This window comes from Theropithecus gelada, chromosome 5 (assembly GCF_003255815.1).
Source record: "Theropithecus gelada isolate Dixy chromosome 5, Tgel_1.0, whole genome shotgun sequence".
Taxonomy (NCBI): domain Eukaryota; kingdom Metazoa; phylum Chordata; class Mammalia; order Primates; family Cercopithecidae; genus Theropithecus; species Theropithecus gelada.
This window is the reverse complement of record NC_037672.1, coordinates 181,949,867-182,021,955: the sequence shown is the minus strand read 5'-3', so window position 1 is coordinate 182,021,955 and position 72,089 is coordinate 181,949,867. Positions and strand designations below refer to the sequence as shown.

The window sequence follows — 72,089 nt, the reverse complement described above, 5'->3', positions numbered from 1 at the left end:
CAGGCTGGGTGCGGTGGCTCCCAGCACTTTGGGAGGCTGAGGCAGGCAGGTCACCTGAGGTCAGGACTTTGAGACCAGCCTGGTCAACATGGTGAAACCCTGTCTCTACCAAAAATACAATCATTAGCTGGACGTGGTGGCACATGTCTATAATCCCAGCTACTCAGGAGGCTGAGGCATAAGAATCGCTTAAACCTGGGAGGCGGAGGTTGCAGTGAGCTGAGATAGTGCCACTGCACTCCAGCCTTGGTGACAGAGTGAGACTTCGTTTCAAAAAACAAAACAAAAACAAAAAAAAACAAAAATTACAAAGGTGACAAAGTCAGGCCCAAACATATTCTGTCTGGGCCTCAGAGAATCAACCTGTGAAATCACACAGCCCAGAGGGCCAGGACCTATCCGTGTAATTTCCTACTGAAGGCAAAGCATGAGCAGTTGATGTATTTCACCATAATTACGCATGCAAGAGTATATGTGGTGTGCATATAATGAGAATATTTTTTTCAAATCCAAACTCAGGACACATGGCCTGACAAAGGACTTCTAAAAATTGTTCATTTTAAACATAATAAAACAGACAAATCCATTATGTGTGTATGTGTGTGTATATCTGTATACATATATATAAATCAGTATATTTCATACTGCATACCATTGCCAAGTGTTTGGTAGAACTTGGGAAAAATTCTGAGGCTGAATCCGGGCTCGACAAGAAGAAAGCTGTGTTGAACGGTGTTGTCTGATAGGCACCCAGGAGGAGAAACTGGCAGCCCCCATAGCTCACATGTGCCATCGCTAGACAATGAACTTGTCAGTGTCATAAAACTTACATATTAAACCACACGTATCATTTCCATTAGTGGTATGGTGAGAAAAGAATAGATGTTCTCAACAGAGATGCAACTCTTAAAAAATTGGGAGAAGATCAGAATGAATCATCAAAACACGCAGAGATTTCAGGTAAAAACTAAACAGATGAGGCAAGCTACACGTGTTTATTCTTTGACATTATAAAGTATGTGTACATCATAAAAAAAAATCACCTTTCTTAATAAAGTCAGAATTTTCAAGGTGAACACTGAAAAGAGAATCTCCCAGGTGAGACCAAGAAGCCAGGCTGAGAAGTTCTCCCTCTGTGCCCCCGAGAGTCACTTGTGCTTTGACTTCTCATCAACGCTTGTGGCCACCTCCACACCCACCATGGGGAGGCTCCCAGAGCTGTGGCCTAAGGGCCCTCCTAGGAGACTCCAAGGCACAGCTGAGACAAAGCTGAGGATTCAAAAAGACCTTACCAAAGGCTGATGGATTACAAAGAGGAAATAAAAAGCTAGACCATAATTTGAGGCTGCCTCAAATTATGTGAACCCCTAGATGTTCATGGACTCCAGGTTAAACAACTCTGACATGCATAGGTATAGTGTAGATTTTTATGTAAAGTGATTTAAGTCTTTATTTCCCAAAGTAAAATAATGCTTTATGCAAAGGGTCAAACCTACTTTTTGCCAAAAAATTACCTTTTTATATAATTTTAAATTAAGTAAATAATTGATCTTTTCCCTCTTCAGTTATATCTAGAGACCATTTCAAAAAACAAAATCAAGAACAGAGGAACAAGAAAGCTACTTGATGTAAATAAGTGACTGAAAGACAAGTTCAGAGAAGAATTTAGGAATATGAGAGAACTTGAAAAACATGATCCAGAAAAAAGAGGCAAAAAGTAAATATTTTAAGAATTATACTCGGCCCACATTTCATTGTTTTACATTTGAGGATTTTTCAGATTAAAAAAACACATTTATTATGGACAAATTGGAACCTATAGAAAAATATAATCAAGAAACTGTAAATCACCTAATAATTTCATCACTCTGATCATCACTATTATTATGTTGGTATATCTCTAGTTTAACAAATTTTTAAATGTAAATAAAACAAAATTTGTGATCATCCTCATTATTATTTCGTGAATGTCATTATCACGTCATGAACATTTCAACAAATCATTAATTAGAGTTTTGATATGAATTTTAATATCCACCTAAGAGTTTATCAAATGGATATATTATAATTTAACAATTCCCCCAAACTGGTAAATTATTACCAGTTATTCACTATTATATTTACTATATTTAAGACTTTAATGGATATACATAAATATTTATTCATTTATTTCCTACAGGCAAAAACATAATTGTGAATATCTTTAGGAATATTTTTAAAACTGCTCTCCAGAAACTTACACCAATTTACCTTATTACTAACAGTATATATGCACACCAGCATTAGCTTTCCTCCTGGTCTACACTGGGTGTATTAGACGGAGTCTCACTCTGTCCGCCAGGCTGGAGTGCAGTGGTGTGATCTCTGCTCACTGCAAGCTCCGCCTCCCGGGTTCACACCATTCTTCTGCCTCAGTCTCCTGAGTAGCTGGGACTACAGGCACCGCCACCTCGCCAGGCTAATTTTTTGTATTTTTAGTAGAGACGGGGTTTCACCGTGTTAGCCAAAATGGTCTCGATCTCCTGACCTCGTGATCCACCCGTCTCGGCCTCCCACAGTGCTGGGATCACAGGCGTGAGCCACGGCCCCTGGCCCTTATCTAGTAAGATTTCTTAGAACAAATAGACATTTATTGGCTCACAGTTCTGGAGGCTGAGAAGTCCAATGTCAAGGCACCAGCATCTAGCAAGGGACTTCTTGCTGCGTCATAACATGGCTGAAGGGTGGAAGGGCAAGAGAGAGAGAGAGAGACAGAGAGAGACAGAGAGAGAGAGAGATTGATTGATTGATTGTAAGAGGGGGCAAACCCATTCCCATGGTAATGAGCCCATTCCCATGATGACAGCTTTAATAACCTAACTACCTCTTAGAGTTCCCACTTCTCAATACCATCACAATGACACATTTCACCATGAGTTTTGAAGTGGACGTTTGTTAAACAACAGTATAATATAATATTTATTGAGCATTTGCTATGAGCCAGGTACTGAGTTAAGCATTTTGTATGCATTTTCTAATGTAATCTTCCCCATGATCCAATAAGGTAGGCACTATCATTAACACCATTTTACACATGAGGAAGCTGAGGCACAGGATTAACGTTATCAAATGTTATATAATTGGTGAGGGAGCACCACAGTCTGTGCTCTTAACCATTATCTTACACGCATCTTATGCTCATGTGTGTATTTGTACTTTTACACATATGTATATGTGCATAAACAATATAGACAATTGTTTTAAAACTACACATAAATGATATCATGTTGTACAAATATTTTTGCAATTTTCTTCACTGAACATTGATTTTGAGATTTATCCATGTTGATACGTGCAGATACATTTGGTCATTCATTTTAACTGTCTTGTAGAATTCCATTGTGTGAATGAACCACAGTTTAGCCATTTTCCACTGAGGGGAGGTTAGTTTCATTTTTTTCACAGTTAGATAAAACGCTTCACTGAACAGCTTTCCATATGTCTTTTGGGGCACATTTGCATGACTTTCTCTAGAATAGATAACTCAAATGGATTTTTGGCTACTGGGGCTTGTGCCCCTCCAAAATGAATGTGCCCATTTATTTACCAGCAATGTATACAAGTTCCTATATTGTCTGTCTCTGACATGGTTTAGATCTGTGTCCCTGCCCAAGCTTCATGTCAAATTGTAATCCCCAATGTTGGAGGTAGGACCTGGTGGGAGGTGATTGGATCATGGGGGCAGTTTAGCACCATCCCCCTTGGAACTGTTGTCGCGATAGTGAGTTCTCCCGAGATCTGGTTGTTTAAAAGTGTGTGGCCCCTTCCTCCACCTCTCTCTCTTCCTCCTGATCTGGCCATGTAAGATACTCTTGCTGCCTCTCCGCCTTCTGCCATGATTGTAAGTTTCCTGAGGCCTTCCCAGAAGCCAAGCAGAAGCTGCCAGGCTTCTCCTGTACGGCCTGTGGAACGGGGAGCCAATTAAACCTCTTTTCTTTGTAAATTACCCAGTCTCCGGTATGTCTTTATAGCAGTATGTGAATGGACTAATAAAATCTCTGGCTGTATTAGTTTGCTAGGGCTATCAAAACGAAGTATCACTGCCTGGGTGGCTTAAACAGCAGAAATGTATTTGCTACAATTCTGGAGGCTGCAAGTCAAAGATCAAGGTGTCACTGGAGTTGGTTTTCTTCTCCAGCCTCTCTCCTTGGCTTGCAGGTGTCCATCATTTTGTGTCTTCACATGGTCTTCCTTCTCTGTGCATTGTGTCTTAATTTCTTCTTCTTATAAAAACACTAGTCATATTAGATTAGAACCCCTCCCCAATAACCATATTTTATTTCACATTAATTAACTCTATCCAAAATGTATTTATTTGTACAAGGTCTCACTATGTTGCCCAGGCTGGTCTTGACCTCCTGGCCTCAAGCAATCCTCCTACCTCAGTCTCCCAAAGTGCTGGGATTACAGGCATGAGCCACCATGCCCAGCCTTAATTATCTCTTCAAAGACTCTATGTTCAAATACAGTTACATTCTGAGGTGCTGGGGGCTAGAACTTCAACATATGAATGTGGAGGGAATACAATTTAGCCCACTCACACTTGTCAGCAATTGTGCTTGTCAGTCTTAATAATTTGTGTCTGTGAAAGTTGACAGAATCAACATTGGAGTCACTCGTGTTAAAAATCCTGACAAATGGGGCTGGGGAAGGCCGTGGAAGGGAGGTCTCTCACAAGTGCCTGGCAACAGGATCTATCATAAAAGACTCTGCAAAAACCACAAGCTTGCACAAAGGCCTTTGCAACCTTACTCAAAAAAATAATTCTGTGAGGACAACTGCCCATCAACTGCTTGTCCAACTTTGGACTGGTGCCATAATTGCTATTGATCCTGTAGCCAAGGGTAATTATCTCAAAACAATTCTGTAATCCTCCTCATTTATTCCTTTAGAGACCTTTGTCTTCCTTTACCTTCCTGAATATGCAGAGCTTACTATGGAGTGTGTACTCCTACTGCAGTGCTCTAGTCCCAAATAAACATCATTTTCCTTTAGAGTCTCCCTCTCTGTTATTTAGGTTGTAAATGGTATTGGGTTATTTATTTTTTTACTTTTTTTCAAGATGGAGTTTCACTCTTATTGCCCAGGCAACAAGTGCAATGGTGCAACCTTGGCTCATTACAACCTCCGCCTCCTGGGTTCAAGCGATTCTCCTGCCTTAGTCTCCCAAGTAGCTGGGGTATTACAGGCATGTGCCACAATGCCCGGCTATTTTTTTTTTTTTTTTTTTTTTAAGTAGAGATGGGGTTTCACCATGTTGGCCAGGCTGGTCTGGTACTCCTGACCTCAGATGATCCGCCCGCCTCGGCCTCCAAAAGCACTGAGATTATAGGCATGAGCCACTGTGCCCCGCCTATTGGGTCATTTAACCATGTATCGACAAGTGTGTTTTCCCTACTGGATAACAGCCCTTTGAAGGTAGAGCTATTTTCTTATTGATCTTTTTAACTCCACTGGATAATACATAGTTGGCACACAGTAAATACTTACCATTAGAATTAGATTTTCAAACCAATGCGAAGGCAAAGAGAAGAGTAAGCTCTGTAGGATTTGCTTGGTTAGAATTCTTATTACCTAAATATTTTCTTTGGATTGTTTTTATTAATTTCAAAGTTCACAGGTGATATGGTTTGGCTGTGTTCCCACTCAAATCTCATCTTCAAGCGATTCTCCTGCCTCACCCTCGCAAGTAGCTGGGACTACAGGCATGTGCCACCACACCGGCTAATTTTTGTATGTTTAGTAGAGATGGAATTTCACTATGTTGGCCAGGCTGGTCTTGAGGTCTGGAACTCCTGACTTCAGGTGATCTGCCGGCCTCAGCCTCCCAAAGTGCTGGGATTACAGGCATGAGACACTGCTTCCAGTCCTTCTGTCTTTTATGGGAGTCTCTGAAAAGCATTTCTCTGATTTTGTAAATCCCAGTATATCTAGACAGGGTAGAGACATACAGCGAGCAAAATACAAATATAACCTGATTTGCTTTGGTTTTTAGTTATGTTAAAGACATGAATCAGTTGGGTAAAATAAAGATTGGAAATAAACCTATATATTAAGTTATCTATTTAGAAAAGATACATGACCTAAGTGTTAAGCATGTGTTTCTACATATTTTGGTCATTTTATGAATGGCATAATTTTATAAAATTTTAAATTAATTCAGTCTTAAATAGACAAGTTCTAAAGAGAAAACAAAATAAACTTTCATTGAAAAATGTTCCTGCTATCTTCCTCTTTCTGGATGTTCTAGCAGGGAGTGAGCCCTCCCTCTTTGGGACTGTTGTAGCACTTGGTGTGGAACGGTTACCTGTACAAATAGTTGTAACAACCACTAACATGGAGTTTTCACTCTCCAATTATAACGTAAGCCCCAGGAAGTCAGTCACTATGACTTTATAGCCCTGTTGTGTTTTATACATACATAGTAGTTACCTAAAATTATGCTAATAAATTCTCCATATTCTTCTCCATCCTCCTCCCTGAGATTCTTCACAAGAAGGAAAAAAATTTAAAACCCAAACCTGCTGGGCATAGTGGCACACACCAGAAGTCCCAGCTACTCAGGAGGCTGAGGCTGGGGGATCGCTTGAGCCCAGGAGTTTGAGATGAACCTGGGTGACATAGGGAGACCCTGTTTCCAAAAAAACAAAATAAAACCACCTCCCACTCCCCAAACTTTGTCAAGTAGCAATGGCTGTTTGCTCTCTCTCTCTGTGGTTGAAAAAAAAGGTTTTCTTTCAGTCCTGAAGAAGTTGGCCTGGCAGCTGAGAGAATATTTTGATGATTTCCTGAAGAGAGGAAACCTTATAAACAGTCCAACTGGCATTAGTTATTTGGATTTCCTGAGAAATTCCAGGGTCACGGTAATGACAGGGATCGTGCACAATATCCTCTCAATGCCCATGCACAGGTTGTCCTGCCTGCCCCTCTAGACTGGGAATGCCATTCTTCTAATCCACCAAGTCTTATCAGACCCAGTGAGAAACTTTCAGGGAGGCTCAGCTCCTTAGATTCTTTGCCTGTGTGGTGCTGTCTTCCTGGAGACCCTGTGCTAATGGACAAGGGATGTCCTGGTCCATGGATGGTCCATGAGAAGTCGACCTCTAGGAACAAAAGCGCTACAGGAATGAAATTACTCCATTTGTTACCAAAATTATTGGTATTATTATTAAAATTACTTTTTTTTTTTGGACAGAGTCTGGCTTTGCCGCCCAGGCTGGAGTGCAGTGGCAATATTGGCTCATTACAACCTCCAGTTTCCAGGTTCAAGCGAGTCTCCCGCCTCAGCCTCCTGAGTAGGTGGGATTGCAGATGTGCACCACCAGACCTGGCTAATTTTTATGTTTTTAGTAGAGATGGGGGTTTTGCCATTTTGGCCAGGCTGGTCTTGAACTCCTGGCCTCAGGTGATCTGCCTACCTCAGCCTCCCAAAGTGCTGGGATTACAGGCATGAGCCACCAGGCCTGACCTGAAATTACTTTCATGTAAGAACCAGTCTGCTTTCCCTAGCTGAGGAGGTTACTGCTGTGTACAGGAGGAGAGGTACTGACTCAGTATGACTCACTTCCCCTGGACAGCTCCTTCGTTTCCTCAGTGCCACACTGTATTTTTAGCTTTGGCCTTCTACAGCGCTTGCCCTTTTGCCTGGATAGAACAATGTGCTATGCAGTGCAAACCCACAGCCTTCCCTGCCCCATGCAACACAGAGGATGAATATATTAGATTATGGCTTCTTTGAAAGATCCGCAATTTAGGTAGGACAAAGTAAAACTGCTCACACACACACACACACACCCCTTTGGTAACACTGCCGCCACCTCTTCTGCCATCTGATGCAAGAGATTAGTATAATCTTAACATTTATGAAAATATTTATAAAATATAGACAAGAATCCTTGCACCAAAATATTAATTCTACTCATTCTAGAATAAGAAACAGAAACAACCTTTAAAAATAGAAGGTCGTTAAATAAATCATGGATTATCCATACAATGAAATGCCAAGCAGATATTAAAAATGATTACAATGAAATTTTAATGAAATGGGAAACCCTAAAAATGAAATATTAGGTAAAAAGTCTTAAGCCAAAAACTATAAATACAACATTATTAACAACAGGCTATGCCTGTGCTTGTCTCACTGTGCTCACTGCCACAGCCTCAACCAGCAGCGAGCCCCTTCCATCCGTCCCCCCTTCGATCCGTCCCCCCTTTGATCCGTCCCCACTTCCATCCGTCCCCGCTTCGATCCGTCCCCACTTCGATCCGTCCCCCACACTGAAGCCAGAGAGGTCTTTCCAAATCGAGTCTAATCTTGTCCACTCTACACTCAGGCTCTCCAGTGACTCTCCTACTGATGTTCAGACTCATTGACATGGGTTGCAGGGTAGCAGAGGGCTCTGGAACCCATGTCAAGGAGCCTACCCTCAGGAAGACGTTCAGGCTCACTGACATGGGTTCCAGAACCCTCTGCCACCCTGGTCCTGGAGCCACCTCAGCATATGTGGATGTCCTGTTCCCCCATCTTAAGCAGCATGCTTTATATTGCCTAGACTATTGCACATGTTCCGAACAGAAAGTCCGTGCCTTCTTTTTGTCTTGATATCTTCTTCTCAGCTGGTCCGAGTGCAGTCACAACCAGTTACAGATTTCTTTGTTCCTTCTCCACTCCCACGGCTTCACTTGACTAGCCTTAAAAAAGACATCTTCTCATCCTTCAAATCTCAGATTTCCCCTCATTTCCTCAGGAAAGCTTTCCCTCATCTCCACCAGGATCTCCTCGCCCCTTCTCCATGCTTTCATTCCTCTCTGCGGGTCCCCTTACGGTAGAACCTATTGTCTACTTTTTTTTTTCTTTTCTTTTTTTTTTTTTGGAGACAGAGTCTTGCTCTGTCACCCAGGCTGGAGTGCAGTGGCATGATCTTGGCTCACTGCAACCTCCGAATCCCAGATTCAAGCTATTCTCCTGCCTCAGCCTCCCGAGTAGCTGGGATTACAGGCACCGCCACCACCATGCCTGACTAATTTTTGTATTTTTAGTAGAAACGGGGTTTCACCATGTTGGTCAGGGTGGTCTCGAACTCCGGACCTCGTGATCCACTTGCCTTGGCCTCCCAAAGTGCTGGGATTACAGGCGTGAGCCACTGCACCCAGCCGAACCTCTTGCCTTTTAAAGTAGCCGCTGATTTCCTTACGAATGAAAGCCTGTCGTGTTCATTGTTCGCTGCCAGGGAACAGTGCCACAGGGTAGGCACTCATTAACTGTTGAAAAATCAATAGTGATAAGCTCCCATTGGTTAATAGAAATTTTCTCTCTGAGGTATTCAATTTTGAGTGGTTTAAAATTTTTTTTAATTCTCATACTAAGTTTTTTTTTTTTTTTTAATTGTGGTAAAAAAAAAAAAAAAAAACTGACATTAAATTTTACCACCTTCCTGTGCACGGTGACTCACGCCTATAATCCTAGCACTTTGGGAGGCTGAGGTGGGCGGATTGCCTGACCTCAAGAGTTCAAGACCATCCTGGCAACATGGCAGAACCCTGTCTCGACTAAAAACACAAAAAATTAGCATGGTGGTGTGTGCCTATAATCCCAGCTACTCGGGAGGAGTACGTGTGTCTCGTGTGTCGGGAGACACACGAGAATTGCTTGAACCTGGGAAGCGGAGGTTGCAGCAAGCCGAGATTGTGCCACTGCACTCCAGCCTGAGACTCCATCTAAAAAAAAGTAAAAGAATAAATAAATGTTACCACCTTAACCATTTTTTAAGTGTACAGGTTAGTAGTGTTAGGTGTATTCACATTGTTGTGCAACAGAGCTGCAGAACTTTTTCATCTGGAAAAACTGAAACTTTTGTAAACCAAAAATAAAATTCTAAGTTTCCCCAAGTGACTGAATGGACTGTCTCTGAGCCAATGGGGCTCCAGAAAAACCTGAAAAACTGAATTCCCGGCCATCATGGGAAGGGAGATGGGACACACCTACCCCTTCCTCTTGGAGTTTTGGTACAACTGACCAGCATTAACATTAAAATAGACATGTTAAGCCTGACAAAACAGACTCTTTGTGGCAATAAGATACAAAATTCCAACCTGAGTCTGGTATAGCATCATATGACAGACAGCAGACCTTGAGGAAAATAAAATTATTTTACCCCAAAATATATTTCTTTGACATATTTTGAAATGGTCCTGCAAAGTCTTCTGTGGGGGAAATTTGCATCTGTAGAGAATTTCCGTCAATGCAGCCAGGCCTTTCCTGGATCTAGGAGAGGTTAACTAGGAGTCTGACACCTGTTTTCTTTTCTTTTCTTTTCTTTTTTTGGAGACAAACTCTTGCCCCGTCACCCAGGCTGGAGTGTAGTGGCATGATCTTGGCTCACTGCAACCTCCACCTCCTGAGTTCAAGCAATTCTCCTGCCTCAGCCTCCCAAGTAGCTGGCACTACAGGCAGGTGCCACCATGCCCAGCTAATTTTTGCATTTTTAGTAGGGATGGGGTTTCACCATGTTGGCCAGGCTGGTCTCGCACTCCTGACCTCAGGTGATCTGCCTGCCTCAGCCTCACAAAGTGCTAGGATTACAGGTGTGAGTCACTGCACCTGGCCTTGACACCTTTTAAGGTCTGAAAAGAGACATTTGCCACTTATTCTCTCTGAAGGCTGCTACCTGGAGGCTTCATCTACATAATAAGAACCTTGGATTCTACAATCCCCCTTATCTTAACTTAAGCATTTCTTTCTACTGACTTCAAGTCCTTAGACAAAGCTTAATTCTCTCAATGAATTCCCAATCAGAAAATCTTTGAATCTGCCTATGACCTGTAAGCACCCCCACCCATTCCACCTCCCACTTTGAGATGTCCTGACTTTCCAGGCTGAACCAATGTACACCTTACATGCATTGGTTTGTAGCTTTGCCTGTAACTTCCGTCACCCTAAAATGTATAAAACCAAGCTGTAACCTGACCATCTTGGGCACGCCTTCTCAGAACCTCTTGAAACTGTTCCCTGGGCCACTGCCACTCATGCTGGCTCAGAATTAACCTCTGTAAATGTTTTACAGAGTTTGGTATTTTGTCAACACTCTCCATCCACTAAACACTAATTCCTCCCACCTCTTCCTGGTAACTACTTTCTGTTTCTTTAATTTTGACTACTTTAGATACTTCAGAGGAAAGGAATCTTGCAGTATTTATGACTGGCTTATTTCTCTTAGCATAATGTCTTTGAGAGTCATCTATCTTAAAATATTTTTTTTGATATGAACTCTCTTACCTCTATAACTAGAAAAGAAGTTTTAATAGAATCGTAGGAGCTAAAAGTGACTCTAGAACTTATTTTGACCTATTTCCCCCACTTCATACTTTACTTTTTCTAGATGATGTAAACAAAAAATAAAATTCTAAGCTCCCCACTGACTAAATGGGTCCCCTTCTCAGCCAAGGGCATTCCAAAGTCAACCTGAAAAACTAGTTCCAGTCATGATAGGAAGGGGGGTTAGATAGGCTCGCCTTATTACACCCTCCTCCCTTTGGAATCTGGGCACAACTGACCAGCATTAACATTAAAACAGAGATCTCAAGACTGACAAAATACTCTTTGTAGCAATAAGATATCGAATTCCAACCTGACTCTAGTGTAGGATCACAGAACAGATAGCAGGCTCCAAAGACATCGAAGTATTTAACTCTGAAATTTATTTCATTGACATATTTTTAAGTGGCTCTTCAAAGCTGTGTCTTACAGGGAAAATCTGCATTCTGTAGAGAATCTCCTTTCCTTTTCAGGTGTTTTCCTGATCCAGGAGAGATTAACTGAGTCTGGCACCTTTTTAAGTCTGATGGTAAATATTTACCATCTATTCTCTCAGAAGTCGGCCACCTGGAGGCTTCATCTGCATAAGAACTTTTGTCTCCACAACACCTTATCTTAACCCAGACATTCCTTTCTATTGATTCCAGGTCTTTAGATAATAATTTAACTTTTTTTAACCAATTGCCAATCAAAAAAATCTTTGAATCCACCCATGACCTGGAAGCTCCTGCTTCGAGCTGTCCAGTCTATTTGGACTGAACCAATGTACATCTTACATGTATTGATTGATGTCTGCCTATAATTTCTGTCCTGCTAACACGTATAAAATCCAGCTGTCAATCAACTACCTTGGGCACATGTTCTCAGGACCTCTTGGGGCTGTGTCACAGGCCTTGGCCACTCATATTTGGCTCAGAATAAACCTCTTTAAGTATTTTACAGAGTGACTCTTTTTTTTTTTTTTTTTTTTTGAGGCAAAGTCTCGCTCATGTTCTCCAGGCTGGAGTGCAATGGTGTGATCTCAGCTCACTGCAACGTCTGCCTCCCAGGTTCAAGCTGTTCTCCTGCCTCAGCCTCCCGAGTAGCTAGGATTACAGGCACATGCCACCACGCCCGGCTAAATTTTATATCTTTAGTAGAGATGCGGGTTTCACCATGTTGGCCAGGCTGGTCTTCACCTCCTGACCGCAGGTGGTCCACCCACCTCAGTCTCTCAAAGTGCTGGGATTACAGGTGTGAGCCACTGCTCCCGGCCCAGAGCAACTCTTTTCATCGACACTAGATGAGAAATCCAGAGACAGAAAAGAAACTTGCCGAAGGATAAAGATGAAATAATAGTAAAATTGAACCCAACTCATATATAAATAAGTAATGAAAGTAAATTTTAATCCTTTTACACATTATAGCACTTTTCAGCCTTTTATTTTCTACTCAGTATTGGCTGTTTAAAAATAATTTTGTTCTCCAATATTTCATTTTGTATTTGAAGCAAAATTAATCTGCCTAGAGAACAATACTTCTGTTAAACATTGTGCTTTTTCAATTGTGTTTATAAAATGCATTCCATTGGTGTTCAGATTTGACATTCTGGGCATGGGGCATCCTGTTGCATTAAGAATAAAAGGCTTCCTCAGGTTTGTGGGAGAATTTGATTATTGAGCCACCCAGATCTCACAGGGCTGGAGTCACCAGCAAAATGTTACAGAGATATTGTAGTTCAGCTGCTTACAATTACACAGCATTATCTCCTCCTGAAAGAGAAAGATCCGGTGAGTGACAGATTGTCAAATACCTACCAAAGAAGACCCTCTTGTTTTCAGGGACCAAACTAATTAGTTCAACAAACAGGGATTATGAGTCCACCATGGGCCCTGTTGTCATTTAGAGACAAATTTAAGACACATATTTCTTGAGTTGGTGAAAAAGAAAATGAAATAATCATGCCATTGAGCGCTAAAGGGTCAGAGCAGTTATGGAGTAAAACCCCTTCATTTTATTGCATATGAGAAACCGAAATCCAGAGAGGGACCTGGGGCAAACGGCTAGTCAGTTATGCGCTGGACCTTGAGATTCCTGCTTCTGACTCCCAGGCCAGGGCTCCACGCAGTGCCCTAAGGGGTCAAGGAGGATGTGACTGCCCCCGATTGTATGCAGGCTCGGTGTGAAAAGGGAGACAAAGACTCTCACTCAGCCTGCTTTTCTTAGAATTTTATTCTGCTTTTCTAATTTACTTGTCAGCGTGATTTTCAGTCTTGTCTTAGTATCTGTACTGGTTTTGAATAATGAGGAGAAAACTCTGGAGATTTCCAGCCAGCAGTGATTTAGGTTAGCTTGACAGGGTAGTCCAACATGGATGGATTATCTTTCTTTCTTCCAATAGACAGAACGAGGAAAGGAAATTGCAAGCCTCAGCTGAGACTGGGCACATGATATATAGTGTATTGACCTTGGTTTATGTGAAATAATCACTAAAACCTGCTTGGGGAGGATCTTTTGCTTGATGTTTTTGGTTTTGTTTATGACTGGAAGATAGGAATCCTTTCCTATCTAAATGTGAGGTTGCAGCACATTTTGGCAATTTTTCTAACATATACACATTTTGTATGTTAAGATTTGAAGGAGAATAGACTCCCAAACGTTTTATTGTGCATTGCCCTTAGAATATTCTAAAATGCAGTGAAAATAATTTTAGAAATTTTGATTAAATGATAGATTGCTTCACATTTTATATTACTGTATGACTTTATAAGCTTATGTTACTGATATGAAACTTAGTGAATATATGTACAAATAAATAATTGTAATTCTTTGAAAGGTAGGCAAAAATGATCACATCATTATGATACTTTGTTCTGTAGGGTTGCAAGAAAAGAAATAATATCCTTTGGACAAAAAAGTACCCCAAGCCAGGTGTGGTGGGGTGTGCCTGTAGTCCAAGCTACTCGGGAGGCTGAGACGGGAAGATCACTTGAAGTCAGGTGTTCAAAGCTGCAGTGAGCCATGATCACACCACTGGACTCCAGCCTGGGCAACAGAGTGAGACCTCATTTCAAAAACAAACAAAAAGTATCTCAATTTATAAAAGCCTCTCAATTTATTACAGAATATCCACACAAATGAGGAATATGTTTAAATTTATGTAAATTAATTTAAGGGAATGCACACTGTAACATTTGTTAAATACTGTCCTGTAACTGTTGCTGTTGATTGGATACTCAGCAAAGTGATACTGTTATACAGGACTAGTGCTTTCCACAGTCCCTCAACAGAGGCTGTAGGTTCAGAATTACCCAAATGTTCTTCTCCACTGGGCAGAAATGATTTTCTGTGTGTAACTTTTGGTAACGGAGATGGTCAGAGGTTCCATGTTCCTCAGTGTGGTGGTCACCAGGTGGATTTCATACTACACCAGGTCCCTGTTTTCTAAACTACTCTCTTTCCAGAGCTAAAAGCTGACGTGGATCTTGCTGACAACACGTAGAGTGGGAACCCACTCAAGCCCACTCAGTGAAAAGTCAACCAGTCAAGTGAAAGTGGATGAGCAAGAGGGCAGAGGTGAATGACTGAGGGGTTACTAATAAGGGTTACAAATGGTAAGAGTCTAAGAGACAAATTAACTATCAAATATTTCTGATGGATTCCCCCAAAGGAGTGAGGAACCTTTGCCAGTATTTACTTTCATTTAGACTATAAGTTAATTAATTTCAACACAGTTTACTTTGGCAATTATACCTTGGTGTGTTTACTTATGTGCCAGAGTTCTGCAGGCAAAAGAATGGTCCAATTCAAGGGACAGCTTTTTAGCTTTAAGATGTTTTAAACAAAATGCTAATACTTTTACCTCAGAATAAATAACTCAGTTCCCTTCTTTTGAGTAGACTCAGAATTAGAAAACATTCTGGCTAAATAAAATTGGATCTAGGTCAGCTCTCTCACTTGACAGAGGAGGAAACTGAGGCAGAGAAAGGCGAAGTGACTTTTTCCTAAATCTCATGGTTGGTTATGGGCAGAACCTGGACCAGAACTCAAGTTTCTTGATTCTCAGTTCGTTGCTTTTCTCCTCTCAAAGTCTGTTTTCCTCAAACATGGCTTTTTACTTCATCATATTTTCATTTTCTCAGTCCTACATCTCAGCTCACCCTCACAGGTCCATCCTTTTCTGGTTCCTTTCTACAGGCTACCTTTCTGGCAAGCTCTTTCTGGAGTGCAATGGCATGATCTCAGCTCACTGAGACCTCTATCTCCTGGGTTCAAATGACTCCTGCCTCAGCCTCCTTAGTAGCTGATATTACAAGAGTGCACCACCACGCCCAGCTAATTTTTGTATTTTTAGTAGAGACGGGGTTTCAACCATGTTGGCCAGGCTGGTCTCGAACTCCTGACCTCAAGTGATCCACCCATCTCTGCCTTCCAAAGTGCTGGGATTACAGGCATGAACCACCGCGCCCGGCCCTGGTAAGCTCTTTCTGAAGAGTAGGCTGCTCCTCCCACTCTCTCACTCGCTGTTCAGTCCACTGGCTTGGGCTTCTTCGCCTTGAACTTGCTCTCTCCAAGGTGTCCAGTGACTCTGCATTGCCAGTGAAAATGTCCACCCTCATCCTTAGTTTATCTGACTTCTCTGCAACATTAAACTCTACTGTTCACTCACTCCTTCCTAAAACCACGCATTTTTTTCTTCTTGGCTTCTAGGATACAGTCTCCTGGTTTTCTTCTCTCTCTGGCTTCTCCTTCATGGATTCCTTGGTGGGGTCTGGGTTCTCACTTCTTAAATGGTTGTATGGCCCAGTTACTCTTTTCATGTATATGTTTTTAGATGTGCTCTCGGGCACATCGTTCCTCCTCCATTACCTCTGTGAGGATGACTCTTATGCCCACGTATCTGGCTCAGACCTCTCTCGCTCTCTCTCACCGCCCCCACCTTTTTTTTTTTTTTTTTTTTGAGACAGGGTCTCACTGTTACCCAGGCTGCAGTGCAGTGGCACAATCAATCGCACAACTCACTGCAGTCTCTCAAACTCCTACGATCATGCAATCCTTCCACCTCAGCCTCCCAAGTAGCTGGAACTACAGGTGCACACACCAGGCCTGGTTAATTTTTTATGTTTGTATTTTTTGTAAAGTTGAGATCTCCCTATGTTTCCCAGGCTGGTCTCCAACTCCTGGCCTCCAGCAATTCTCCCACCTGGGCCTCCCAAAGCACTAGGATTACAGATGTGAGCCACCATGCCCAGCCTCAGACATCTCTTTTCAGTTTCAGCCACATATATCTGCTATGAACGTCACCTCAAATTCACCACATTCAAAACCTGTGCCACTTCCTCTGTCTTCTGTATCTTGGTGTCTGTACAAATCAGTAAACAAAGTAACCTAGACTCCCCATTCTCCCTCAATTCACACTTAACAAGCTACCAAGTAGTATAGAAACTATTGCTTTATCATCTCTCCTGTCTTCCTTCATCATCTCCCTCATCTCTACCTTTGATCAAACACTGTTTTGTCTTGTCTGGACTGTAACAGTAGCGTCTTAGCTGCCCTTTCGGCCTCTAGTCTGCCCACCCCTACATATTGCTGGACCCCCAAATACTGCTGGAAGTATGACCCTTCTATTTATTTATTTTTTTTGAGACAAAGTCATACTCTGTCACCCAGGCTGGAGTGCAGTGGCGTGATCTCGGCTCACTGCATCCTCTGTCTCCTGGCTTCAAGCAATTCTCCTGTCTTAGCCTCCCAAGTAGCTGGGATTACAGGCGTGCGCCACCAGGTCCAGCTAATTGTTTTTGTATTTTTTGTTTGTTTGTTTTGAGACAGAGTCTCGCTTGTCACCCATGCTGGAGTGCAGTGGTGCGATCTCGGCTCACTGTAAGCTCTGCCTCCTGGGTTCACGCCATTCTCCTGCCTCAGCTTCCCAAGTAGCTGGGAGTACAGGTGCCCGCCACCACGCCCGGCTAATTTTTTTTTCTATTTTTAGTAGAGACAGGGTTTCACTATGTTAGCCAGGCTGGTCTCGAACTCCTGACCTCAGGTGATCCACGTGCCTCGGCCTCCTAAAATGCTGGGATTACAGGCGTGAGCCACCACGCCCAGCCTGTTTTTGTATTTTTAGTAGAGACAGGGTTTCACCATGTTGGCCAGGTTGGTCTCGAACTCCTGACCTCAAGTGATCCACGTGCCTCGGCCTCCCAAAGTGCTGGGATTACGGGCATGAGCCACCATGCCCAGCCTGTACGACCCTTCAAAACTGCAAATATGATTAGAACCCTTTGGCGTGCATGCCAGATCTTGCATTCGCTGGGTATGGCATTCCTCTCCAGCCTCACCTCCCTTCACCCCCGCACATCCAGCCTCCATCTCAGCCTCTCCAAAACACGTGAAAGCTCTACGATGCACTGCGCCATTTCTTACCTCCAGTTCTCTTCATGTGCTGTTCTTGAAATGCTCCTCCCTTTTTTCTCATTCGCTCACGCTTGTCCTTTAAGTGCAGTTTAAGTGCCACCTCCTCAGAGAGCTTGCTTGCATTCTTCCATCTGACTTAGATGCCTCCTCTCCTCCCTGACTCTCTCTCAGCACCCATTCCATACCCTATTATAATTGTTTCTAAACTGTAAACTCCTCAGAGACCGAGTGCACTTTTAGCCTGGTGTATTAATAGGTAATCGCATTTACAGATTTTACTTGAGTTTTTCCAGTAATGTAGCATATGCATTACAGCACAAGGTGATTATGCCTCCCCAACTTTCTCTGCTTTCCGGAGCTCCCAGGTGTGGGGTGTGGAGGCATGGGCAAGACCATCTACTGCTCGGAGCCGGGAGCTGCAGGTGCCACCTCCTTCCCCTAACCACGCCCCCCCCCCCCCCCCCCCCCCCCCCCCCGCTTCTCCCTACTCTTGCGAGTGAGCCCCATGGCCAAGCTGCTGCGGAGCCAGGAAATGAGACGTCTGGATGCCCAGCTGCTGGACTGCCACAGCTTCCCATGCCATCTTCTTGGCCCCTCCCTACCCCCACCCCAACGAGACTGGGCGAGAGGGGAGGTGTCCGTGCTCGTTCTGCTGACTGGCCCCTTTGGGGGGAGATGGCTGGCCCCAAGACAAGAGATGGTGGTTCTCTAAGCATAGAAGTTGGGAAACTTAGCATCTTTTCTTTTCTCAGTCAATCCCAGAAGTAACAGTAAAATCTAAATTCTTCTTGTTGGCCAAGAGCAATTTTGAGGGCTTTACATTTAATCCTTATGGTTAACCCTATGATGAATGAATTAGCCTTATTATTCTCAATTGACATATGAGGAAATTGAGTGAAAGGAAAGGTTAAGTAACTTAACAAAGTCACCAGCCAGTAAGTGGCAGCGCAGATTCAAACCAAAGTAGGCTGGCGCCAGAGCCCCTCTGTGTGCCCATGGGGCTCCACTGCCTCTCTCCTCAACCAGTTGTTACAGGGAGGTTCACTGACACCCACGGCAATTGTCCAGAGCAGTGTCCGGCAGCCAGGCGTTCCTCCCTGAGCCTCAGTGACCACATGGGATCATGGTGCTTCTCTTTGCTCCTCATTTAATTTTACCTGCTGGATATGGTTTTCAAGTTACAACATCTCTTGGCTGGTTCCCCATGGCTTTTCAAAAATGTTTCTCTTAGAGTTTAATGATTAGTCATCTGCCCACTATTTATTTATACTTTTCATGACCTTTACTTTCATTTGCTTTTACTGCTTTTTTTAAATTGAGAAAGTAATATGCACTCATGAGAAGCTATGCTGATTGCAAAAAGTGGACAGTATGTAGAACAAAAGCATACATTTTGTTCACGACTTAAATGTGGTGATAAAATGTATGCTTTTTTTGTCTGTGACTAACCTAGCCTTCCTTCTAACTCCATCCTCACCTCGCCTCTCTGCCACCCCCACCCACAGACTAGTGGCAAAAAATCAAAAAATAATAATAACTCGTGGCTCATGCCTGTAATCCCAGCACTTTGGGAGGCCGAGGCGGGCAGATCACAAGGTCAGGAGATCAAGACCATTCTGGCTAAGACGATGAAACCCCGTCTCTACTAAAAGTAGAAAAATTAGCCAGGTGTGGTGGCTCAAGCCTGTAATCCCAGCACTTTGGGAGGCCGAGACGGGCAGATCACGAGGTCAGGAGATCGAGACCATCCTGGCGAACACGGTGAAACCCCATCTCTACTAAAAATACAAAAAAACTAGCCGGGCGAGGTGGCGGGCGCCTGTAGTCCCAGCTACTCCGGAGGCTGAGGCAGGAGAATGGCCTAAACCCAGGAGGCGGAGCTTACAGTGAGCTGAGATCCGGCCACTGCACTCCAGCCTGGGCGACAGAGCGAGACTCCGTCTCAAAAAAAAAAAAAAAAAAAAAAAAAAAAAAATTAGCCAGGTGTGGTGGCGGGCGCCTGGAGGCTGAGGCAGGAGAATGGCGGGAACCTGGGAGGCGGAGCTGGCAGTGAGCAGAGATCGCGCCACTGCACTCCAGCCTGGGCGACAGAGTGAGACTCTGCCTCAAAAAAAAAAAAAATTAATAATAATAATAACTCAGTGTCTGATCTTGGTTAAACCTCAGTCTGCCTGGTTGTTTTAGCTGTGCTTTAGTGGGGGTTTCAGCCTGTCTTGGAAGAAAGGGCCCGTCTCCCAGAGAGCTTGTCCTTTACCCTGCTCGTCTCAGTGAGGAGAGGGAGGGACGCGGTGCAGCTGTATGGCCTGGAAGCCAGCATTCTCGCATCTACTGGGTGTCTGTCTGCTATTCCCCGGCTCCCCCGGCCCCGGGCAATGCTCTCTACCCATCAAGGAGACCCTGCAGATCCCTGGTGCTGAAGTTGAGTGTGGAAGGTCAGGGTCCTGTGTGGGGGCAATGCTCCTGGTGGGCGTTCCTGGCTGCCCTGACCTCAGCCAGACTCCTGACAACCTTGCCACGCTTCTGGGTCTGAGGAAGCTTCCATCAACCCTACTCAGGTGGTCTTCCTGCAGCCCTCCACAGAGCCAGTTTACCCTGGCCACGGCAGCTGCCTCTGCTCAGCTTCCCAGCCAGGGCCAGTCAGCACAGGAACCCAAGAGCAGCTCGGGAAAGCTAGCGTGGGTCCTTCTTCCTCTTGATCACACTGCACAACTATAGCATGTCTCACACTGGCTGTGCTGGGTTGGAATGGCAGTCCTCCCCAGAGCCCCACAAGGCAGTCCTCCCCAGAGCTCCACAAGGCAGTCCTCCCCAGAGCCCCAGGCAGAGCTCTCTGGGAGGGTGCCTTGCACTCACCTTTCTTCACCATCCCTCCTGGATGCCACATATTGAAAAACAAAACAAAGTATGGCCTGTCACTGACCAGAGTGCTATTTTCTTTACTGTGTGAGAGAATCCAATGTGTATGAGTCCTGAGGCTTGGGGGCTCGTACACTCAAGGGGCAGATAAAGGAGTGTGAATCTTTACTTTCTTCTCAGTAAAGCTCTATTTTCAGATATCAGTGATTGAAAATTGCTTCAGTTCTTCTGCAGGCATTCCTTCCACAACGTGTAAGTCTAGTGATGCTTGGCTGCAAGTGACAACATCCAGGTAAAAGTGTCTTAAACAATGAAGACACTGATCATCTCAAATGACAACAGTGCTGGGGCTCCAGGCTCCAGGGTTGGTTTGGCAACTCCAGAAGGCCACCAAGCGCCCAGCCTCCAGCTGCCCTGTGCTCCACCATCCTCAGCACGCCAGGTTCTCACGGTCAGGCTCGCCCCGGGGCCTGGGGGAAGCTGCAGCTGCTCCAGGCATCCCTTCAGCAGGCAGCCTCCTCAGCAGGCAGGGGGGGCAAGGGGCGCCTTCGGGGTGGACAGACACCTCCTCAGGTCTCTCCTCTTCTTAGCAGTGAAAACCTTTCCAGAAGCTGTCCCAGCAGACTCCTCTATTTCACGTCATCCCTAACCTTGCCACATGCCCGGAGTTGGAAGGAACACTGGGAAGGAGGGTGCCAGGTGTTTCCACAGCCTCTGCTGTGGGAAGCGGATCAGCTGCCGTGGAGGAAGGGGGTGTAGATGGCTGTGGTGTAAGAAACAGCGGCATCCGCCGCCTGAAACAGACCCTGCTCTTTCCCCGGGCAGGGCTATGCTTTAAGAGCTCTAGGCTTGTGCTGAGAAAAGGAAAATAGAAGAATCCACTAACAATTTTAAAATATTATCTCCTCTATATGGCAGCATACACTATGGATACGTGGTAATATACACTTTTTTGTATTTTACTTTGTTCATTTGACAATGCTAACTTAATCATATACTAAATTCTATGTATACTCGAGTCTATTTCTGGACTTTCTGCAGTGTCGAGTCCTGTGCAGTGTGACGCTTGTGTTGTACACTCTGGCAGGGCTAGGCATCTTTACTACTCTTCAAAATTTGCTTAAATATTTTTGCAAGTATGTTTTTGTAATGTTAGCCCCATTTAGAGCTGAGCTATGCCTTAAAGGCCTGGTTATATTCATGTTTACACACACATATTCATGCTTAACTGGAATTATGTGCTATTAAATAACCAAGCTCCTCTTGTTAGCTATCCCAGGGGGTCACAACTTCAAATTTCTACCTGAGCCAGGCAAGTAATGTAAATGATTGAAGCAGGCTGTAGTTCAAAGATTAAACATGCAGCAATTTTCTTAGCTTCCGGAAAGAAATAGTCTTTCCTCCATTTTTCTAGAACCATGTGTCTCATTTAATCTCTTTTGATAGAAACATAGTAACTAGGAAATATTTTTCAACTACCAAGTGACTAGTAAGTTGCATCCAATATTTGACCTTAATTATGGGGAAATAATAAAGAGTAGTGGGGATTGTGGCAAATATGCCTCATCTGAAGAGAGTAATGGCATCAGCCCTACCAATTGCTGCTACTGGGAATTACAGATATTCACATATCTGCTGATTTTTACAGAGAGCTAGAAATACAGATTTTATATGAAATTTCCTTATTTAAAATGCTAATATTTAACACATCTTCAGGCCAGGTGCCATCCATAGGCTATTAGCATGTAAGCTCTGAATTGGACCTATATATTACTACCTTTAAAAAGTAGTTTATTTTTGCTAAATTGTAAACTATCATTTTTAACTGACTAAACCAAATACTAATCAAAATAACTAAAAACCAAAACAACTCAGAGGAAGCTGTATGTAAAATTATGTTGGATAATGTTAATATTAACCAAGGGAAACCACACTGAAATCTAATGATTTCCCCAGCTTGTTTGGGCATCATCTTATTTATTCATTTTATTCAATTAATTTATTTACTGAGTACCAACTCAACTCAAAGTATGGTAGCAGACTTAGAAGGAGGGAAAAAGAAAAAAAGACATGACACCTTCTCTGGTTTGGCTTACTTTCTTAATGCCATTAATGCTGATATTAATATAATATCAACATTAGCCCAGCTTTGGACTAAGGTTGTCATACACACACACACACACACACACACACACACACACACACACACTTTATTACGATATTTAAATAAATATTGAGTTTTTTCTTTTAAGTATCACCCATAATGCAAATAAACAAAAAACCCTCCGAATTCTAGAAGAGTTCTTGTTTTCATTTAGAAGTCCAAACAATGGGAAAATTAATCAAGGTAAAGCAAATAATTTAAATACGTGAAGTCGTAAATTAAAAAAGAGGAAAAAGCTGAGACTGGATTCCTGACTTTATAAGATGCTGTCTTCACCCAGTGACATTAAGTAATATTATTTAATGTTACATTTTAAAATAGGTTTTGTAATGAAAGAAGAATCAGCCCCACCTCTACCTTAACTGCAATTGAAGTCAAATTGGCAAATTTGTTTCAATACAATTTTCTCTAATTCTTGACCACTTTCCAGTAGGCGTTTGATCAAGGCTAATGTTCTATTTTTATGTTTGTTTCTATACTGGTTACTTCATCCTCAAGGAAATTACAAAACCAATCATTATTTAAAGTGTCTATTAAATTAGAAATATTTTGATAGAGATATGATAGAAATATACTTTAGTTGGCACTTCTATTAAAGTGATGGAGAGTTCTGAAATTATCTGTAGTTTGGTTTGTACATTATCAATAACTCTGAAGGTTGTGAAGCTGCATGTTGAGAAGATATTTTTCTTCTGCCAAGTTGCCTATACAGTACAGTTGAAAAATGCTCATATAAATTGACTCACTTATGCTAGAAATGGGACCATTAAAAAAATCTATTTTTTGTGTATAATTTGAGGGAAATGTTGAATAATTTTCAGGAAGTTAGAACTACAGCACCTGAATTTACCATGACAAGGTCCATTTTTCTTTTCCTTTTCTTGTGTGTGTGTGTGTGTGTGTGTGTGTTTGACAGAAAGATTAACAAATTAAAAGAACACATCATTAGTCAATAGGAATTTCAAAAATAACATACATGTAAATTCTTGAAAGCAGGTAATAGGAATTTACATATATGTTATTTTTCAATAAAGTACACTATAAATAATGGAATCTTTGGTGATTTCACTTTTCTACAGTGCCCTTAAGTGAAATAAATTTTATTCTGTCTCTTCACAACAAAATGATAAATATTTTTCTTTGTTTGTTTTACTTACCTTTATAAAAGAAAACTGCATGAGCTATCATTTAAAAAATTTCTGAGACTGGGCATGGTGGTTCATGCTTGTAATCCCAGCACTTTGGGAGGCCACTGGGGGAGTTTCATTTGAGCCCAGGAGTTCAAGAGTAGCCTAGGCTGAAATTAGGTGAGAGATTTTAGATATTAACCTACCCAGTAAAAAACTACCAATGGTAATTTCCTGAATTTGAAATTATAATATTAAAAATTCATCATTTTATTTCCTTCTCTGTATGAAAATCTCTTACAATCAAATAATCTCTGATTCTCTATATTATGAATCAGTTCATTATCATTATCACACATGGTTGGAGCGAGAGCTTTTGATTCCTGCCTGGTGACTGTGAAAATCTCTAAGCCACCAGGTGGCAGAGTGTCCTTGGTTTAGATTGAGCATTGCATTTTTTTTTTTTTTTTTTTAACTGATTGCCAAATGTATTAATAGTTTACAGCTATTGTGAGCAACCTTTAAATCTTTTACTCATGTACCCCTAAAATCATTTTGAAAACATGTGCATCACCCACAAACTTTTAAGTTTACATATATTTCAACAAAAGTTTAAATAACTGAGGAGATATAATTTTTGGCATACTGTAGAAACTTTAAAATAAAATGGTTATATCAATCTTTACATACATCTAATAGAATACAAAACATGATAGGGGTCTGATAACCACCATCATCTGTTTTTAAAAATTCTGAAACAAGCTCATCTTTCATAGTTGGATGCTTTATATTACTCCTTTTTTCCTTGAACCTCATTTTCCATTTTATCTCCTCTACAGAATTGTATACTAATATAAAATATTTTATAATTAAAAAGCTGTGATCACCCTATTGTACTTCTCTGCAACAAGAGTATATATATATTTTATTTTTTATTTCTCGTGACCAAAAGGTGCTGAATGTCAGAATTTTACTAATATACAGTTATCCAACACCATAAACATATTACTTTTGATAAATAGTTATAACAAAAAGTGAAATTAATTGGAAATGCATTCCTGAATGAGTCAGCTTAGGGGGTTAGAAGTTTGATTGTTTGGGGCCCAGGATTCTTACACTCCCAGGCAGTGCACTGCAGTAAGATTCTGGATAGGAAGAGAGGGGGCCTTTTGTAAAGTCAGAGAAGGGTGCTTGTGAAAGAAGAGACAGGAAGAGGAAATCCAGCCTAATGAAAGCTTGTTAATTTTAACATAATGGGCGCAGGTTGATTTTAGGAAAGAATATGTATATGAGCTGATGATCTAGAAATTTGTTTTCTTAAAACAGTGGTTCTCACCTGGGGGAGATTTTGCCCACAGGGCACATTTGGCAATGTTTGGAGACATTTCTAGCTGTCACGCTGGGGGCAGGGTGCCGGCATCTGTTAGGTAGAGGACAGGGCTACTGCTAAACTACTCTGTTCCCAAAGCAGCACAGCTGAGAGCCTGAAACCTAGCAAGTCCTCAATAAACGTTTGTGGAAAGGAAAAGACAATAAAAAGGAAGGAATCACACAATTGGCTGCAGAGAGAGCTACAGTAAGATGACTAGACTCTTGTAATTACATTTGCTGAAAACTTCAGAGTACTTCCTTCTCTTCTGTGTTTATACAGTTTTCTTATCCGAAAGGAGAAATTCGAGGAATAAAATTTAAAAGGTCTACATTTTCCCAGTATATGTTTTCATTAATTAGAGAAATCCTGAAAAACACAAAAAAGACCAAAACGACCCCTAATTATACCACCTAAATATCTACAGAGAATAATAAATAGCAGCCCCTGTTTTGCTGATCTCATCCCACTTTGCCTAAATAACATCTGCTAATTAGTTGATGCCCATTCTTTCATAAGTTTTTCAAGGTTCTTTCTTTTGTTTTTTTCTTTCAGATGAGAGTCTTGCTCTTGTTACCCAGGCTGGAGTGCAATGGTGCGATCTCGGCTCACAGCAACTTCTGCCTCCCAGATTCAAGTGATTCTCCTGCCTCAGCCTCCTGGGTAGCTGGGCTTATAGGCGCCCGCCACCATGCCCAGCTAATTTTGTTGTAGTTTTAGCAGAGACGGGGTTTCACCATGTTGGCCGGGCTGGTCTCGAACTCCTGACTTCAGGTGATCCACCTGCTTTGGCCTCCCAAAGTGTTGGGATAACAGGTGTGAGCCACCGGGCCTAACCTTTTCTAAGTTTATAAAGAACAATTTATACCTTTAAACTTCAGAGTATAGAATATCAAGATGGCTTCAAAATTGCCTATTTGAGAGATTCTTTCTTTCCTAATATTAAAAGCACAGCGGTCCATTGGAGGTATATGTGTATACTTACACACACGCACATGCACACACACATGTACGCACATATTATTGTGTGCTATGAGAAATAAATGACTGTACTTTAAAGATAATCTTTATTGAGATATCATACTGCTGAAGTTTAGAACCATCTCCTTGGGGGTTTAGGCAACTGCAAAGTTAGAGGGAACACGGCCCTCTATAAGACCCACTGCACTCCTGACACTAGTTGCAGGTTCGGGGGATTGGTCCCAAAACCACCTTGAGTTCAGTTGTTCACTAGAGGGGCTCACAGAGTTCGCTAAGAACTGGGATACTCACAGCTGTGGTTTATTATAGGGAAAGGTTACAGATTAAAATCAGCCAAGGGAAGAAGCACAAAGAGCAGAATCCAGGAAAAACACCCAACATAGAGCTTCTGTTGTTCTCTCCCCATGGAGCCTTAGACGTTATTTTCTCAGTATGTGTCTGTAACAATGAGCATGGAATATTGCCAAGTAGGGAAGTTTTCATGGGGCTCCATTATGCAGGTGTGATTGATGGCCTGTACAGCTGATCACAGTCTCTGGCAAGCTGATACTGTGTGACTCAAACCCCTACGCTACATCCCATTGTTGATCTTTCTGACGGGGTCAGCTCCACCCTAAATACTATCTGGCATGGCTAGATCCAACCTTACATGACATTGTTAGACTACTAGCATAATCCAAGGCCCCAGGTAAACAAAGTCACTCCTATCTCTTATGACATCCAAGGGCTTAGACGTTACCACCCAGAAGCTGAGGGCAAAGGCCAGACCTCTTCAGGTATAAATTTAAATTCTTTATTACACATATATACATACAACTTATATGTAGCCATTTTAAGTGTACAGTTCAGGCTGGGTGCCATGGCTCATGCCTGTAATCCTAGCACTTTGGGAGGATGAGGCGGGCAGATTACCTGAGATCAGGAGTTCGAGACCAGCCTGGCCAACATGGTGAAACCCCATCTCTACCAAAAATACAAAAATTAGCTGGGCGTGGTGGCACGTGGCTGTAGTTCCATCTACTTGGAGGCTGAGGTGGGAGAATCGCTTGAACCCAGAGGTGGAAGTTGCAGTGAGCCAAGACTGCTCCACTGCACTCCAGCCTAGGCAACAGAGTGACGCTCCATCAAAAAAAAAAAAAAAAAAAGAGAGAAGAAAAAGTGTACAGTTTAATGAGTTTTGAAAAAATGTATACATCTATGTAACCACCACCACAATCAAGAGAAAGGACATTCCCAGCACCCCAGTAAGTTCCCTCTTGTTCCCTTGTGGTCAGTTCCTCTCTTGCCCCCTGGCTGGTTTCTCCTCTTTAGAATTTCATGCATAAATGGAATCATACAATGTGCATGATTTGCTGTCTGGCTTCCTTCAGGCAGCATGTTTTTGGGATTCATGCATAGTGTGCCAGCCGTGTGTTAGTGCTAGGTAGTAGTTCATCTCCTATGTATGTGCCGCAATGTGTCTATATATTCACCTGTTCAACATTTGGGCTGTTTCCAGTTTTAGGCTACTTTGGACAAAGCTGCTATAAACATTCACATATATCTGTTTGTGTAGACATATGTTTTCATTTATTTTGGGTAAATCGCTTGGAGTGGAATTGTTGGGTTGGATGGTAATCATATGTTTAATTTATAAGAAACTGCCAAACTGTTTCTATCGTGGTTTTAACATTTTACATTCCTGCCAGTAAAGTATGAGAATCCAATTGCTTCACAGCCTTTCTAGCACCTCAGGCTTTCCAACTTTAGCCATTTTCATGAGTGTATAGAGTAATTACTTATTGTGGTTTTAATTTGCATTCCCTGGTGACTTTTTATAAGTTTACTGGCAACCATACATCTTCTTTTGTGAATCTGATGAGATTCTTTGTCTATTTTCAACTGGGTTGTCTGTCTTCTCATTGATTTGTAGGAGTTCTTTATATTTTTTGGATATATCCTTTTCCAGATATGTATGTTTGTAGCTTGCTTTTTAAAATCTCTTAATGGTATCTTTTGAAAAGCAGATTTAATTTTGATGAAACTGAAGAAAACTACATTTTAAAATGGTGCTGTGAACTCCGAATACATTTATAGCTATTTCGTTGCCATCCAAAAATTCTACAAAAGTTATCTAACAGGAAACTGATGAATTTCAGGGGAGTGCCCACTTACAAAGCCTTTCTCCTAAAATTAAGCAGTGTTAATAGTAATATTACACAGTTTCTCACAGATCATCAACTAAGTCCTTCTTCGGTGGGAAAGGCAGACGCTTTACAAGAAATAGGTATTAATTTTACTTCCTGCTCTATTTTTTCTTTACATAGTAGACACAAAAACCGTTAAAGCTGGCTGGGTGTGGTAGCTCACGCATGTAATCCCAGCACTTTGAGAGGCTGAGATGGGTGGATCACCTGAGGTCAGGAGTTCAAGACCAGCCTGGGCAACATGGTGAAACCCCACCTCTACTAAAAATACAAAAGTTAGCTGGGCACGGTGGCACATGCCTGTAATCCCAGCTACTCGGGAGGCTAAGGTAGAAGAATCACTTGAGCCCAGGAGGCGGAGGTTGCAGTGAGCCAAGATTGCACCATTGTACTCCAGCCTGGGCGACAGAGTGAGACTCTGTCTCAAAATAATAATAATAAAATTAAAAAAAAATTTAAAACCATTAAAGCAACCAAATAGTACAATATTGGCTACTACATTGTTTTGGCTGCTACATTTTAGGCACTGTGCTAAAATAAATTAATCCTCTTGGAAACTCTGTGAAGTAGATATTTTTGTCTTCATATTTAGATACTCAGATAAGGACAGTGAGTTCAAAGAAATTAAATACCTGGATGAATATCACACAAAGAGGTGGCTACGCTGTGATTCCAAGCTAGGTCTAAGTCCAAAGCTGGTGTTCTTCATTAATATTCTGTATCTGTTCAGGACATGTACAAATCAAATCATGGACATTTGATTTTAGATATACCGAATGCTGACTTTGGCAGGTTGTAGAGGGAGTAGAGGCTGAGCAGAGGGGATGGCGGACAAAGATTAGGTCTGGAACTTATTTTGGTAGGGGCTGTTCATGCCTCCAGTTCCTAATCCCCTAGATAGGCTGGATAACTTTATGAGGGTCAGTGTAGCCAAGCCAAACTGAATCAATTTAAACACATTCAGAAGCAGAACTGCTTCAGATAATCTAACCAGTTAACAGGACATTCAGTTTATTACATGCTCTGCCGGAATTTCACGAGATCCTTCTTTTGTTAAAGAATATTGAGAGTGAGTTCCTCAAACTTTATGCTAAGGCTTGATCTAACATTTCACATGTAATCAATACTTTTCTTGCTACCACTTATGTCAGATCTCCTCATGAAAGTCACGTAATTATTTGGAATCTTATCCTGGTGATTAACACAATTAATGCCCAACTCTCTTTTGAAACCTTTAATGCATGTTATTTTCCAACTTGGCAGACGTGAAATTCCTGTAGTTTACTGAAGCTGCAAGTTTGGGACTTTGGCAGTCTCATATTAGTAGTCACACATTCTACTAAGGCCCTTCCTTCTACTTGATGCCCTGAGTGGATGTCACTTGCACAGCAAACATCATATGCTCAGTGAGATCATTAAGTTATAACTGCTTTAATCAGCAATATAGTGTCCGCTATTGTATACTTCTGCTGAATTCTAACTCTGTGAATTTTCCTTTTTACAGTTACATGTTGCATTTGAAAATCCAGATGATCTTGACTAGTCAGACTGAAATGAATTAAAGACTGAGCATAACCTATTAGAAGTTATGCACTTATTAATAAAAAGACAAATCTGTGTTTTCCCCCTTCTTTAAAAATCAAGCACCAAAACAATAAGTTAGTTTTAGAATGCATTGATATGGTATTCAACTGCATTGTGGAAGGAAGAAGTAAATTAGAAAGAAAGTGATAGTTATATGTGCTTAGGAATCGGCTGCTTTCAACCATGGGAAAAAGGAACCCTTACACAAAGGTCAATGCTTTTTTTTTAATTGCAAAAGAATATTTAAAAGACTTTCAAGCCTTTTAAGAAATGACAGTTAAAAGAGAATTTTGCAGCCTTTTCTTTTATCATAAACTATAACAGGAGGTGAAATCCACAATTTTCTGAAATTTTGTCCCATTTAAGCTTCCAAAATGTTTCTTATTTTTAAACCCGAAAAACATTAAAACACCTTTATCCTGAGAAGTTTGTGTCATGTTCATATCTGCTCTGATCCTCCCACAATCCACTATTTGATTATTAAAGGTAATTGGCACTTAGCATCAAATATTTAATACACTGATATCTAAGTATCTAATTTTCTTACTATCAGGCAGGAATTTAGACTTCTTATAAAGTTTTTATGCTTATCTGATTGCTGCTGCTTATAATTAAGGCCTCAATAATCATAAAAACATTCCAATAAATGTTTCAGATATAAAAGAAATTTAAGCAATATTTTTTAAATATAGGGTGAAAAAATGACAATAGGCATGTTTTTCTCCCTCTCTGAACATATCCCCTAAAAAAACTCTCCTGAAAAAAGTTTCTCATTAGAAATAATTATGAATATACTGTCTGTGCTTCACAAAAGAGTTGTAAATATAAAAAAAGGAAGTCAGATAAAATATATACACTAAAAAGGGAGAAAAGACCTATAAATAATATAGTCTGTTCTTCTGGAATCCTATTTTCGAAGTGCTTTACAAATTACTATATTCTTATAGTATTTTGTGAGTTAAGTAGATAGTTAATATTCTTGGTATTTGGCAACTCAGATCATAAAGAGGTCAAATACACTAAATTGTCCACATCCCTTGAGCCTACATCTGAGGCAGTAAGAGAACCCATGTCCCAGGACCCAGCTTTAGTACTTTGCTCACGCTCTTTTCCTCTGTCCATGGTGCTCTGCCTAGGGGATGTAGATAGCCATCCCACCCTATAGGGGTTAACTGGGCCAACTGAGAAGGGCCATGACAAAGAATAGCTTAGGCATCACTCGACATTAGGCATAGAAAGAGAACAACTAATGGGTAAGAAGAGTCAAGTGATATTGATCGGTGGCTCCCCAGGGTTGAATTCAGAACATGTTCTGCTGTCTCTTGGGTGCCAAGTTTTGACGGAAAGGGCAAAGGACAACTTGAACAATGTGGGGTGGGCGGGTGAAATCTCCATTCATTGTTGTTCACGTGGGAATGGAGTGCTCGGAATGAGGGAGATCTTGACAAGGCTTCCTGCCAGTAGCGGCCTCTTGTTTCTTATCAAAAACTGAATACTCAGTCTTCCTTTCTCTTCACCGCTGGGGTTGGAAAGTATTGGGAGAGCATATCGGTACCAGAGGGCAGAGATAGTGTGTGAAGAGGACCTTTGTGCTTAATGGGAAAAAAAATAGGAGAATGAAAAGAGGAGATTCCAAAGGAAAGAACAAGACTTAGAAGTTGGAAAACGGAAAACAGACTAAATGAAAAAGAATAAGCAAGAAAGTGGCCCTGGGTCTAGAAAACACCAATTTTTTTCTTTTGCCAGAGGGTGGAAGGTCCAATGTAAAGGAAACACACACACACACACACACACACACTTCAAGAAGGTCATGTAAGGAAAGAATAGGCACAACTTATATATACATTAGTAGGGCGTGGGTCAAATACATCATGGTACATCCATACAATAGAATACCATATAGGCTTTTAAAATGATTTAAGTATACAAATATTGGCACAGACATCTAAGATTGATTTACTGAAAAAATAAAATGGCAGAGTAATTTTTAAGATATAATTTTATTCTAAAAATAATACAGGTATAGAATATGTATAGAATAATATGTATAGAAAATAATATGGAGGGTAAAGCATCAAGCAGCCAAAGGTAGTTATTTCTGGGGGGAGAAAGGGAGAAGGAGGAGAAATTATTGTGGAAGGTGATTATGTTTTATATTGTACATTTTTGTGTTTATTTGAAACTTTCTTCTTTTAGACGGAGTCTTGTTCTATTGCCCAGGCTGGAGTGCAGTGGTGTGATCTTGGCTCAGTGCAACCTCGCCTCCTGGGTTCAAGCGATTCTCCTGCTTCAGTCTCCCAAGTAGCTAGGACTACAGGCGTGCCACCATGCCCAGCTAATTTTTGTATTTTTAGTAGAGATGGGGCTTCACTATGTTGGCCAGGCTGGTCTTGAACTCCTGACCTCATGATCTGCCTGCCTCAGCCTTCCAAAGTGCTGGGATTACAGGTGTGAGCCACTGCTCCTGGCCTATTTGAAACTTTTAAAAATAAAAATTATATCATTTCCATTGTGTATTTGAAATAAATCAATAAGTATAGAAATAAGTTATATTGCAAGGAAGAAACATAATACATAGGTTAAAAAAAGAAAAATTTTATAATTTGCAGTAAAACTTAACATTGAAGTAATCTAACGCAGATGTCTGTATCTATGAAATGGTGATCCCAAAGTAAGAGTTTTAATTTCATTTAAAGAATGTTTGTCTTAAATTGACATGAGTGGTGAATTTTTAAAAGGTGATAATTATAGAAGTGTATTATACTTTATTAGCTCAAAACTGGATATTAGATATAATCCATAACTTACCTATTGATGTAATTGATATTTTTCAGTAATTGAGTATTTTCTTCTGATCAATTTGAATTATTCTCTTCAGCTGTTATATTTGGGTAAATCTCATAAAGTAACTCTAATTGCTTTAATTTAAAGACAGTCTTTCCAAGGAGAGACTCACAAAGCACTAAGAGGAAAGGGAGAGCAATAAAATTTTACAAATATGTATTGTAAACATATTTTAAATCAAGTCTTTAGAACAGCATATTTTAAATCAAGTCTTTAGAAAACAGCGGAATTTGGAAGCCGTCTAACTGGACTGCAATAGTCAACCTGCATAGATGGGCCCAACTGCTGTAACTTTTGAAGTAAGTAGACTAGGTTACATGTGAAACATACAGTAATGACAATTTCACCTGGGATTTTGGATATTCTTCCACTTATCATTTAGGAAAAACTCTTACATGAAATCAGACCAAGAAGCTATCCAGGGCATTGTAAAATCTCACCTGCAGCCAGACCAAAAAGAAAAAGAAAAAAAAGTGTAGGCCGAGCACGGTGGCCCACGCCTGTAATCCCAGCACTTTGGCAGGCCGAAGTGGGTGGATCACCTGAGGCCGGGAGTTCGAGACCAGCCTGACCAACATGGTGAACCCCTGTCTCTACTAAAAATGCAAAATTAGCCGTGCGTGGTGGCGCATGCCTGTAATCCCAGCTACTCACAAGGCAGAGGCAGGAGACTTGCTTGCACCCGGGAGGCGGAGGTTTCGGTGATCAGAGATCAGGCCACTGCACTCCAGCCTGGACAACAAGAGCGAAACTCTGTCTCAAAAATTTAAAAAAGTGTAAATCTTTTGTTGTGTACAAAATCACACAGAAGCTATGTTCCCGTCTGTTTGCATATGGCAGTCAGGTAGATAGAATTCTATTTAATAGGATGTCATAAACAGTCCACTCACATAGAGCTGGGGCCCTGTCCCAAATTAATGTAAGCATAAGAAGAATTTCCTAAGCTGGAAAAACTTACATGTATTTATGATTTTGGAAACTTTTGAAGGCTTGTCTTATACATTTCAGGCTTAAGTAAAACTTGAGTCATTTCTCCCCATAGTATTGTAAAATTAGAGGCCAGGCAGAAAAGAATTAAAAGGGTAGGATGAGGGAAGTCAGTAGGGGCAGAGCTGGGGGTTTGTTAACACCTAGAACAGTGCGAAGGGGTGACAGGAAACGGTCCCCTTCGGACATCTGGACCAAGGTGAGGCACTGGGGAAACCCAACGGGAGACACTGCTCTCAGACGGGAAGAGTTGCTGGCTGTAAACAACTCAGGCTGTCTTGTCTTGGGAGAACAGTTAAGGAATGGACACCACGACGGCAACGGACTTCTGAGATAACTAAACGCACCTCTACTTGGCCACTTAGCTCCTCACCAGGCCCCAGGGCCCCACCCTTCCCGAGTTGCCTTCCCAGCATGCCCCGCGCTTTTCCCGGCGTGCCCTGCGGCCGTTCCCCAAGCTGGTCTCCCGGAGGACTCCGGGCGCCCCTCCGCCATCGGCAGCTCCCTGCAGACTTGCAGGCTCAGACGGGAGCTGTCCACCGCCTGCATCAGGAAACGGGCTTGCGTGCGTGCAGTAACTACCTTCTTCAACGTGAGATTCCCCCAGGTCCCGTAAATGCTTGGGAAATTTCCCTAACCCCCTCCCGTTCCATGTGACCTTCAAAATCCTGAAAAACCTATGGTCCCAAGGCTTACCCACCTGGGAACAAGTCTCGTTTCCAAAAGTCAATCAACCTCAGGTTAAGCAATCTAGGGAGAACACCTGCTCAGGATCAAAACGTTTCCTCTTCTTTCCTTTGCAGAAATCTTCAGCTTTAGCCTATCTTGAGCTATTATTCATTGTCTGATTGCTTTGTTCCCTAGTAACTCAAATGAAATCAAATTCTGCAGAAACCGAGTTTCACTGTGTCTGGAGGAACAAGGAATGCAAAGGTAGTGTGAGGAAACGAACCATTCACCTTTTTCAGTCCTAGCATAGAAGTAAATACAAACTTGACCCAATTGTATTGTTGATACAATGAATGTGTGACATTAAGAATTTAGAGTTTATAGAGTAATCTATGTGTTCATTAACGAGCTTGAATCTAGAAATAATCTTGGTTGGTAGCCTAATTGTGATTATCCTGTGCATTTTAAAAATGAAGAAACAATCTGTGAGAGCTTACGAGACTTTGTAAAGCCTCACATCTAGTAAGTAGCAGAACTAAGGACTCAAATCCAGGACTCCTCACTTTATTACCCATGTTAAGAAATTCTTTTTTTAAAAAGTCATTGAAGTTATTATTCAAAGCCCTTCACTTATGTTTATTTTGATTAATATAAATGACTGTTCTATGATGACAAATATCCTTTTCTTTGAGGATAGTCTGATTAAAAAAACCACAACACATCCATATATAGAGAGATAGACACTGTAGATACAGAGATATTATCTATACAGAGAGAGAGAGAAAGAGAGAGAGATACAATATAAGTGTACAATATAGGAAAGGCAGTTGTAGGGAAAGAAAGATAGAGAAAGAGAAAAAGAGAAAGGGAGATCACAAGGTGATATGGCTCAAAAGAGAGACCTCTCAGTTGGGAGGACCTCTGGGGATTTGGGATGACGCTGGGCCACTTGTGGTTCATAATACCAGGATCACACTAATAATTCTCATATCTCAGGCTCAGCCCCACCTGGCCCTTCTGGAGCCTTTCAAGCCCATGGATCTCCTAGGGTAATTTCAGCCTGACTTTGGAGTACAAGGTGGAGAAAAGACAAGATATATTACTCAGGATGGGTAATGAGTATGTCATATACCAAGAGATCTGGCATATATGATCAGGATTAATGGTTTTTATCATCACCCTGGGTTTGATCAGATTTTTTTTAATGTGCTTTTAACGTCTAATGTTAGAAAAGTAAATTCCTGGAAAATTAGTTAAAGGCTGGATTATTTCTCCATTTTGAAGTATAGGCTAAGGATACTTTTACCAGAGTTTGAGAACTTATTTTATAATAATACCCAGATATTTTCTGAGGGAATATGATATTAAAGATTGTGACAGTAATGAAGGGAACAGCGGTGATGAAAAATACTGTTTTTCCTGCACTATATATCCTGGTCTGTATTTTAAAGATAAAGTAATCTATTGGAAAAGATGTTGATGTAAGAAATTAAAGCTTTAAAAACAAGCTCTAAACATTGTACTTTTTAAAAAGAGGATAAGAATATCATCCTGAAATACTTTTTGAATATTACATGTGATTTCATTGCATACTAAAATAATTTAAGTATCCAATTAAACACAGATTTGTAGGGAAAATAGATGGTTCTGTTTAGGGATTTGGTTGAAGAATTAATGCTAAAATGCAATGAAACAAACCCAGATTTATAACAGTAGATATAGTATTATTTCTAAAACACATAATTAGAAAAATATATTTAGCCAATATAGATTTTTTTTTGTTTTTGAAGAATACGTCATTTAGTAAAAATTACAAAGTCCTGAACAAAGAGGTCTAAAGTCATTAATACATAAACACTTCGATTGTAAGCCTTCCCATTGTAGTTTCCTGTAGGAGTAAATAAAGGAGCTTTATTAAATGTAAGGCCCCATCTTTTCTACCTAAGTCTTTTAGACTTTTAGGTTCCTTGGAAATTTCACCCACTAAAATCAACATGTGATTGCTAAATCAGTATTAAGATAGTAAGAATCCAACTGTGAGTTTTTTTCTAGATTATTTATTTTTAATTCCTTCTTGGATTCTATATACAAATACTATGCTTTGATATTTTGAAACTTAACAGAAAAGCAGAATTTCTATAATGGGATTCCTACTTATTTTATGTCTATGAAAGCTACTTTGCTTGTTTATTTGCTATATACAGACAGAAAAATGTATGGAACTAATTTTAAAAACCCAATATATTTTCTGTTATGGAATTTAAAATAAGCCTGACAGTAACTTATTTTTTTGTCCTTGGGGAGAAATATCAGAAGCTAATTTCCTCTCTGAGGGCAGATCAAATTTATTGTGTGACAGATGATTTCTTAAACACACTGGATCTGTCCTAAAATACTATCTTTGGGACATAGGCCTTAAGACTACCTTCTAAGTGAAGGAGGTCTTTGGGATACTTAAGAATAGAAGCTGTCTTGGATAAAGTCTGAGATGAACTATCCTGATTTCAAAATCCACTTACGGAGTACTGTCTAAAGGTTAGCTTTGAGTGTATTGACTTTGTCATAATCTTATCGTACATTAATATTTAAGTTTCTGTGGAAGGATTGTGGAGAAATCTGCTAGAGAAAGTGTGCAACATGGTAAAGAGAATTGTAGGAAGAGAAATGGCAGCCCTGCTCAAGCAGTGAGAATAATAAAATGGTCATCTGGAGGTTTCCAGAGACAGTTGGCAAGGTTCAAATCCAAGCTCTACCAGGTAATAACTATGTAAGGTTTCACTGTACAACGGAGATAATATATAGTACATTTACCTCATAGTGTTGTTGTAAGGATTATAGAAATACAGGTAATGTGTATGGCATGTAGTAAGCCGTCAATAAATGTTTGCTATTATCATTATAGCTGAAAACTTAAGCTACTTACCTCTACCTGTAGAGACGGTGAGTGATGAGCTAAAAATATGGCCTAGATAGTTATGTTTGAGGTTTCTTTTATAATCTTAATCCATCTGGCCTCATACTAATTTTCCTTGTTATACTACCTATAATGTAACCTCCACCCCCAGTTGTCTAGCTTATATACCCTTTCAGAATTCTCTTACCCTAATGTTCATCTGGGTTTCTTGTTCACTCCTCCAAACTGTTAACGCTTCCCCTTGTTGTAAAATCCTCCAGCTGTACCCTCCAGAATTCCCAACCCAGAGGCACAAACTCTTCTCCATCCTCCACCATTTTAAATACGATGATCTAGTTTAATCACAAACTGGCTTTTTGTCCAGGACATTACTTCCTTTTTCAGGAGGAAGCTGCTCATTTGCCTCGCTCTGTAGTGCGATTTCCAGACTATTTCCCTTTAACTTTCTTCGCCCGCAGTCACCTCAGAGATCTCACTGACACTATTAGAACAGTGTTGGGAATGATAATAATTGATATTGGTAGGGTTAAATGGGGACAATGCATGTAAAATGTCTGGCATAGTGCTAAGAACATATGAAATTCCCAGTAAATTTTAGTTTTTGCTATTATATTTACCTTCTAAGTGAAGGAGGTCTTTGGGGGTTACTTAGAATGTAAACTCTCTTGGGAGTCTGAGATGAACTGTGATATCCAAAATAACTACACCTAAGAAATCATGAATTGAGCCCATTCCTATTATCTCCTATCTGTTCTAGTCCACTGACCTTCCTGCTGTTTCCCAGTTCTATCCCTGCACACATGTTCTCTCTTCCCTCTCTAAGCTGGAGTACAGTTTAGATTCTATTTTTCTATGAGTCATTTTTTGGTCAGTATTGTAGACTCCCTTGCTTTGTTGTCTTTTGACACATTCTCAAACCTAGATGTGCCCAACTGCTCATCTTGTCTTCACCTGCACCCAGGCTGCTTAGTGCTGCTGGGGAAAATCATACTACTGAGTAGGCTTACATTACTGTAAATTCATTGTCACCAGCTTCACCTGGATTCCTAGTATTTCCTGTCAATTTCTTGTCAATCCCCACTATGTTTTATTAGTCAACTCTATATTCCATTCTCCACTGTGCTTATTTCAAACCTTTTTCAATCTCTTCAAAGCACACATTCTCTACTGGTATGTTTATGGCAGCACTATTCACAATAATAAAGATATGGAATCAACCTAAGTGTCCATCAACAGAGGATTAGATAAAGAAAATATGGTATATATACACAGTGGAATACTATTCAGCTTTTAAAAAAAGAATGAAATCATGTCTTTTGCAGCAACATGAATGAACCTGGAGGCCATTAGCTTAAGTGAAACAACTCAGACACAGAAAGACAAATACCACACGTTTTCACTAATAAGTGGGAGCTAAAAAAATGTGTCCACATGGATGTAGCATGTGGAATGATGGACAGGGGAGACTCAGAGGGTGGGGACTGAGGGGGTGGGAGGCAGGGTGGAGGATCGGGGGCTACTTGGTGGATACAGTGTGTGTTGTTCCAGTGATGCACTGAAGGCCCCGACGTCACCACAACACAATATATCCATGTAGCAAAATTGCACTTGTACCCCAGGAATATATACAAATAAATACATAAAAGCTCCTCTTTATGTTGTTATTATTTCTTTATTCTTTTTTAAGTTGACATAAAATTGTATATATTTATCATATACAACATGTTTTGAAATATGTACATATTGTGTAATGGCTTAAACTAATTAACATATGCCTTATTTCACATAATAAAAATTCCTCTTTTCTCAAGTACATATACCCTTACAATAGAAATGAGTTAGTCATTTGTTCATTGACTAAATATATATTGAGTACCTTCTGGTTGTCGTTACAGATTCTAGGGGTACAATGGTGAACAGGCGAATGGAATGGTGAAGTCAAGTCCTGGAGATGACTGGTGTTAGTCCCCAGTTGTACTAAACCTGTTTTCATGGAGTTTACACAAGAAGTGGAGACAAAAGACAGACAATAACCAAGTAGTCAGTAAACCAATAAAATAATTTCAGACAGTGGTAAGAGAGATAAGATAATAATAGCAGTGTGATAAGTTAGAGACCCGACACTGCGGTGGGAGACTAATTTTGGTGGTTAGGGAAAGCCTCATTTTATCCAATACAGTGAAGGTAGTTTCACTGTTAAAAAAAAAATACATTTTACATTAAAGAGAGTATATGCATATTTATTTACTTAATCGATTTTCAAAATAGCCTTTCTTATTATACAGATCAAAACTGAGGCTCAGGGAATTAAGGAAATTGCCCAAGGCCACACATAGCTACTAAATGACAGAGCTGGGATTCAAACGTTGGTCCAATTAACCCAAAGCCTGTGCCGTCTCCACTATACCATATTGCCACTCACCAAGACAGGCTCTTGAGAAAAAGGGCTTGTGTTACTGTTAGGTTTGAACAATCTTTTTTAGTATGTTTGAGGCCTTTTTTAACCTGTTTTCTACATCAAAAATAGTAATACACAATATTTATGTGATGTTTTTCCAGGCACTTTTGTTATCATTATCTCACTATCACATAACCACTCAGTAAGATACAGAGCACTCACAGACCTTTGAGACCACTTTTATAACTGAAATGTAAAAGTTGAGTGATTTTCCATGATTACATAGCTGTGGAATGGTGGATATAAACTAGATTCGGATTTCTTGATTTTTAATCTTTTTTTTTTCTCCAACATGCCTATACAAAATGTTTGTTTCCTTTTAAAGTACTGAGTTTAAGAGTTTAAATCCAAATAAAACCTGAGAATTAATTTTCATTTCTGATGCAGAATACCAAGGATTTCTCCATTAGTCCTGGTAACTTCATTGTGAAGAAATGATAAAGAGAATAAAAGGGAGTAAGATAAACACTGTACAGGTATAACATTAAATTACCCTTTCTTTTTCTAATTTTATACAAATGAAAAAAAGGATACCTAACTGCAAAGTCCCTGAGATGCTATTTAAATTCAAGTACTTCTGAAATACAAATATGTGATAACTTATTTGCAGCTTAGGAAAAAAAGCCATTTTTGTTTGTCGCGTTGTTGTTGATGATGTCTATGTGGTGTTTGATAATTACTAAGAAAGTGTACTCTGGTTTCTCTGCAGACCATATAAATATTTTGCCTTTTTATAATTATTAAGGAAGTAATAATGAAAATGCAAAAAAGAGCCTTTTTGATGTTATTCTGTCATTGCATTGTCAAAAGAAAATATATTCCCCTCTTTTCCAAAAGTCAGCTGGGTTTTATCAGCTTTGCAAAATGATGAATGAATGCCTTGTTCATTATTATTGCTTAAGTCATTCGTATTTATGCCAGTGATTCACGGATTATGTTTTGATTGTTCTTGAGAGATGAAAACACTTTCTTGCTGATGAATAAACACTGCCACTTTTAAAATATTTGTATGCAAAATGTCTTTAAAGCCATTATGAAATGCTTTGCAAGAGTATTAGGAAGCTGTTTTTCGAAAGGCATTTTTTTCTCCACCTTTTCTTTCATGCTAAGCAGCCCAGTTGAAAGGCTTTTCAGAGTTAACTTGTTTAAGCAATACCAGTGTTTTAGTGTAATGAATAACTTTTTATAGAGGACAATCGCACACAATTCCGCATGCCGGTGTTTCTGTTTCTGCGCTCCACCGATGCAGGGGTTCTGTGGTAGAATCTCTTTCTTTGAGAAAAGCTGCAGCGATGAAAGCCCTGATTAACCTCTGATATTCACGTGGTGCTCTTGATCTTGAGGACTGCAGCAGTCACAAAGCTTTAATGGCAGCCATATGCTTAGGGCATTGTGGATATGGGTGACCCAGATGTGAACTTGGGAGGTGACTGATGCTAACTGCTATTTGTTTCAGGTTTGGTGTGGAGATTACTGATGAAGAGTTTGACTTACTACTTGACAGAATCCCCTTGATGAAGATGGAAATGTCAGAGACCCCAGTTCATGGCCATGTTGGATTCTTAGCACTCCTTTCCCACATTTTCTCATGTCTTTGTAATTTTTTTATTCTTGTTTTTAATACAGAGAATGTACCCCTAAAAGTACTAGGATTATTTAAATTTTCTCTTTATTGCCTAGTATCTTACTTATTAATATTTTCTAAGTGACGAAGGATTTTTGAAAAAAACATTGTTAACAAAAAGGTAGAATTTTTACATGATGAACTATGGCAATGCATTTGAAACTATTTAATGTCTTAGAACCTGAATAGTGGACATGGGAGGATAATGTGTGACTGAGATGACAAACGAGGCATGTGAACTGTGTTTGCAGAGTTGGAAAGAAAATTGCAGTAAGTGACAAAAGTCAAGTCCTGGAGATGACCGGTATTTAGTCCCCAGTTGCACTAAACACTCCCCCACACACTGACCTTTTATCCCCTCACTCACCTCCCAAGGGACTCCCATTACGAGACATCTTTCTACTTTCTTTCCAGAGGAGTCTGCCTGGACAGTAGAGTACACACCCATTGCCAATGGTTGTGTTAAAGGCAGAGCAAGCATGCTTTCTGAAATACTCTCAATCTGTATTTTTCTATCTGGGAACCCAAATTTTTACTCTTTTCTAAAATCTTTTCATGGATTTTATAGGGTAGTTCAAGGCTTAAGCATTTAAAATTCTCATCAGTATTGACCATTTTATTCCTCGAGTACTTTAAGGCATGTTGCAGTCCCAGGCATCTGATGAGTTGGGCTGAAGCCATTGAAAGATGGGCTGCTTCTTCCTAAAGATACTTTTTTTCCCAGAGCAGTTTCAGAATATAACTATCTTCATGCCATATGCCTCCTGGACCATCCTCCAAATCTCATGATTATCTCTTTAGCCACGAAACCCACCCATGTTTTCTGTTAGTTCTTGATAGCAGGGTGGAAGTTAGCAACCTGGTTTGGCCTAAAGGGCATGAGAAGAGCATGCTGCAAGTCAGAGAATGTCCTCAGACAGAGTCGCAGGTGCTGGCAGTAGAAAGCCCTCAAAGTGAAAAAGAACCAGGAGTGCTGAGGAGGTACCAGTAGGCCTTACCTAAAGGTGAGCATCTCCTACCGTGCAATTATTCCGTAGCATTTCCCAAGCTTACTTGACCTTCTCTCATGGAGCATCTTAGAGGCTAGCATTCCACAGAGCATGGAAATGCTACCTTAGTTGAATAAGTTATTCATCTAAGTATTAGCCTTTATTTTAGGAGGTCAAGATCAGGTGCCTGAGAGAATGAAATGAAGCAGGGGCAGGGGTTGTTTGCTTTGTTTGGTTTTGTTTATTTGTTTGTTTTTTGAGATAGAGTCTTGCTCTGTCACCCAGGCTGGACTGCAGTGGCACAATCTCGGCTTACTGTAACCTCTGCCTTCCAGGTTCAAGTGATTCTCCTGCCTTAGCCTCCCGAGTAGCTGGGATTACAGGCACGAGCCACGACGCCCAGGTAAGTTTTTTATATTTTTAGTAGAGACGGAATTTCACCATGTTGCCCAGTCTGGTCTTGAACTCTTGACCTCGGGTGATCTGCCCACCTTGGCCTCCTAAAGTGCTGGGATTACCGCGCCTGGCCTGTTTATTTGTTTATATATGGGGCTTGTAGGGAAAGAGAAATGAAAGCAAGTTGTTCTGAAGGGAGTTTCCTGAACTTCCAGAAGGCAGCAGGGTAGAGGCACTGAGGCCCAAGTGTCAGTGCCAAAGGAAAGCGGCAGGGTGGAAAGAGAGAGGTGGGGCACTAACCATAGAGCCGACATGAGCCTGGCCTATTCCCCTCAATTTCAGGTGGATAAATGTAAATGACAGGTCACATCTCTTTGAATTCTTTATATTGTTGACTCAACACATAAAATGACAGATTGTAATTTCGTTGTTAACATTAACAAATGCCTCTACTTATCTGATATTTTACATACCCAAACTCATTATTATTCCATTTTTGCCTGTGAGAAAACAGATACATAGAAAGATTAAGTGAGTTGCGCAGGTTACAGAAGTCAGTGAGTGCACACTGCCAGCTAAACCTAGGTCCATCTGATTTGAAAGTCTCCAAGAGTTTCCACTATTTCACATTGCATTTCTGAATTATACAACAACAGAAATAATTGTTCCCTTTAATAAGCGTTTATTATGTGCCCCATGCCCTGCTAAGAGCTTCACATGTGTTATTTAATTTAATGGTAGAGACCGTTTTCCTCAATTCCGCTTAAGTTCAGTGATGGATTGCTAACTGTCCAGCTCGTCTGCCAGAGAGAAGGATGGTATTCATTGCTTGGTGGTGTGGTGTAACGGCCCCTGAACTGCGTGTTCGGAGACTTGGATGACAAGAGTTATAGCTTGGCTTTTCATTTCATAATGACACGCCCCTCGTCAAATCCTTAATATCCCCTTGCTCAGATTTTCTCATCTGTAAAATGAAAAGTTTAGCTCAAAAGATCTCCAAGGTTCTCTCTAAGTGTAAAATTCTGCTTGAAGCAGTTTTTATTCTTATCAATATTAATGGAGATTTGAGGCAGCCACTTAGTATGACTTAAGAAGATGCTGTAACAGAAGCATGTGTCTTCCTGGTAAATAAGAAGAATTAACAAGCAATAACATTAAAGTAATAAATTCATTTTTAGAGTCTACTTTATAATCATCAAATTAAAATCAATACAATAAACATTTATGAGTACTTGTGTTTACAGTCAAGCATTCCTGAATTGTGAAAATAAATGTTTCTTTTAGAGAATTTTTTTGTAATTTTGTCACAAAATCTGCATATATGATCAAGAACTTCATTTCTTATATATATAAATGGAAATGGAAAAGAAACATAACTGTCAAGTTGAGGAGAAAGAAGAATTATAGAAAAGAGTATATAGAATGGTTAACAGTTCCAGGAGTATTAGCGATATAAAAATCCACATCACTTTAGACTATTTTTATTTTACTTCTTTGTAAGTCCTACCTTTAGTGCCCCAGTTTTTAAGGATACACATAAATACTAAAACTTTTTAAAAAACTGAATTAAACTCAGGAGACTGAGGCAGGAGGATCACGTGAGCCCCGCAGTTTGAGGCTGTGGTGAGCTATGACTGTGCTACTGCACTCCGGCCGGAGTGACCACATGAGACCCCGTCTCTAAAACAAAGAAACAAATAAAAAACTGAATGAAAATTAATGTTTTGACCATAATAAGATGTTTGAAAAAACTGTGGCAAAAGATGACAAAGTCCATTAAGAACAAACTTTGTGACATGCTCACACTAGTTTCATCACCAAGAAACCAATGGAATTATTTCGCTGGGTTTGTGACTTACCTCATTCATTTTATAGGCAGCTGTCCCACCAGGAATACCACGTCCAAGAGCAGGATTCTCCTTCCAAAGTGTGTGTGTGGACTGGAGAAGCAGCCTTTGGAAGATGGGGCTTCCCAGACTTTATAGAGCCTGCTTTAATTCCTTGGAGGTCTGCAATCTCCAGGTTGTCAGCCATCCAGGACCGTGGCTGTTGGTGAGACAGAGTGCTTCCTTCTGGGTGAAGAACTCTGTATTACTTTCCGAGGGCTACCATCATGGGGCAGCACAAACTGGGTGGCTTAAAATGACAGGAATGTATTCTCTCACAGTTCCAGAGGCTGGAAGTTCAAAATCAAGGTGTGAGCTGGGGCACGCTCCCTCTGAGACTCAGGAGAATCCTTCCCTGCCCTTTCCTTACTTCTCAGGGTGACTGGTAATCCCTGTGAGCCTTGTTCTGTGGCTGTGCCACTCTCATCTTTGCCTCTGCTATCATATGGCACACCGCGCGTCTCTGTCTCTGTGTCCGAATTTCCTTGCTCTCATAAAGACACCAGTCTTCTCAGATTGAGGGCTCAACCTACTCCAGTATGACTGTGTCTTAACTAGTAACATCTCCAACTACCCTATTTTCAAATGAAGGCATATTCTGAGGTGCTGGGGATAAGGACTTTGACGTATCATTTGGGGACACAATTTAACACACGACAAACCCTGTTATAGATCTAGCATGTCTAGTTTCTTACAAATTTTCATTGGGGGGAGGGTACAAATAATAGTTAACTCTTGTGCACTCTTGTGCATTCTCTGACAACAGCAGTACTAATAGCTAACATGTAATGCCTACTACTTGTCAGGCACTAAATACTAACTCATTTCATTCTTACGACAGCCCTGCTTCACATATGAGAAAGCTGGGACACAGAAAGCAACTTGCCCATTGTCCTCCAGTTAGCAGTGGCGGAGCCAGGGTGCAAATCCAGACTGCACCTGCCCGGAGCCCACATACTCAATACCACCCTGCCTTCTGGACAGTCAGGACAAGCAATTGTGCCTCTGCTACCATTACTGTGCCAACAAGTAAGGTTACACTTGAAATGTGGCTTGCAATGCAAGGTTTAGCTTTTATAGGCAACTCACTTATGTTTTCTGGTTACTTATTATTTTTTTAAGTCTGAATTCAATTTAGACTTAGTATTAAAAAAAGAATACTAAAATCAATGATTTTTATATGGATTACATATTGAAATGATTATATTTTAGATATATTGGGCCACATAAAATATATCATTAAAATTAATTCCACTTAAAAGCATCTTTTTTAGTGTGCTATTAGCAAATTTAAAATTGTGAATGTAGTTTTTAGTGTATTCCTATGGGACAGCTTTGAATTAGAGAGCAAATTTTTAAAATTAGAGTAGGCAGCATGATGGAAGAAAGAAATTGATTCAGTCTTTTGTCCCAAGTAAATCAGTTCCTCAGGTCTCTGTGCCTTTGTTTCTCTATCTATACAATGTGATAGAAAACTTGAATTTTCCTCACAAGTTTAATTTAACTAATAAATTGAAGACAGTCGATTATGAATCATTTTGCCTAATGTTTGCAGGAGGCTAGACAATTACCCAGCGAAGCCAGAATATTGTAATAAAATAGCTCATCCAGATTAAATATGAATTTTAAGTGTTTATTTATTACTTTCTTTAAGCAAATAGTTGTGTATCTTTGAACTACATAGAATCCAGAACAAATTTTTTTTTTTTTTTTGAGACAGAGTCTTGCTGTGTTCCCCAGGCTGGAGTGCAGTGGTGTGATCTCCGCTCACTGCAACCTCTGCATCCTGGGTTCAAGTTATTCTCCTGCCTCAGCCTCCTGAGTAGCTGGGACTACAGGCGTGCACCACCACGCCTGGCTAATTTTTGTATTGTCTAGGCTGGTCTGAAACTGCTGACCTCAGGTGATTTGCCTGCCTTGGCCTCCCGAAGTGCTGGGATTACAGGTGTGAGCCCCTGTGCTTGGCCAGAACAAAACATTTCCGTGGCGAGGCCTGGCTTGCTTGGCTCTAAAGCCAATACTTTTCTCATTATACATTCCAGGTAATGAAAATTATGATAAAAATACAAAAAATTAGGTGGGTGTGGTGGCAGGCACCTGTAGTCTCAGATACTTGGGAGGCTGAGGCAGGAGAATGGCGTGAACCCGGGAGGCGGAGCTTGCAGTGAGCCGAGATTGCACCACTGCACTCCAGTCTGGGCGACAGAGTGAGACTCCATCAAAAAGAAAAGAAAAGAAAAGAAAATTATGCTTAATAATTTTTAGGTGAGGTGATGATCAGCTGTGCTTCCCCTCAGCAGTGGAAGATGTATGTAGATAAATGAGATGAGGTTAAAGCTTCTATGCTTTTATTTGACGTGATATATTAATTTGTGTAGCCAATTTTTACATAAACCAGAATCTCAAAACTTTTACTCTGTACTTTGCTGCGACTGTGAAGTTGCCACAGTGGCACTTTCGTATGAATAAACTCAGAAAATAAAACCACTTAGAGACGATAAGATATTCAGACGTTTCAAGCATTTCATGTGTTTTTGTCACTTATTATCTTTTTTTTTGTTGTTGTTGTTTTTTGAGACGGAGTCTCGCTCTGTCTCCCAGGCTGGAGTGCAGTGGTGCGATCTCGGCTCACTGCAAGCTCCGCCCCCCGGGTTCCCGCCATTCTCCCGCCTCAGCCTCCCGAGTAGCTGGGACCACAGGCGCCGCCACCACGCCCGGCTAGTTTTTCGTATTTTTAGTAGAGACGGGATTTCACCGTATTAGCCAGGATGGTCTCGATCTCCTGATCTCGTGATCCGCCCGCCTTGGCCTCCCAAAGTGCTGGGATTACAGGCGTGAGCCACTGCGCCCGGCTTTATTATCTTTTAAGTTAGAAAAGCAATAAAGGGTTATCGTAAATATCCAAATATAAAGTGTATGTAAAATGAAGAGGGAAAGTTTCTGCACTTACCGTCTTTGCCCAAATCCGGCCTTCAAACAGAAACCAGTTAATTATTAATTTTAACATAGAAGTCAGTACATTCGTTTCATGGCTCTAAAATGTTTGATAAATTATCCCAGTGTTCAATATGAACCTGTTTATGGCTGTGGCCTCTACTAATGTTATATGTATACAATTATTGTTTGTTCTTTATAGTCATATTGGATAAAATGTATACCTCTCACATTCATTAAAGAAGGCAGTTCTGCTAAAAATATGTGTATTTTCCAACATTTTTTTTTGGTTGTTGTTGTTTTAGCAAAGAATAATGAAAAGCTGATTTAGAACAATGATCTCCTCCAGAGATGTTTGTTAGAAAAAGCAGACATTTTTCACATCCCAATTTCATTGTGTGTTGGCACGGCTTATTATGGGGTTTACAAAGATCGTCTATGTGGTCTCATGAATATGGGAGAGTATCCATAAAATTATATTAATTATAGATTTTGTTTAGATTTGTTTTGAATGGCAGAGAAATGGCATTATTTAAAAATATGAATGAGCTATGAAAGAGAATAATTAGGTCAGGGTAGTAGTTAGGGTATAGTTTCTTTAGCTTCATGAGTACATTTACCACAAGTCATTTGAACATGTTTATCCCACACATACAATTACATAAAAATCATAGATATATTCCGTCTTTATGAAGGTCACTTTCCTTATGTTAAGGGGACTCATCTATGAGTACGTTAAGTTTGGCCTTTTGGGGAGTCCCACAGAATGGTGAGCCCCACAGTATGGTGAGCCATAAGATTTTCCCTGCTGGATTGTAATTGAGTCTTGCAAATGGCAAACCCCTTGTATCTCAGTATCATAATTAAGGAGTTTCGGGAAATTTATTGACAAATGGTCTAATTCTGAACATGTTATCTGAGAGCAAGAGGACAATATTTGCAAGTCAAATGATGGAAGAATCTATTGTTGGACAATTAAAACATCTTCGCCGAGACCCACCGAACTAACCTTTGTGTGGTCTTGTTCTCAGATGGAAATGATTCCTGGAGACAGTTGACAGCGTGAATTTTGAGACGACACTAAATGTGTGTGGGAACTTGCAAAAACAAATCTAAAAACAGATTTAGGATCAGGGTTTTCTTCGCTACTTCTTTGCTATGATGGGGTGGGAGTGGGAGCTGGGGCCGGGGATTGTGGGGAGGCATCAAGGGAAAGGTGACATTAGAGATGCTGGTAAAAGTTAGTCCTGGTCGAGCCCGGGGTGAACAATGACACAGTGTTGTTGTGGGCTGCCTCCTCGACTTAGATATTCTTCCCATGTCAGTATAATCACTACTGGGAGGTAGCTCGATTAAGGATTACCATATCATTAATAGTATCCATGACTTTTGTTCAAAGGCTACTTGTGCAATGTTGCCTTGTGGATGAAGCGCCGTAATCCTCTGAGCCGCAGCTGTAGAGAGGGAGGCTCCTCAGAGCCGCCCACACTGACTTCCCTGTCCTCTCGGATCAGTTCTAAAAAACAGACAGAAACAACAGTCAACTCAAAGCCAAAAAAAAGAAACATCCATTCTACATTTCCACATTCATCCCCAAGCTTCAATCCCTGCCAATGTCTCCCATTCATCTCTTCTCTAACATCCAGATCACCACTCGGATGGTGGCCAGATTAAAGGGGAACAATGCAGTTTTAAATGTAAAGTTTGCATCTAATTTTTTTCTTTGCATGAGAAAAAGCACATTGATTCTATCTATGTGTCTGTCTAATGCTTAGCCAGTAGTTTGTCAGGTCTTTCTTATTTTCTTTGGCAACATGAGGCATGCTTGTGTCTTCCCACTGTCTAGGGTTTCTCAGTTTATTCGGTGAAGACACTTAACTTTGAAATTTGTACTTGGGTAGGAAATTATATATGCAGTTACTAAACAGTGGAGTTTTGCTTTATTTAATTAATATTATTGCTGCTAAGCAACTTCTACTTCCAGTGGGTGGGAGCACTGAAAGAAATTGAAAAATTTAGCAGTAGCTTGAAACCTAAGCAAGCACACCCAGGTACTGGGATTGGGCAGAAGAAAATAACTGAGTGAGCCACATTTGGTAAAACTCCTTGTGTTAGAAGACGGGAAAGAATGGAGGTAAGCTTTAGAGGACATTTCATTTCATAAAGATCACCCCTCAAAAGGGGAAAGGAAAGGGAAGAGAGAAAAAAATAACCTTTATTTATTTGGCAGAGGAAAATGTTAAAAAGTAGTATGAAACCTAGAGTTCAATTTCTTGGATTTTAGCTTCATAATCATTTTTATTCCAAATTGAAATGAAGCTTTGCCTTGGTTTACTCATAAATCATTATTCTAAAGAGTTTTAGTCTTTTATTTTCATCTCATTGCTTCATTTAAAAATCACTGTAACTTTATTTTTTACAAAAAACACTGACAACTCTTATCTATCCTAAGTTGTTTTTCTGAGGAATCTATAAAAAGATTTGGACTATGGCCTTTGGATCAGCATGTCTTAAGTTCTTTCTGGTTGCCCAAAGATTGATGTTTGTCTAAAGTACATGGGAAATTTTACTTTTTAAAACCTTGCTCAGTGATGACACTTTCTTTTCCCATCTCTTCTCTTTCCTGTGGCGTTGACATCCAAGCTGTGCTGTAATTTAATGTCACTGACATCTCTTCCCTTTAAGATGTATTTATTGGGATGGAAATTACATAAGTCTTGCTATCTGAAACACTGTAAGTGCGAGACAGCTGGGAAAACTCAGGAATAGTTTAGCACTTCTCTAGGCCAAGAGTATCTATTCAACAAAATCATTCTCTTTGGCAAGAAAGACTTCACAATACTCATCAGACACTTTAATTTAGTGTCTCTCTATGTCATGAATGTATATGCTCAAGGGATATGGTTTACGTGTCATGCTGCTTAATCTTGTATGTAGTATTTGAGGAACAGAAAACTTGGGAGAATGTGCTCTTGACTATGAAAAACAACCTAATTCTGACCTTTACTGTGCTCATATTGGTTAAAGAAGTACCCAGTTCTAGTAGAGGTACTGGTAGTTTGCTAAGACATGAGCCATCATTTCAAAACATCCCCATTCCAGGATTTGTCTTTGTTGAGTTGATGCCTATAAGTAGAAGTTCTTTCACCTGGAGTTACTTTAAGAAGACACATTATTCCTAACATAGATGACAAGTATCTGAGGTTTTTAAGAACATTATTTAACATGTTAGCATAGCACTTGCAGGTGAAGGCAAGAATGAACCAGGAGAAGAAAGGTGAACAGTGGTCCAAGCAGACATTCACATATGGGAATGTTACCGTATTAAAATGTGATACCAATTTCTGTGAGTGTAAATAATACCACAATGTATCGTGTATTCACTCTTACAAAGAGGTTCACAGATTATGCAGGGTTTTTTTTTAGTGACAGGAAAATTTCATAAAATTGGTACTCTGCTAAAATATGTAATTTTAGGTAACACAACAGACTTGCTGCTCAGTGCCATATGGGGTAATAGTGATTATCCTTTTTTTTTTTTTTTTTTTGATGCGGAGTCTTGCTCTGTCACCCAGGCTGGAGTGCAGTGGTGTGATCTCGGCTCACTGCAACCTCTGCCTCCCAGGCTCAAGCGATTCTCCTGCTACAACCTCTCAAGTAGCTGGGACTACGGGTGCCTGTCACTACGCCCGGCTAATTTTTGTATTTTTAGTAGAGATGGGGTTTCACCATGTTGCCCAGCCCTGACCTCAAGTGATACCCCCACCTTGGCCTCCCAAAGTGCTGGGATTACAGGCGTGAGCCATCGCGCCTAGCTTGTTATTATCCATTCCTGATGTTCTTTTCCTTGTCGAGGGAGCCCCGCTAGCGTACGCTCTTGGCTTCTGTCTTCTGCCTCCTTATTTTCTCCTCCCAGGAGTAGAAGAGTGACATTTCTGATTTGCACTGTGGGAGAGCATAGCCCAGCCCCTTTCTCTGCCCTGGGAGCCACTCACCGCCCACAGGGTGCTTGCGTTCCGGACTGCTCTTCTGGCTCGAAAGTTTTACAGGAGCCTGCCTCTAGGGGGAGAGCTGCAGTTTTTGGCACCGTGACTAGATGATAAGTTTGAGGGACAATATTCAGAAGATCATTATTACCATGCAATTATGCCATATTATCCAAGAGCTCTGGCAATAATAAAGCTCACCCACATAATACTTATCTCTCAGTTCCAGACCCAGGTGATAAAAGCAGAGGTCTTTTTATAGACACTGCCCCTTAAGCAGCAGTGTCACAGCTTAAATGCTCGGAATCAGTGGTTCTCAAAGTTTGATCTGAGGACTTTTTGGAGTCCTTGAGACCCTTTCAGGGACCTGTGGGGTCAAAACTATTTTGTAATACTACTAAGATGTTATTTGCACTCTCGTTCTGATGAGCATGGAGTGGAGTGTGCAGAAGTGACGCGTGATGACACTACTGAAAAGTGTGCTGTGTAATTTTACGTTTTAAATTACACAGTTTTTATATTGCTAAACATTGATAGTCAGAATGAATGTATATGTTCTGGATTTCTCAGTAAATAATTATATATAAATAACTTTCTCCTACATACATCAGTGCTGATTGGGGTCCTGATTAATTTTAAGAGTGTAAAAGAATTCTTAGATTAAAAAATTTGAAAATTGCTGCTCTAAACCATAATGGGGAGAGAAGCGCTCTGGCCTAAAGTGAGACACCTCTGGGTGGCTCTGCTACTGAAAAGTGTGGGAGTTCCCTCAGGAGACAGCCAGATTTTGTAATCTTGGATATCTCAATCTACCCCGATGAAAACTGGAATAGATGAGTTACTCATTAAGCTGCTGTTCATTGAAGGTCTGCTCTATGCTGGGCACTGTCTCCTAGGCAGGGAGGACCCATGGATGAGCAGCTCCATCACTGTCCTCTAGAGTCTCACTGTCAAGAGGAGGCAACAAACCGGTGAAGAGATTGACATAGAGTGTCAGGTATATCAGAGGTGCTGTGGGAACACAGAGCGGTGCTAATCCAGGGAGCAGGAGATGGATAGACACTCTAAACTGGATCTTGACAGACAGGTAAGAGTTGGCCAGGAGAGGAAAAAAGTGAACAATATTCCAAGCAGAGACACTAACATATGCAAAGGCCTAAAGCAGTGCTTTTTGAATAGTGGGCTGGAATCCATTAGTAGGTCATAAAATCAATTTAATGTGTCATCACCAGCATTTAAGAAAAAAGCAAAATAGAACAGAATGTCGGAGTGCACCTCATATAGTAAGGATTTTTTTTTTATGAAACCTTTTTTCTCAGTGTGTGTGTGTGTGTGTGTGTGTGTGTGTCTATACTGGGTTAAGATGTAAAATGCATTTCTTAGTGTAAGAAAATAATTTTAGATATTATCTAGGAAAATAATTTTAGATATTTGATTTTAATAATAAAAGTTGTCTTTTCAGTATAAGGAATGAAATGCTACAATCGTATGCTAATTCTTTTAGAGCATGTTATATCCTATGAATGCTGAGACCTGTTAATACATTTAGCCAGTCAGTGAGTTCAGATTTGTAAGTTTGGCAGTGCTGGCATTGAAAAGCTTGGAGGAAAATCTACTGAGGCAGACTGAAATTTCTGAAGTATTATACATAGAAAAAATTATTAGTGATTGATCATAATTCAATTAAGAAAATGCTATTGAGGCATTCATCAAAGTGCCTAAAGAAATAAACAAGCATTTTATTAATGCATCCTGAGAGTTGTGACAGAATTTTAGGGTAATAAATGTTAGAGTTTTGGAGACTAAGTTTATTCCACATTAGAGTCCCAGATAACTCTGATCTAGTGTTCTGGCCTAATTTCTTATGTGACCCACTGCTGAGTATATTCCATGTAGTGGATGGTAAAATCTTGTTTTATCTAAGTGAGACTTCATGAGAGCACTGGTGCAAATGTTAGGTGTCATTTGTCTGGTGTCCTTCTGGTCTAATACTGATGTCAGCAGCCGAGATGCTGATTCTAGCCAGGGTTTTTTTGTGTGTATGGGGTATTTAAAATACCCAGAGAATTGGATCAAAGATGATTATCTGGTTTGTGTTTTTTGACATATGATTTTAAAAAAATTGAACTCAGGTGTATGGAGGTATAATTTACATCCAATAAAATTCGTCCCTTTTAGGTACACAGTTGAATGGGTTTGATAAATGTAAACTACTTTCAAAATCAAGGAGCAGAACTCCTACCCCAGCCTTTATAGTCCATCCCCTACCCCAGCCACCGGCCAGTGATTCTGTCTCTGTTCCTAGAGATTCGCCGTTTCAGAATTTGCCTGGATGACTTCAGCAATAAAAAAATTGACATACAAATTAATATAGGATAATGTAATGTGCAAGGAGCAATGTTACTTACTAGGAAAATCACAGTCTATTTGGTGTGAGTCATAGTAAACCTTTTCCACTTCTTACTATGTAACCTTTGTCACGACTGCCCAGTTAGTTCTTGATGAACCGAATGGATTTCAGAAAGGTTTAGGAGTCCAGGAACGTACAATGTACCTTGTGAGAGGACTCTGGGCTCCCAGAATGTCAAAGTAAACCAGTCCTTTGGCCTGTCGGCCCAGGGGCTTGCAGTCACACTTTCTAATTTCTAATCCATGCTGGGTTGTTTCCGTCTGGGCAGGTTAGGCTTACTAGCCAGGATGACCACATACTGTGCATTAAACTGGAGGGAGGAAGTTTAGACAAGCCACAAGCAGAAGGACTTTGTGACCACTTTATTTCCTACAGGATTGCATTTAGTCACCCAGTAGGATAAGCTTGGAGTGTGGCTGTCTCAGCCAGGGCAGATAGCCAAGGGTATCTGTACCAAGAAGGTCCATTAAAAGTATTAAGATTGGACAACTACTTACATGGCAAGTCCCCCTTTGATTTCCACAGTAACTTGTATTTTTAGTTTTAACATAGTACTTTCAACTTCAAAGGTCTAAAATAACTAGCGACTTGAAATCTTAAGGGAAAGGTCATTTGTCTCAGTAGCCAAATCGTTTACTTACTACATACATCCTGAAGGATGTTGGTTTATTCCCAGAACATTTCCATTTCTGCCTATCTGAAGACAATGTGTTTACTTAGTGTATATGCGCTATTTTAATTTATATTTTTGTTTTTTGGTTACTTCCAGAAGAGAATTCATATCCTCAGCAAGCTAGCACTAAAGGGGACCGCAGAGGTCATATTGTCCATCTTCTTTCTCGATCAGGGAAGAAATTTAAGACTCAAGAAAGGTGAGGCTTCTAAGGAAGATTAATTTCAGGTATTAATTTTTTAAAGAGTACAATGTTTTTATTCATCAATAAACTGAAAGTCAATTTCTAGATATTTCTTTCTCACGTATGCTCGATTTGTTGTATTGGTAGTCAAAGCCCTGGGAAGGAAGCTTTACCTGCTCCTCAGACTCACCCATCTTCACTGTGACTGATCGGGACGCAGTGAGACCCGTGAGCCTCCTTGCAGGATGCAGCTACTCAAGGCCAATCACGAAGATTGTTCTCCCTAAGGTATTTCTTGGTGAGGCATTTAAAGGACCTTTTAGAAAATTGTTTCTCAGAAACAACTGTGATTTGATTTTTGAAGCATTCACTGTTAACGTCTGTGAGATTTTCAGTTTTTTCCATTGATTTTAACCCTTTAGTAACATTCAAAATTTCCAGAATCTAAAGTTCCATCTTCTATTGAATGAGTAAGGTCCAAATTAAACGTCCATGTTGACCACGTACACTTCTTGTCTTTCTTTGGCATCATCTTGAGAGCTGGCCGTATGATATGAGGGCAGGAATTAATGTTTGTGTGCATCTAAGTACTTTTGTTAGATCTCTAAGCCTAAAATTGGCAATACATCTGCACTGGAGCCCAAACTACCAATCCACACCATGTTCCACCAGTGAACTACCAATCCACGCCATGTTCCACCAGTGAGCTACCAATCCACGCCGTGTTCCACCAGTGAGCTACCAATCCACGCTGTGTTCCACCAGTGAGCTACCAATCCACGCCGTGTTCCACCAGTGAGCTACCAATCCATGCCGTGTTCCACCAGTGAACTAATCTATGCTTTGCAGCAATTCCTCACTGACGATACTGACATAGACAGTATCTGCCCTGTGCTACCACCAGCAAACCATTATCATAGGTCTGAAAGTCGTCACATTTAGGCTGGACATGGTGGTTCATGCCTATAATCCCAGCCCTTGGGGAGGCCAAGGCAGGAGAATAACTTGAGGCCAAGAGTTGAAGACCAGCCTGGACAACATAGTGAGACCCTATCTCTACAAAATTCAAATAAAATAAATTAGCCAGGTGTGGTGGCACAAGCCTGTAGTCCCAGCTACTCAGGAAGCTGTGGGAGGATCACTTGAGCCCAGGAGGTTGAGGCTGCAGTGAGCTGAGATCACAGCACTGCACTATAGCCTGGGTGACAGAGCGAGGTCCTGCCTCAAAAAAAAAAAAAAAAAATTCACATTTTTCTCACACAAAAAAATCATGAAACATTTATCTGCACACAGCACTAAGATAGCTACTATATTATGTTCATTAACTAACACTTGAGAGGCCTAGCACACATAGGTCTTGGTGAGTCTAAGTCTGAGTGGTACCTAATTTAGAGAAAAGACAGAGAAGCTAGATAATATATTCATCTTATATATGGTCAACAAGTACTGTATTTTTAAGAATTTTAAGAAACTGCAGAGTTTGAGAATTTTAAGAAGCTTCTTCTGATTAAATCAGCATTTCAGGAACTCCTTGATGGACTTAGCTTTCACCTTACAATAATTCTCCAATCTTTATGTTGGGAGAAATAAATCAGATTTAGGATGTGAACATCTGATGTGTGTATATTTACCTTTTGCTGCATCACTAGGGAGCAGTTATTAAGTATAGTTCTACAAATCTCATTATTGAGGTGGTTTCCGGACCTCTGTGTTGAGGCCTCACAGACATGCTGCTGTAGAACTTCACTTCCGGCCAGGCGCGGTGGCTCACGCCTGTAATCCCAGCACTTTGGGAGGCTGAGGCGGGTGGATCACCTGAAGTCAGGAGTTCGAGACCAGCCTGACCAACGTGGTGAAACCCCGTCTCTACTAAATACAAAACAATTAGCCAGACGTGGTGGTGCATGCCTGTAATCCCAGCTACTTGGGAGGCTGGAAGGCTGAGGCAGGAGAATCATTTGAACCCAGGAGGTGGAGGTTGCAGTGAACCGAGATTGTGCCATTGCATTACAGCCTGGGCGACAAGAGCAAAAACTCTGTCTCAAAAAAAAAAAAAAGAAATAAATTCACTGACTTGCTCTCCTCTCTCTGCTCGTTTCTTAGAGAAAGGATTCCATTGGATCTTTTTCTGTTAGACCTTGTGTCACGTAGAATGAGGCTCTGTGTGAGTAAAAGAAACTTGGCTCCAATGTCTTAAACAGGACAGAAGCATGTTTTTCTGTTCCCTAAGAGAAGAATGGAGGCAGCAACCCATGTTGACGTGGTGGCTCCAGGGTATTATCCAGGCTCTCTACCTTCCAAAGCTAAGTTTCCTGCCTTCAGGGTCACATTGCGGTTCTAACAGCTGCTGGAGCTCTGGCCTTCACGTTGTTGTGGCAGGCCTGAAGAAGGGGAAAAGGTGGAAGGGTGGAAAGGGGTTCCTTCTACCTGAGTCTGTTCCCTTTAAGCATGATTCTCAGGGCACTTGCAAACACTTCTGCTTAGGCCGGACATGGTGGCTCACACCTGTAATCCCAGCACTTTGGGAGACTGAGGCAGGTGGATCACCTGAGGTCTGGAGTTTGAGACCAGCCTGACCAATATGGAGAAACCCCATCTCTACTAAAAATACAAAATTAGCTGGGCGTGGTGGCGCATGCCTGTAAACTCAGCTACTTGGGAGGCTGAGGCAGGAGAATCACTTGAACCCGGGAGGCAGAGGCTGCGGTGAGCCAAGTTTGTGCCATTGCACTCCAGCCTAGGCAACAAGAACGAAACTCCGTCTCAAAAAACAAAAAACAAACAATAATAATAAAAAAAAACCCCACACTTCTACTTCTGCTTCTATCTTACTGGTGGAATTTAGTCAGGCGGATAAACCTAGCTTCAAAGATGACTGGGAAATGTAGTCTTTATTCTGAGTAGCTTTTCTGACCAGCTAGGAAGGGACGGAGGCGGGGAAGGTGGATGTTGTGGTAGAAAACTAAGCTGCTGCCAGGTCACTTAAGTGGAATAGTCTGTCTATATCCATGAAGCCTTAATGCCTCATAACTAGCGACCACTGCTTCATAGAAAGAAGCTGTATGAATACATGACTGATGCAGTTAGCACGGTCACCAGTCGTCTGGACATCCTCACAGAAGCTCAGAGATTGTTCTTGTGTCATATGAGCGTATTCGCAGTAATGGTTTATTCTATACTTGAATGTTTTCAACTGTAAGAATTCATACAAAGCAAATTTAAACTAAGATCACAAAAAAACATCCACTGTATATATTTAACAAAGTCTTCAGGGAATCTAATAGACTGAAGTAAAACTGTGAAAATTCTAAAACACAGTAAAAGGCTATAAAATAACTAATGGCTTTTAACGAAAGAATTAATTACAGTATGATTGCTTAATACAACCCCCCAAATAAGCTTCTTGTTAATTTTTAGGGAGGTTGAGGAACTCCAGCGACAACTTATATATTCTACATCCTACATCTTTGAGTAGGTTTACTAATCATAGGTCTTTGTAGATAATTTTTCTTTACAACTTGTGCTACCATTTATCAGTTGTGTAATTTCACAAGGAGGTGTATTGAAGTATAATTTACATATGATAAAATTCACCCATTGTAAGTGATTTGAGTATATTTGCTGAGTTGTGGAACCACCACCACAAACCAGTTTTAGAACATTTCCATCTGCTTTCTGCTTCTGTAAATTTGTTTTTACTAGGTATTTCCTATAAATGGAATTAATTATGCAGTATGTATTTAGTGTCTAACTTCTTTCACTTAATGGTTTTAAAGTTCATCCATGTTGTAGCATGTGAAGAAATCCATTCCTTTTTCATTGCTGAATAGTATTCCATTGTAGGAATGTACCATATTTTGCATATTCATTCATCAGTGGATAGCTATTTAGACTGTTTCCAGTTTTTGACTAGCATGAATAATGGTGCTATAAACTTTTGTGTACATGTCTTCGTGTGGACATGGATTTTCATTTTTCTGATAGATTCTTAGAAATAGAATTGCTGGATTGTATTATTAGTTTGTTTTAAGTTTTTAAGAAACTGCCAAACTGCATTCCAAAGTGTCTGTGGCATTTTACAATCCGACTAGCAATGCATAAGGGTTTCAATTTCCCTGTTTCCTTAACAACACTTGTTGTTGTCTGTCTTTTTCATTATAGCCATCCTAGTGGGTGTCTAGAGGTATCGTCTTCTGGTTTTAATTTGCATTTCCCTGATGAATAATAATTTTGAGCATCTTGTCTTTGTATATTAGACATTGATATTTTACCTTTGGGAAAATATCTATTTAATCTTTTGCTCATTAAAAAAATTTGGCAAACACTTTCTAAGTGTTGGTCATTGTAAATGCTCTCTATATATTCTAGATTTAAATCTTTTATCACATATACGACTTGCACACATCTTATCCCAGCCTGTGACTTGTCTTTTTATGTTCTCAGTGGTGTCTTTTTTTTTTTTTTTTTTGAGACAGGGTCTCACTGTGTCACCCAGGCTGGAGTGCAATGGCACAATCACAATCACAGCTCACTACAGCTTGACCTTCTAGGCTCAAGTAATTCTCCCACCTCAGTCCCTGGAGTAGCTGGGACTACAAGTGTGCACCACCACGTCCAGCTATTTTTGTATTTTTGGTAGAGATGGGGGTCTCACCATGTTGCCCAGGCTGGTCTTGAACTGCTGGGCTGAAGGGATGCACCTGTCTTGGCCTCCCAAAGTGTTGGGGATTACAGTCATGAGCCACTGCGCCCAGCCCGTTGGTGTCTTTCAAGCGCAAACGTTTTAAATTTTGATCTAGTCCAGGTTATCAATGTTTTCTTTTATGGTTTGTGCTTTTGGTGTTGACTTATGGGATTCTGAACAAGTTGTCTAACCTCTTAAAACTTCAGTTCCTTTGTCTATAAAATCGTAATAAAAATTCTTACCTCAAAGGTAATTGCAATTTAAATCTGATTTCTTTGTATGTGTTTGGAAAAGAGGGAGTATAAGCGGTGACTGCAAGTTTAATTTTCAGCTTCATCTTAAGTTTCATAAGTTCTTCATACTTATGACTGGCTTGCTGGGAGCAGGGAACTTGTTATGTGTAAAAGTTACTGAATGTATCTGCTAATACATTTTGCCCTCATCTTGGGATCCAAGCGATCAAGCTTCACAGATGGAAGGAAATGAACAGATGAGGTAAGGGGAACTGAAGTACATAGGGGATTAATAATTGGTTGAAGTTGCCTGGGAAAGGGAGTGGTGAGGAGTAGGAGGGAGAGATTATGAAGGGGCTTGAGGAAACTTCTGGGGTAATAGAAATGGTAGTAATAATCTTGATTCTGATGATGGTTTCATGGGCATATACATATGTCAAAACGTATCAAATTATACACGTTAAATATTGCTGTTTTATTGTATGTCAGTTACCCCAATAAACCTTTCTAAAAAAATTTTAAAGGGAATGTCACACCTATTAGGATGGCTACTATTTTTTTAAAAAAGCAAGTGTTGGGCCAGGCCTGGTGGGTCACGCTTGTAATTCCAGCACTCTGGGAGGCCAAGGTAGGCAGATCCCTTGAGCTCAGGAGTTTGAGACCAGCCTAGGAAACATGAGGAAACCCTGTATCCACCAAAACGAAAAAAAAATTAGCTGGGCATGGACGCGTGCACCTGTGATCCCAGCTATTTGGGAGGCTGAAGTGGGAGAATCGCTTAAGCCCAGGAGGCAGAGGCTGCAGTGAACCAAGATGGCACCAGTGCACTCCAGCCTGGGTGACAGAGTGAGACCTTATCTCAATTAAAAACAGAATAAAACAAAAAAACAAGTATTGGCTGAGGATATGGAAAGATTGAAACCCTCGCACGTTGGTGGTAGGAATGAGAAATGATATTGACAGACACTGTGGAAAACAAGTTGGCAGCTTCTCAAAAAAGTTAAACGTAGAATTACCATATGATCTGGCAGTTTCACTTCTGGGTACGTATCCAAAAGAATTGAAAGCAAGGACTTGAGCAGATATTTGTTCACAGCAGCATTACTCACAAGAGTTAAAAAGATGAAAACAACCCAAGTGTGTGTCAACAGATGAATAGATCAACAAAACTGGTATATACATACAGCGAAACATTATTCAGCCTTAAAAATGAAAGAAATTCTAGTATGTACTGCAACATGGATGAACCCTGAACTCATTATGCTAGATGAAATAAGCCAGACACAAAGGGACAAATATTGTATGATTCTGTTTATGAGAATAGGCAACTCCTAGAGACAGACCTAGAACAGAGATTACCAGGGACCGAGGGAGGAGGGGATGGGAATTTGTTGTTTAATGGGCACAGAGTTTCTGCTTGGGATGATGTAAAAGGTCTGGAAATGAATAATGTTGATGGTTGCATAATATTTTGAATGTATTTAATGGCATTGAACTGTACATGTAAAAATAGTTAAAATGGTAACTTTTATGTTATTCTATTTTCACAACAAAAATTGCAAAAAAGAGAATGGATGAAGTGATACGAGTTTAAGCGATAATAACAATAAAAGAGGTATAATGGGAAGCTGACGAGTCAGCCTCAGGGATAAGTCCAGAAATCGGGAGATTCTGCTTCCTTCCTGGTTTCTTGATCCTACCACTCACACCTATCCATTATTATAAATTTATTCTCCCTTTTCTTTACTCCCTCATTTTCATGAGGGAGTAAAGTACATGAGGGTGCTTAAATGGGAGCATGGAGAAATGTAAAGTGGAAAATAAGTGGAATGCATTGAGCCTGGAGAGAAGACTTGGGGGAGGTCATGACAGCTTTGTGGAAAGATTTACAGGGCTGTCAGGTAGAGGAAAGAGGAGGCTTATTCCGTGTGCTTCAGATGACAGAAACAGGACTTCATGGGAAGCAGATCTTTTTTCCCTCCAAAAAAGGGATAACATTTTTGCCTCCAAAAAAGGAATAACATTTTAATAGTAGGAATAACATTTTAATAATGGGACAGTCTATGGATGGAGTAGATGCCTTGGCATGCTGGAAGTGGGTAAATAGAGGCTGGGGATGTTGCAGAGGGGATTGCTGCATTGGATAGGAATTTGGACCAGGTGGTCTCTGTATTAACAACCCAACAGGAAGAAGGGAATTTCAGCTGGGATTTTGAAGCATAGCTAATGAAAGAGCTATTTACAGAGATGTGAGCAGGACTGAGGAAGCCTACAAAGGATATTGAGGGACCCAAGAATGAGCAACAGTGGGAAGACCCCAGCATCAGGCCTGAAGGAGCAAAGCTGAGCAGTGCTGTTCAAGGGGACCGAGGGAGCTGTGGGAGAGCGGCCAGCAACCGTTGGAAGGGGGACCCCCCCAGCAGGAACTGGTAGTCACAGATGGAGCAGCCTCTGGCAGGACTGTGGTGCCAAGGCAGGGAAGCAGCCGGGCTAGAACTCCCCGGCCTCCATTTGCTGCTGTCTCTCATTGGCAAATCCAGCTCGAAGCCAGAGACACAGGAGCTCAGGGGATGCAGTTTGCAGGGAGGGATGACCTTTGTAAGGCCTGAGCAGGGCGGAGAAAAGTGTCTCTAAGGTTTCTTCCATCTCAGAGACCTTTGAGTCCCCTCACCGCTCCTAACTTCAAACTTGGGAGAGCAAAAGCCCTGAAGATTACACTACTCTATGAATGACCAGTTCATCCTGTGAAAGTAAAGATGGGATTGGGTTATCGCAGTTTCGATAAGGATCAGGGAAACGCCCTTGGTAACCCAAGATGGGAGAGAAGCTGTCAGTCAGTCAACATGTATTTACTGGGACCTACTGCATGCTAGGCATTCTTCTAAAGACTGTAGATTCACTGGGGAGCAACACGGAAAGTCCTCCCGTGTTACACACTAAAAACAGGCAGACGATAAGCACACAAACACTTTGCTCAAGGTGCCATCACACGACACAACACACTGGCTGAGATCATGACCTGTATCATTTCGTAGTTGTGTGACCTTCATTAAGTGACCCCATCTGTGTCTCCGTTCCATAAGTGTACATGAGGATCAGTGACTGTACCTCCGCAGTGGGGTTGTCATGAGGCTATAGTTACTTAGTACATGTAAATCCTTTAGAACAGTGCTGAGCACGTCTAGCAATGTTTGTTATTATTATTAGCAGGCAGTATTAAGTACTAGGTGGGAGAAGAGCTAATACAGCAGAAAAAGGCAGAGAAAAGAAAATGGTGGGTCTGGGCATGATGGGAGCCATGAGAGAGGAAGCTGGGGGCTGGTGAGCAGACTTGCCATTAGGAAAGGGCCAGAGCTTCTAGAGGAAAGGGGGAAGTAGCCACTCAAACCCTCACAGAATCCTGTCAACATCTCCAGGGACAAATCCAGCCACGCTACAGAAAGTACACTTGCATGGCCTGTTAATGCTGAGGTCGAATTCATTAGAAGAAATTGTGGAATATAGAATCGAATCATTTTTAAGCATGTAAAAGCAAGAAGCAGAAGTGAACCATGCTTAAAAGAGGCAGGCACATAGTATCTAAGAGCTTGGGCTCTGCAATTAGACTAGCACAAGTTCAAATCCCAGCTCTACCATTCACTATTATCTGACCTGGGAAGGGTTACTTCGCCTTGTTGATGACTAGTTTCCTCTTGTGGAAAATGGAAATAATCATAGCTATCTACAGGTTATTTTGAGTCTGAAAGGAAATAGTCTATGGTAATTGCTTTGCACAATGCCTAGAATGTTCTAAGGCACCAACACATGTCCCTGTTGCTTACTGCTCTCATTATAAAGAGAGAATGAACACCTGTGCATGACTTGGAAAGGGTGAGCACGGTAAAATACGGATGCATTTCGCTTTAGTTGCTTTTTATGATGTTTGGGCTTATAAAAGATAACTTTTGAATTTCTTTGCCAGCTCTGACTCTCCCACCACTAAGGAGCAGCATCCTATCTATGATGCCCTCACAAAACCAGAACATCTGCTCGTGTTCTGCACGAGCAGTTATCAACATAAAGATCTCCCAACACTCAATGGAAAACAAAGTATTTTAATGATAAAATTCAGTACTTGAGCTACGTTTATTTTTTATTCTTTTGACATTTCAAGCTCAGAAACAGCATTTGTGAAATGGGTATTGCTGGTGAAAATTAAATGGAAAATTGGCACTTAAAGATTTTACATTTTTTCCCAGCTAATTCCTTTCTAAATACAATCTATTCCTTAAAGAGTCTTGCTGTGATGATTTCTGCTAATTTCTTTCTTGGTAGTTTCCAATAAATCAGACTTCACAGATAACAAGAGAATAACAAAATGATAAAGATGCTTCTTTCTTTCCCTTCAGAAAATACTCATTTGCAGATTTTTTACAGAGTACAAATGAATGCCTGAATGTCAAAATTTTATTTTTGTTTTTAAATGGCAAGTTGTTCTGGGGTCCATATACTTTGACTTTCAGGCATTCATGCGTACTCTGTAAAAAAATTTGCAAGTGAGTAGGAACTTGAAATAAAAGCTGAGGAAATAACAAAGAAACACTAGAAAAGAAAAAAAGAAAAAACTCAGTATCTGTGAAGCTCAATAAAATGAAGCACAACAGAAAGGGGAAAAAAATGCCAAGTTGTGTCACCAGGAATCATAAACCACAGTGTTTCTAAGTAGCTGTTTTTATAAAATACATTGCAGTAGGTCTTTACTTTTCTTTCTTTTTTTCACTCTGTCACAGTATTAAAACAAAATGCTCATTAATTTGGATTAATGGGAAAGAAGGCTTATCTATTCATTATGGGGGAAAACTTAAACGTGGAGTGTTACTACTTCAAGCAGTGCTATCCGTATTACAAATAAAAAGCTAACTAGGAATAAGTGATTTTAAAATTCCCATTCAAAGCAGGCATATATCACTACATTGTAATGTGCCACAAACAAAATAAAACTTTAACACAGGAAAATTAACTATGAGATTTAAAAGTTGAAAACACACCTAAGGAATTCATAATTTTATGAAGCTTTGGCTTATAACTGTTATTGACTTTAGACTGACTCTCCCTTTCCTCTTAGGTAAGTCCAAGGTGATTTATGAGGGTTTATTTTGAAGGTTTTATTCTTTAGGTAGTTTGGTATTTAGTGTCAAAATACCCACTTTCAAAATAGTGGAGAATAAATGAATGATGTTCGGCAGTACAGAAGAGTCCTCTACGTTTTCCCTTTTCACCTTTAGAACTTAATCATTTATTTAGTACTTGGCTGCTAAATATTTTAAGGATCAAGAACAACTGCATATGTGAAAGAAGATCTTGCTGTTCTATTTGAAGGAGTTTCCCTTGATTTTTCTTTTCTTTTTTCATTCTTTCATTTTCTCCCCTTTTGGAGAAAGCTTACATCTTTGTAATTCAAGAGAGGTCTCGAATTCACCTTGAGAGGCAGCCATATATTATGAAACGCATTGTTTCCCGAGTCACATCATTTGCTTAGCATCCCTTACCAATTTAGTAGAAAGATTCTCCTCCGGGAATTGTCAGCTGTCATATATCTCTTTTGCAGGGTAAGTGGGTCTTTCTCCTCTGGGAGAATTCACTGGCTTGGTGTTACTGGCTTCAATACGTGTGACTTCTTTTCTGAATCCCCCACGCTGAGTTCTTGTGTTCCCTTCCCCCAAAGGTCATGTCCTACACAGGGTTCCCACCGTGCTGGGTCAGCAGGAACACAGAATGACCATTTTTGTTCATCATTATTTGCCTAAACCTAGAGAAAATAAGATCATTATGGATTTCACCCTCAGGTTCCCTCTACAAACTACATTGTCATACACACAGAGTAATTATTGGTTTTTCACTCCTTAGGCGTGTATAAGAGGTGAAGATGGGTGCTCTGCTTTTCAGTTTGGGCAGGGCACTATTGAATAGTGAACAAGATACAGAGAATGGCTGATTCAATCTCCTTATTTCTTCCAGTGGTCGCATTGAGACTATTTCAAGCATGTACAAGATCAAGGGTCCATTAAACCTTTTTATTTTGTGTAACTTTTGTGGGTTTCCATAGAATGCTGGAAGTGCTGTACCTTCTTTTAAAAATTAAATTAAATTAACTAAAAAGAGAAAGAAAAAGAGCCTGCATTTTCCCCAGAGGCTTTTTTTTTTTATCTGTTTAAACTAACCAGGGATTTTTCACATATTGACATAAGCATTCATTTGCTAATTTGTTGGACATTAAACTGCATGGAGTCTTCCCCAGAATCTTGAATGAAGCTGAAATACTTGGGTCCTTAGGGCTGCTTGAGTCCTGCATCGTTTCCTGGACACATATGGTTTTTCCTCCTCTATCTCCTTAGATAAAAGTCAGTGCTGATCGCCTTAAGGAAAGAATGAGTTAAATGGACCCATATTCTAGGCCTGGATCTAAAACTCCCGGCCTTTTCAGACGCCCCTTAGCATCTGCAGCAGCAAAGCCATTTGCACATACATAAATAAATAAATTAACAATGAATAAATAATCTAATCCCAGTCACACAATGCCACCTTGCAGATTTGATCCTTTGCAGCTCCCAGCGAATTTGTCCATTTCTAATTCTTTTTGATAAAGTCCTCAGATGCTTGCTGACTGTCAGGCTCATTTTCTTATTGTTTTCGCTTGATTAGTTCTGTATGACCTAAGGTCGCCCTTAAAATCCACATCTCTCGTGAAGAATCCGAAAGGCCTTCTTTTTAGAACCCACCCCCCAGAAAAGGATGGAAAGTGCCTGCCGTTTCTCCACACAAAAGCCAGGCAGGTTTTTCGTCACTAGCCTCCTGAAGCAGCCCTTCGTTCACCCAAGCGCAAAAATAACTCATTAGGGGCTACCGTGTTTTGATAGCCTCTTTCTCCAGCGCACTTGGGTGTGCCTGTGTCAGGTCTCCCGGGTCCTGGAGGAGCTGGGCCACCTCCCCTTTAACCCTGCTGGGCTGCCTGTCAGTGACAGCACCAGGCCCGGCACCTGCCCACCCAGACTGAGTGCCTGAGGCTGTTTTTTCCTGGTCTTCTGAAAAGATGCTGGCCTTCATGGGGGCTGGAGAGGAGTGGAGGAGGATTGCTTTTTTTTCTTTTTAAAAGCTGGCTGGGGCTGGGCACAGTGGCTCACGCCTGTAATCCCAACACTTTGGGAAACCAAGATGGGCAGATCATGAGGTCAAGAGATCGAGACCATCCTGGCCAACACGGTGAAACCTCGTCTCTACGAAAAACACAAAAAATTAGCTGGGTGTGATGGTGGGCGCCTGTAATCCCAGCTACTTGGGAGGCTGAGGCAGGAGAATCACTTGAACCCAGGAGATGGAGGTTGCAGTCAGCTGAGATCACACTACTGCACTCCGGCCTGAGAGACAGAGCGAGACTCTGTCTAAAAAAAAAAAAAAAAAGATGGCTGGGCAGCTGCTGCCTGTCCCTCATTTTCAGGCTGCACACTCACTTGAGGCTGTGGGTCCAGGGATGGGAACGTTGTCTAATTCTCCAGTCTCTGCGCTCCCCAGGTCGGGGCAGGTCCTCACCTTGTACCTTGCAGGCTGCCTCACACCCCATCAGCACTGCTCACTTGCTGGTCATTGTCTTCTGTACCAGAAGGTCAGCCTTTCCTTGAACGGGAAAAGAAGTGACACTTTGTGTTGGCTCAATAAATAGACTTAATTATGGGAACCCAATTCCTCACTTCTGTTTTTACTGAAAAATTCACAAAGACTGTTTAAATCAACGGCTCAGTATCCTTCAACAGTTCTGATAGAGTGTTCCATTTCTGACTGTCAAGTCTTTTGGAATTTCAAGAAGATTTTGTTTGTAATTTTTTCCCCTTCTTCCGGACCATCAGATAAAACCCTGCTATGTTACATGGAGCCTTACAATTGTCACTTTCTAGCAGCAGGGAATCTTTGAGTACCCAAGGAAGATGTTAATGAAAACTGTAGTACCACGTGAAAGTTGGAAAACATAGGCTCCACTACCCACATGGAAATCTACTACGAATTTTAAAACCTCATTCTACACTTCCTTTTATTGATGAAATTTTAAGAATGGATTTTTATGTATTTTGGTGTATTTCAGCAATTTTCCAGAAGGACAAATTACCTAGGCTGAATTGCCAAAGCCCTCCAAGAATTTGGTGCCATCACCTGAATTTGAAAAAGGTGACTAGTCTTGACCCCAGTCAGGATACTCTTGTTAACGAGCACCTCAGCTCAGGAAGCTCTGGAAGAGCACACTGTGTGACACACGGGGAGGCGAGCTCCCAACACAGTGATAGTTCCCGTGTCGAGGACGTTCCAGCTCAAACAAGCCCTTCAGGCACCGGAAGGCATGGATTTATACTCGTCATCTCTGAACCATTAAAAAAAAAACTTTCAGGCTGGGCACAGTGGCTGACACCTGTAATCCCAGCACTTTGGGAGGCCAGGGTGGGCATATCACCTGAGGTCAGGAGTTCGAGATCAGCCTGGCCAACATGGTGAAACCCCATCTCTACTAAAAATACAAAAATTAGCTGGGCATAGTGGTGCGCACCTGTAATCCTAGCTACTCGGGAGGCTGAGGCAGGAGAATTGCTTGAACCCAGGAGGCAGAGGTTGCAGTGAGCTGAGATCGCGCCACTGCACTCCAGCCTGGTGACAGAGCAAGACTCCGTCTAAAAACAACAACAACAACAACAAACAAACACAAAAACTTTCAACCTTCAAAAGATTAATCATCTCAGGATAGTAACGGGAAAGAGAAAATGTTACTTCAAGCACCTGCCTTACCGTTTTGGGTCCAATGCTTGCTCTTCTCCCACAGTTATGCTGGGTGCTCTTTGAGGCTGTGGCACTCAGGACAATCAACGTTTTATGTTACTAAGGAAGGAAGAGGGGTTGTTGAAATGATTCTACCTTTCTTTTCAGGAGAGGGTTACCCAGTCTTTGTGATGAGAAATCTCTATTGGACGTTCTTGAGCTTTGCAAAGAGAAATTTGTGAAAAAGCAGAAACCTCTGCATTCCCAGAGAGCCTGCAGCAGACAGAGAGCCCAGAAGTGGTAAAAGTGCCGTGAATGCGGCATGTGCTGTCAGAACGGCAATCCAAGCCTTTCCTTATTTTGGAAGTTATAAAATATTTCAAATGCACAGGAAAATATACAGAATGATACAACAGGCGCTCATCCACCTACTGCCTAGATTCCATGACGATAACATTTTGCCGGATTTGCTTTAGCTGTTTTCTTTCTTTTGTTTTTAAGTGGAGTCTCGCTCTGTCACCAGGCTGGAGTGCAGTGGCGTGATCTCAGCTCACTGCAACCTCTGCCTCCCGGGTTCAAGCGAATCTCCTGCCTCAGCCTCCCGAGTAGCTGGGACTATAGGCACACACCACCACAGCTGGATAATTTTTGTATTTTTAGTAGAGAAGGGGTTTCACCATGTTGGCCAGGATGGTCTTGTACTCCTGATCTCAAGTGATCCACCCGCCTCAGCCTCCCAAAGTGCTGGAATTACAGGCACGAGCCACCATGCCTGGTCTAGCTCTTTTTTTTCCTAAAAAATCAAACTTTACAGATGCTGTTGAAGCCCCTTTGCATCCTACCTGGTCACACACCCAAGGTCACTCCCAAGATCACTATCGTTCTTAAGGAACCTTTATTTCCATTCTCCTTGTCTCCACAGTTGGCCTACTAGGATGAAAATACAATCCATATTATACATTCACGCACACACATGTACACACAGAGAGCAGAGTGAAAATGGTACATGAAAAGGTTCACAGTTGATTTTGACAAAATTTGGGGATTTTTTTTTCTTTGCACTTGTATGTATTTTCTACATGTTCTCACTGGTCATATGTTTAAGTAATGATGAGTAATGATAAAGTAACAAGTAAAGATTAGTGACAAAAATGTGGTTAAATAAAAACATCTTTTACTATTTGCAAAAATAAGCGTCATGTGGCACGCGTGAAAAAGTGTGGCAAGGTTCTTCAAATTCCCATCATAGTGGATCCCGGATGAATCATGCTGTGCCAATCAGTGAGGTCCTACTCTTAACTTCCTGGTAGCTTCCTCAGCCAGAAGGCAAAAATCAGGAAGAAAACAACCAGGCATAGATAAACTAACAATTGGATATCTAATGAACTTTTAGAAGATGATTATCATTGACTTTGACATTCTGTAAAGCTATTATTAGAGCAGCAAACACCAGGAGTAGCAAACCATGCATCTAATAATAAAGAGCAGCAGCCAGCCCCTCGCGTCCCTTAGTCCTGGTTCATTGGTGTGGTGCCCGTGTGCACAACCACACACAGCAATTCTACAGCCCTGCCTCTTTCGTGGTTCTCCTGTTCCCACTTTTCTCTGGTTCTTCAGAAATGGCCCCATGTGCTCTGGCCTCTCACATTGGAATAGACTTGGGGCCTGGGACTGAGCTTGGGGAAAACAGGCTGAACTATTCTCCTGATCTGCTTTGGTTCCACTGTTCACACTGCCCAAACTTAGTGAAAGGAGATTCCGTCAGTCCAGTGTAGCTTGCACAAGCTCTGCTTTGGTAGTTAGGGTTGAATCTTCCGCTCGTTAGAAGTGTTTACTTGCTGTGTTTCATCATCTTGTCCACGTGTCCTTCAGAATGTCTTGAAAATAGGTGGTCTAAAGGGTTAGGGTATTCCTATTTGTCATATCATTTCTTAGCATGCCCAACATCTCAACATTTGTCATCATCAGTGAACACCCAGTCAGACATAACTTACTTCAACTCCTTTTAACTCAACAGAATAAATATTTCATCCACTCTTATAATGAATAATAAAATGCCTTGGGGGCCAGAGTGAAAGGCAATGTCCTGATCTATCCCTCCCAAAGGGAAGGGTTAAGTGGAGAAAGACCCCTGTGCTCTTCCAGAGGCCAACAACTTTGAACTTATGAGTCCTTTTCTGAACCTCATTTCCATAGTGGCAAGGGAACGATAAGCGCATCCTTGGATCCAAATCCTGACCACGGGAGAATCATTCTGCATAGCCCTCCTACTTGTGTATGGGGAGACCCAACAGTGCGGGAATGAAGAGCTGGGATTACCATTGTGTTTGTTATTCAACTGGTGGTTGGTATGGTCAATAATAAGGACTTCTAGCACATGAGAAGAGCCTAACAGAGGCCATCTTTGTCAGATACTGTATATGTTACTGAGCTATATGTTAAGAGGAGATAGCCATCAACCCAGCAAGTGTCGGACTTGTTAGACTTGTAAATTTTAGGGCTACTCTTCCTTCCTGTGAATTTACTACTTGTTTTATTAAGTCTTTGTTTATGTTGCTGTCAAGTGAGTTTCTATCACCAAGGGACATTTCAGATTCCATCAGCTCTCCCCTCACTACCACAGTTTCTTTGAAGGACTTAGCTGTATACTGCTATGACCCATCTAGTTCTAAAATCAGGCAGCAATCTAGGCCCCTTAAGCATGGAGATCCTTTATGTTTCATGTGGTTTAATAGAACTACTGGGAGTGGATGCTTGTGTTGCCAGAGTACTTTTTTCTTTCTTTCTTTCTTTTTTTTTTGAGACAAGATCTCACTCTGTCACCCACGCTGGAGTGCAGTGGTGCCATCATGGCTCACTGCAGCCTCGACGTCCTGGGCGCAAGTGACCCTCCTGCCTCAGCCTTCCAAATAGCTGGGACTACAGGCACAAGCCACCATACCCCGCTACGTTTTGTGGGTTTTGTAAAGATGGGGTTTCGCCATGTTGCCCAGGCTGGTCTTGAACTCCTGGGCTCAAGCGATCTGCCTACCTCTGCCTCCCAAAGTGCTGGGATTACAGGCTTGAGCCACTGCACCTGGCCACAGTTCTAACTGTTAGCTCTTGGGAGAAGACTAAGAATCATCTAATTGAAACCCCTCATTTTACTGAAGAGGAAATCAAGTCCCAGCAAATTGGCATGACTTAGCTCTACTTAACTCATTGTGACGCTTAGTTGGATCAACATTACAGAAAAAGGAACACATAATATCTCGTTTTTGCCCAGTATATTGATATGAAATGCATCCTACAGCTATGCTGACTTCTTGGATTGTTCTAAATTCTTCAAGATCACTGTGATTTGGAGTTTCTGGTAATTTTAATATTTTATGAAATTCACATAAAAATTGGAACCTAATACTCAGATTCCTCCTATTAAAACTGAATTAAA

At 40.9% G+C, this 72,089-nt stretch overlaps 1 long non-coding RNA gene across 1 annotated transcript; it reads right to left on the bottom strand.

Moving 5' to 3' along the window:
* Window positions 1–12,758: 12,758 nt before the first annotated feature.
* On the bottom strand, window positions 12,759–68,730 carry LOC112624772. The gene is made up of 9 exons (XR_003119471.1): window positions 68,690–68,730; window positions 65,310–65,672; window positions 57,800–58,160; window positions 50,767–50,840; window positions 48,724–49,230; window positions 34,545–34,754; window positions 32,822–32,975; window positions 23,924–24,063; window positions 12,759–13,104 (listed from the first exon to the last, which is right to left on the bottom strand). It is a non-coding gene; the product is annotated as an uncharacterized LOC112624772 (long non-coding RNA).
* Between the last annotated feature and the right edge of the window lie 3,359 nt (window positions 68,731–72,089).